Source organism: Vombatus ursinus, unplaced genomic scaffold (genome assembly GCF_900497805.2).
Source record: "Vombatus ursinus unplaced genomic scaffold, bare-nosed wombat genome assembly UNPS02006779.1, whole genome shotgun sequence".
Classification (NCBI taxonomy): Eukaryota; Metazoa; Chordata; class Mammalia; order Diprotodontia; family Vombatidae; genus Vombatus; species Vombatus ursinus.
In genome coordinates, this window is record NW_020946557.1 from 6,936,107 (window position 1) to 7,008,195 (window position 72,089).

The following is a 72,089-nucleotide window of genomic DNA, read 5'->3' on the forward strand; positions in this document are numbered from 1 at the left end:
CAACTCAAGAAAAAATGAAAACTTCTTCCCTTAAAGAGAGAGTATTTAAAAAAATACAGGTTGGTATAGTCCAAGTTTTATAGAACAAATCCTTTATTGAGGGGATTTGTTCTGTGAAGTTTGGATTCAGTCAAAAGGTCACCCTTGGGGACCTAGAGGGCCACATGTGGCCTCGAGGCCGCAGGTTCCCCACCCCTGGATTAGCCTGTTTGGGCATCGTGTAAATTCAGTGCTTCTTGGAAATGTGACTTATGAAAGTTAAATAAGTGTGATTTCATTTCTCAGAGTAAGCAAAATTCTTCCACTTTGAATTGGATGTGGAAAGATGTGCAGCTGCTAGTATTAAAATGCCAAGCTTTCCCTGGTCCAGGCTGGGCCTGTGCCTCCCAAAGAAGAGGTGTTCAGCAAATATTTGTCAAATGGCGTTGATGGTACAATATTTACTTTATTATCTCGTTGACATAACAGTGCTGTTTGTTGATGTTTTGTATGACCACATCCAAGGGCCTGGAAGCTTTCCCACAGTTTTGCCTTTTGTCAGTAATAGAAACTGTTTTCATGTCAGCACAGATATAAGGGACAAGGAAATCAGAAACAGGATAGTAACATCAACAACTTTTTATTCACTCAAGGTTGAGTTGATAAATTACACAGCTGTAAAGTATCAAGTTTAAAAACAAAAAAAGTTATATATTGAATTAAATGGAATACATTCTATATATTCCATTAGAAGTTATATATTCCAAATGTTTATAGCTAAAGCATATACATTTGTCTAACTTGTATAGTATGATATTAAAACTTACTTATGTAGAAAATGCGTGTATGGATTGATACTGATCCTTGCAAATTCGGGCAAAGAGGAGAGGAGGAAGAAAAAATGATAATAGCTAGCATATATATATAGATTTATTATGTGCATTGCAGTATGCTAACCACTTTACAATCATCTAATTTGAAGCTCACGAGAACCCTGAGAAATAGGTGTTATTGTTCCCATTTTATAGATGAGTAAACTGACGTAAACAGAGGTTAAATGACTTGCCTGAGGTCAAAGAGCTCATAAGTGTTGGTGGCCAGATTTGAACTCAAGTTGCCTTGACTGCAAGCCTAGCACTTTATCCACCATGCCACCTAGCTGCCCTTAATGAGATAAGAGACAATGTAATCAGTTGATCTATGTTTATTTTGTGTACAATAATACAATGATAATGACAATAATAATAATAATTGATCAATTAATCTTTAGGGATCTGTATTAGAGATTTTGAAGGATACATCTGTAAAATGGAGATAATAATAGCAACTACCTCCCAAGGCTGATTTAAGGAGCAAATGAAATAATATTTCTAAAGTGCTTAGAATAATGCCTGGCACAGAGTTGATATTTAATAAATGTTCATTTCCTCCCTCCCTTTCTTCTCCCCCCCTTTCTTTCTTTGTTCATTCATTTTTCTTTCCTCCCTCCTTCCCTTAGTCTTTCCTTCTTTCCTTCCCTCCCTTGTTTCCTTCCTTTCTTCTTTTCTTCTTTCCTAAAATGAACAGATTTCCCTCTCAAAGATTTGTATAGGCAATGTGGCCTTAATTCACATGCAGGTTTTCCATTGGTGCTTTTTGATCATGTGTCCCTCTTGGGATGAAAATCCATGTATTTAAGAAATAAGAGACCTGGGTTTATTCTTGGCTTATGTCATTTGGCCTGTCAGAATGGGCAAATTTACCTCAGGTAAAATTCAGAAAACAGCAATGCTATTTGTTTCTGTGAGATATTTTCTAAATAAATTCAACAAACATTTTCTTAGTGGATTCATTCATTCATTCCACAAACATTTGCTTGGTGCATACTTTGTGCAGAACACTATGCTAGGCATAACATTTATGTAGTGTGTGATTTCTACCCTCAATACAATTTAGTGTAGTTAATGTATATAAAGTACTTTTTAGCTTTTCAGAGAAAGTAATAGAAAAGTACAAAGCCATTTAATACAATCCAAATCCAGCAAGCATTTATTAAGCTTCTACTTTTACTAAAGCATTGGGGATACAATGACAAAAACTTACAATAGGCTCTGACCTCAAGGAGCTTACATTCTATTGGGGGAGATACAGCAAGTAAACAGATGAGTACATCCATGTCAATTTGAGAAGGAGAAGGAGAGTATTAACACCTGAACTGAACTTTACGGAAGGCTAGAGATAGTAAGAGGTCGAGGGAGGAAGGAACGCATTAGAATCACAGGGAAAAACCTATGTGAGAAATGATTCATTTGGACCCCTGCTCTATTCCAATCAGTATTAATCAGTTAGCTATTTTACATAAATCATATAGGGACAGTTAGGTAAGATAAATTCTTATAGTAGGCCTCAAACTTTAATCCAACATTTGCCACTTATTTACCAGTTATGAAGCTCACTTGTACAACAACTAGAATGCTGACAAAGATATCTCCATTCTGTTTTGCTCAAATTCCCTATCCTAATCCAGCATGGTGGGATGCCTCGATTCTTTGGAAAATCCTCCAATTTAATTTTGTACGTTTGGACCACTCTTTCTTGCCCAACATGAGGAGGTGACCATCTTATGACCACTTAGTCACCAGAAATGACTCTTGCCTTGCCCATCTAATGACCACTTACTCAGCAGAGGTGTCCAGTGCTTAGACCAATCTGTGACTCCCCTGCTGTCACATTATTTTGGTCCTTAAGAGCAAGGTCTGTCAACCAATGATATTCTGTATTTTACCATGCCTCTTTTACGTATTTGGGTACCAAATCCTATAAAAGTAAGGCCCTGGGGAAAGGAGGTATTTCAGATCATGAGAAAGACCTAAGGTCCTCTTTATTAGAGGAGGCCATGGACCTTTTAATAAAATGCTATTGGCTTGAAGCTCTGCCTCAGTGGTTTTTCTTGCAGAATGGACAATTTTGGATCCCACGCTTGCACAAAGGACTGAGAGTGGGAGAGGGAAGGATGAGTTCAGGAAGCAGCAAGTGGGTTGAAACAATTTTGTCTTGTTGCCTCATATACTCATACATATACTCATATAATATTTGTTACAAGGAAAGTCTTTTATGGAGCAGAAATGTTAGTGATGTGAAAAGATCATCAATAAAATATTACAAAAATTTTAAGGTACAGAAGAAAACAAAAAAGGTATTGAAGCTATAAATAGAATTTTGTAAATACCTTGTTAATTTCCTATATATATGTAATATATATGGTTATTTAAAAAATAACCTGCATGCAACAGTTCACTTTGTTATACTAGTTTTTTTTACTTAAAAGTTCCCTTTAATAATATTGCATTCAATAATACTTTTCTAGACATTTGTAGTTTTTCCAGGAACTATTGGGTTATGGTCATGTCATCTGTTTACAAATATAACACATAATTTATAGAATAAGATTTCATACTTTGTACAATGCAAGAACTCCCAGGCAACTTTCCTAGTTATAGTCTACTCTATATACTTAACTATCAAACTGCCAAAATTCAATTTAATTCAGGTTATTCTTGAAAGATAAAATATTCAAATAACTCAAATACTCGTATAAAAGTGTGAAATTAATTTTTCAAGAGGAAATGCAGTTATCATTCTTGTTACACTTGTTGAGGAAAGAAAACATCCTCAAGATTCCAATCCATAATAATGATAAAAGATTATGCAAAGGTGTACTGTTTACAGACTTAACTTTTAGTCTCAACAACCACTTCATTTCATTTATGGGTAGAATCTTCTATTCATGCTCTAAGTTTTCTGTTTTGTGGGTATTACTGCCAGGCTTGATACTTGATGCTCTCAGATAAATACTTAGTACAAAATTTGACAAACAAAAAAAATCTTTTCTTCAGCACTATGAATATTGCCTACATTTATAAATAAAAAATCCATGTGTATGCTGTAAATTTTATTTCCTATTGTGAGCCAATTTTTATATTTCAGTTTAAGATCTGTTAACCAAATCAACAATATGACATTTGCCCAATTTACAGTTTAATTAAGATTATGTTAGACTAGTCAAAGTAGAATCTTCTAAACAATTTTTAAAGCCAAAATAATTGTCAGGGCACTTTATCTAACATTCTTCATAAATGTGGTATTTTTCAAAAGTATAAGTTATTTTGGTTGGATCATCCGCAAAAATGACAACAAAAGGTGCCCTATAGCCTTTCTAACTAGAAAAAAGGTTAATTTACAGAAGCTTAGAAACCCAAGAGTAGACAGTAGACTTGATTGGCTCTTATTCACAATGCATACCATGGCATCACATATTTAAGAAGTTTTCTGTATTTGGCTTAGAAGGGGTTTCTTCCCAAGAAATTGAACTTTTCTATCAAGTGCACTTGATTGAATGGGTGAATTTGGTTCATAAAATGGATTCATTGCAAACTTTATATATAAATCATAGACATGACTAAAGATGTTCTTTATTCCATCTTCTTGTCTTACATCATGAAGCATAATAAATCTCATACGGCTTGCAGTAACAAAAGCAAAAACAAACCACTCATCGAATTTGGCCACAGTTTTCAGGTACATATTGTTAGACAGCCACATATTTTCATCTTCTAGGTCAAAGGTTGCATGAGCTATGAACTAGTTCAGATGACGATGATCATCCTTAGATTCCACTTTTCCAGATGGTGAAAAAGTCCATTTCAAAAACTGGATTATCATGATGGCCTACAATTACAAAGTAGAAGCTTCCAGACATTGTTTCCAATGTACAGGTCCTGTGAGCAGGACGTGGCACCCGCACCCACCGCACCATCTACCACCCACCACCCTCCTTACTCCACTACTATCTGTTTTCTTATCCATCTTTATATATTGAAATGTTTGTGTTTGTTGATGATTAATACATTCAGAATGGAAAAAAAAGAAAATTTAAGATAAAAAAAGAGAAACAGAAAATGGCCATTTTGCCTGGAACATGAAATTTGGGATAGCTTGGAATGATAGATACACTTAAGCCAGATTTTGAAAGGCTTTAAATGTCAAGCTGAGGAGTTTTCAGGAGGAGTTGCAAGGAATTTACCCTTATTCTAGAGGAAACAGGGAGTCACTGAAGTTTCTTAAGGAGGGGTATTACTTTCACCAAATTACACACTGTATACAGTTAGATGGTATGTCAACAATCACACTTCCCATTTAGTATATGGCTCAGAGTTATTCCTTCTTGGTATCCTTTAACACACTAAATTCTTAATTGTCCCAACAAGTAATTAACATTCAACTCATTCTTTACAAGTTCTGCTGAACAACCATAAAAATCAACAGCCTATAGACCTCTAAGAAACGTTTTATAAGTTCATCCTTTGGTTTGCATCACATAAAAATTAACATAAAATGCTTTGCAACAGAGTATAGAAAGTCACAAGCATAAATACACAAGTCATTTTTCATATAAGTTGTTCTCTGCCAAGTGGGATGGGACACAGCCATAATCCCTGCTATGGGGGAGGCCCATTCTGGTGGATCACGAGCTCTGGAGTTCTGAGCTGCACAGAGCAAAGCTGATCAGGTGTCCATGCTAAGTCTGGCACCATTTTGGTAAGCCCTGAGAAACAGAGGCCTTCAGCTTGCCTAAGGAAGGGAAACAGAGAAGGTCAAGACTTTTCTGTACAATCAGTGGTAGAATTGGACCATGAATGGCTACTGCAATTCTAGCCTGGACAATATAGGAAGACCCAGTCTGAAAACAAACAAACAAATCAAAACAAAATAAAATAAAAAGTCACTTTCCCCATTTTATGGGTAGAGATGAAAATTATATGTTATTTTAGGCAAGTGTAAATAATTTGCATTTTCTTTCTCCTTTAGCTACTTTTGTTATGGAGTGGATGGTTCTACTGACCAACCTGTCCCAAAAAGAGCTACAGTGAAGATTCTGGGAAGGCCCATCTTGGAGTTCCACCAGGAGTAAGTCAAACCTTGAGGCCAGGAAAATATTGGGACAATACAGTGATTCAGTGCTACGAATAGAGTGGGAGTTTAATTTATCTTTGATGGTGATTTTGATACAGAAAGGCCCAGGGAAAGAATTCTTTGGAGACTGTGACTCCTAACCTCAAGGGGTCCTATTCTTCCTTCCTGAAAGTAATTCATTCATGCACTGGGGAGTTCTCCATTCATATGCTTGACATTCTTTTTCTTGGGAGTGTTCCAGCTGTATTTTTAGCAGTTCTTTTCCTTGCAGATTGTACATGTTCAGCCATCTGTGATTGGCTGGCCTTGCCTTGCTCAAGTGTGACTGGAGACTTGCAATTGAAGTTGTGGTTGGGAAGGGGGACTTCATCAGGCCTGGAATCCAGTGAAATATTCACATTAAGGCTGCTTGCACTTTGGGAAGAGTACATATACAATGTCTTAAGGAAGGCAGATTTTGTATTGGTCTCCTGTTTACAGAGAATGATGTAACATTTAGGAAAAAACGTGCAACACAGAATTCCATAGTTAGATATTAAAATGACAATGATCTCCACAGCTGGTAAGTATTTGCCAAAAGTTGTGGCGTAAATGGGGATAAATATTATCCATGCGATGAAGTAAATGAGCATGCCAAACGTTATGAACTTAGCCTCATTGTAATTTGCTGGCAACTTTCTGCCTTTAAAGGCAGATATAAAGCAAACAAATGCCAGGATAGCTATGTAGCCTAGCATGGTACCAAAGGCCATGATGGAGCCCTCATCACACTCTAAGATAATAACTCGGGGTATGGAGAAATTCTCCTCCACAAAAGGCTCTGCAAATATAAGCCATATTGTACAGATGATCATTTGAACCCCTGTACAAATCACTATGATGGGTATGGGCTTGTAAAGGCTCTTCAGACATTTTTGCAATCCGGGGTCAAAGCTGAAGGCTAGCAGAATTTTTAGGGACTTTGTCAGGATGCAGGAGATGCACAGGGCAAAGCTCACACCAAAGAAGGTCTGCCTGGCTTTACATTTGAAGTCTCGTGGCTCTCCCACAAAAAAGCTGGTGCTGACAAAGCTAAAAAAGTGACAAAGGAGGATTACATAGCAGATGATCAAGCCCCCGGATGATTTGACCACAGGGGTGTTCAGGTTTCTAGTAAATATTATTCCAACTGTAAGAGTGCAGACAATTCCCAGTGCTGAGAGAGTCAGGAGCAGAATGGCGAACCAGTCGTTCCAATTGAGATACTCAACTTGCTTCTCAAAGCACCTGGTACTATTCGCTGGGGCCCAGTGGGTCTTACGGTTGCATAAAAGGCAGTGATCCATATCTACAAAGGAGAAGAAAGCATTGGACTTGGGAGCCTACAAGCGGGCATTGGTAGGCCAGGCCAGGCCAGGTTACTGGAAGGCATCATTTTGGCAGTCCCGACTCTAAAAAAAGAGGTGATTTATCAGACATAGACAGTGGTCAAGAGGGTCTATGTATAAAAGTATACAGTGGCCTTACAGAGAGAAGGAGAAAGAGTCAGCTGAGGGGGAAGGGACAAGAAAGGAAATACAGAGATGGGGTGATGGAGATTTAGCTGGGATTTAGGGGCAAAGTATGTGTGTGTGTGTGTGTGTGTGTGTGTGTGTGTAACACATACTTTTCTACTCAAGGTAAAAGAGTACCTGAAACCCAGGAAAGAAGATAAAAAGAAGGAACCTAGAAAGTTTTCCAGGAAGAAAGGAAGGAATATATTCCAGAGGGCCTAGTTTCTTATGAATGTATAATAATTAAAGGTATGGAGGCAGCTAGATGTCTCAGTGGTTAGAGTGCTAGACTTAAATTCAGGAAAGCCCGAGTTCAGATCCTTCCTAAGACACTGATTTGGCATGATTAAGTGACTGGACAAGTTATTAAACCTCTGCCTGCCTTGGTTTTCTCATCTGTAAAATGAAATAAAAATAACACCTACCTCACAGGGATAAAAGGAGACAACATGTAATGCACTTTGTAAACCTTAATATATTAAATAAATGCTAGCTATTATAATTAATTATTATGTAGTTTTGAAACCAGAGGAATTATATCAGGCTGCCTCAGAAGGCGCATGTACAGTGCATGGCAGTACGTTGGTCATCACTTGGCTAGACTATTCTACAGAGGACTGGACCTATGATTTCATTGTATAGGAATCTCTCAGGTGAATATATTCTTTCTACCAGTGAAGGCCAGAACTTTTTCTGAAACTTATAGTCTTTGAGAGCTACTTAGAGCACTGAAAGGTTAAATGAGGGTCATAGTCAGTGTGTGTCAGAGGTGAGATTTGAACTCAAGTCTTCTTGGCCCTGAGGCCGACTCTTTTATCTGTTATGCTGAAATGTCTCATAACTCCTTCTGTAACAGTTAGGTGCTGGAAATAGGGTTCCCTCTGAAAACTTCAGGATGCCAGTCACTGTATTTATACCACTATGGCAACAGGATATTTAATGTAAATAATTTCTATTCCCATCTCTGCCAAAGCTAGAAAACCAATCTCATTAACAAAGAAAAGGAAAATGCTTCCTCTTTCCTTCTTGTCTTTCCCTCCCCTCCCATTACTTCTTAAATCTGTAATTTTGTCAGCGTGGGTACTCCCTCCATCAGTACAGACTATAACCCCTCAGTTGGCAGCCTTCTTGTGATACAGTGGCTGGAAAAATTCTTTACCCAGTGGTCAACTTGGTGATGAATGTCTTTGAATGTGGCTAGACAACCCTGATAACACCTGTAAGGTCCATAGACCACATCTGTACTTGAAGCCTTTCTACTTTGATAGGACTTTCAGGAACTTATGTTCCACTGGCATGGCCTTGGAGAGCCCAGGGTCAACTCCATGCCACAAGGAAGCTTCCAAGTAGAGCCTTAGTGGATACTTACCTTACCCTTATACCTTACTAAATACTGCGAATTGCTGTAGAGCAATGGTATCAAATTTGCATGGAGACAGGACCCACTAACTTGTATGTAAGAATCCCTATAGGTGCATATGAACTTGATTTAAAATCTATCTATCTTTATATAATTGTATTTTTATTTATTTTGTTAATTTTAATTTTTATTTCGTTATAAAATATTTTATTATATTTGTCATATGTTATATATATTTGTTATAAAATAAAAATATTTTGTCAATTTTAAAGATATATATCTTTATATAATTGTATTTTTATTTATTTTGTTAAATATTTCCCAATGACATTTTAATATGATTTAGGCTCCCCTAGGGAATATTATGGGTCCAAGATCCAGACCCCATGTTTGATACCTCTGCTGCAGAGGATAGGTCTCTAGGCCTGGAATTTTTTCTCATTAGACATTGGGTGGATACTTCTTCATGTCTTGCACTTAGTAGTAGCACTTAAGTGCTTATTGAAATGAATTAGAGTGAATTGAAGTGGTGGAATATGAGAACTGTTGGAATTTCATACTATAAAAAAAGGGAAGAGATCATAAAGCAATTGCGATATGTTATTTAAAGTGGTATGATAAGAAAAATAATAATAGCATTTTTATAGTGGTTTAAGGTTTGTGAGAGCTCTACCAATATTATCTCATTTGACCCTCTCAACAGCCCTGGGAGGGAGGTGCTGTGATGTCCTCGAGCTTCTCAGGAAAAAAGAAAATGAAAGATTTTGATGTCCCCCTTGCCTAAAAGTAAGGGTAGCCTGGGCCATACTATCTCTCCATGTCTAGTCCAGGTCTCAGTTCTGGGGCTTGGTTGCCATTACAAACAAGACACAATGGGCAGCAGGATAATGCTGAGTTCCTCTCCTAGGTTCAGCTTCTGAGATTGTGAATTGTCCTTTTAAGGCTCTGATGGCTGCTGACCTCACTCTAATCCTTTAATTTGCATTCTGGAATGACAAACAATAAGTTACTAGCAACTCTCTGCTATCAGGAGTCAGCCTCCTTGTCCCTGTTGAAAGTTCCTTCTTTCATGTCTTAATTTTTTACTCTTGGTTGGTGAGAATGATAAGATCTCCTACGTACACCTGCCTGCTGCATCCAGGTGCTGACCGGGTGCTCTTCTGCTCGGCCCTGTCATTCAGGGATTGCTAGAGAGACAGTGTGATCTAGGGAATAATAATAATGATAATAACAATAATAATAGCTAGCTGAAACATAAGGCTTTAAGGTTCTCAAGGTGCTTTACAAATCTTATCTTGTTATTTTCATGACTATGTTGTGAAGTAGGTGGTGTTATTATACCTCTTTTACATCCTGCTCAGCGGTTATATTTCTTTCCAGTCTGTACCCTTAACTGGATGTAGCTTTACGTCATTCTCAAAGAAAGCTATGATTGAGGGAAAATGGACCTAGCTGGGGTTTTGGGAGAACTGGAAGGACACATTAGAAAATGTCAGACTTGCAAGGAGCGGTGTAAGTTGAAGTTTTTGGAAAACTGACATATTTTTCTTACCTGTCTGATTGCTGTAGTGATTTTCAGGGCAGCTCACACATTCATAGCAGCATGTATGTTGGCTTTGGGTGGTTTTCTTCATTTGACCAGGACCACATTCCTTGGAGCATTTAGATTGAATTTGCTAGGAAAAAAAAGGAGGAAAAAATACTTTCAATGTTTTAACTTAGGATGTGGTTATGATTACTGGAGATTTAGATGTGTTTTTGCATCATTTTCATGACACCTAGAAGACTGCAAACAAAGTTAAAAAGCTAAAACAAATAAAATATTAGATGGAGAATATTTTTTAAAGGAAGTATCTAGTTTTTCATATATTTTAAACTTTCTGTGCATATTTGTATAATTGTTAGCTATTTTTCTTAATAGTATTTTATTTTTTCCAATTACATGTAAAGATAGTTTTCAACTGTTAACTGTTTTAAAAGGCCTTAAATAGGCAGAAAAATAAGGGTGGCTAGATGGTGCAGTGGCTGTAGAGCCAGGCCTGGAGTCGGGAAGACCTGAGCTTAAACTTGACCTCAGACACTTACTAGCTGTGTGACCCTAGGCAAGTCACTTAACCCTGTTTGCCTCAGTTTCTTCATCTATAACATGAGTTGGAGAAGGAAATGGCAAACCACTCCAGTATCCTTGCCAAGAAAACCCCAAAAGGGGTCATAGAGTTGGACATGACTGAAAAATGACTAAAACAAATGGAGAGAAATAGGCAGTAGTGGAAATGAAAGTGTGATGCAGGCCTGACTCGTTCCTCATTCCTACCCAGTTACAATGTGGTGCAGTGGGAGAAACACCAGATGAATCCACCAGACGTGGATTCCTTCCTTTGGTGCAAATTATCTCTGTGGACTTTGGCAAGTTAGTCAACCGACCTTGGCTTTGGTTTCAACATCTGTAAAGTGAGGCGGTTGGATTGGATGGTCTCTGAGGCCCTTCTAGCTCCTACAGGTTATTTTAGGTCAGGGACTCTTTCTTTTTTTTTTCAGGCCAAGTGGGGTTAAGTGACTTGCCCAGGGTCACACAGCTAGTAAATGTCAAGTGTTTGGTCTGAGGCCGGATTTGAACTCAGGTTCTCCTGACTTCAGGGCCAGTGCTCTATCCACTGCGCCACCTAGCTGCCCCCTAGATTAGGGATTCTTAACCCTAAGGGTCTGTAGATAGATTTCAGAGGGTACCTGAACTTGGAGGGGGAAAAAAAAAATACATCTTCATTTTCATTAACCTCTAACTGAAATTTAGCATTTCATTCAATTATTTAAAAACTATTCTGAGGAGTCCATGACATACAAAAAAGGTTAAAGCTCCCTGTGCTAGAGACTCTTTTTTTTTTTCTGGGGTAAAGGGAGGGGAGAAGGTTCTGAAGATAGAGTACACACAAATCCAGTGAGGTTTTGAAAATGGTCAAGATTAAAATGGTGAAAGTATCCCACTCTAGGCTTAAGTTGGAGTTATTTTAATTTTAATTTTTTTGCGAGGCAATGGGGTGAAGTGACTTGCCCAGGGTCACACAGCTAGTAAATGTCAAGTGTCTGAGGTCTGATTTGAGCTCAGGTCTTCCTGAATCCAGGGCCAGTGCTCTATCCACCAGCTGCCCCCAGGTGGAGTTATTTTTAAAATTTTGTTCCAAACCCTGAAGACATAAACAATATTTAACTATGAATATTGAGCACTCCGGTTTTGGAGTTTGAAGATGTGGGTTCACGTCCTAGCTCAGATACAGGTTGGCTCATCTCACACAGTTCCAAGATGTTTAAGCTCTGTGAGCCTCAGTTTCTTCATTTGTAAAATGGAGCTAAAAACACTTTCACAATTTACCTTATAGAGTAGTTGGGAGGAAAACACTTCATAAACACCAAGGTTATTATTGTTAGCATATTAATGATTATGATAGCTAACATTTTTGTAGCACTTTCTATATGCCAGGCACTATGCTAAGGGCTGTATGATTATTATCTCATTTGTTCCTTACAACAACACTGAGAAGTAGGTGCTATTATTATCTGTATTTTACTCCTGAGGAAACTGAGGCAAACAGAGGCAAAGTGGCTTACCCAGGGTCACACAGATAGTCAGTGTTGGAGGCTGGATCTGAACTCAGGTCTTTCTGATTTCAGGCCTGGTGCTCCATCCATTGTGCTACCTAGCTGCCAATCAATTCTATTACAAAATGAATTACAAATAGAATTTTTTTGGACATATTTTTTATGTTGTTATCTCTGGCACTGAGAGGTGGAATGGTCTAGAGGATAAAGGCCTAACTTTGGATTCAGGAAGACATGGGTTTAAGTCTTGCCTCTGACTCATACCACCTATATGACCTTGGACAAGTTACTTGACCACACAGTGTCTCAGGAAAGTGTTAAAAGACTATGAATTAGAGTTGTGTTGCTGATCTGTGTTGGTCTCTATACTGGATATCCCTAAACCAATGAAGTCATAAATCCAATAAGGAGGAGGAGGAAGAGGAAAAAAGGAAAAAGAAGGAAAAGAAAGAGAAATCTCTGAATCTGGATATTCTTGGAAGATGGATCACCTTAACTTCATTGACTGCTACATCATGTTGCTGACTCATCTTGAGCTTTTATTCCACTTAAACTTTTCTTTTCTTTTTTGGCAAGGCAATCAGGGTTAAGTGACTTGCCCAGGGTCACACAGTTAGTGAGTATCATGTGTCTGAGGCTGGATTTGAACTCAGGTCCTCCTAACTCCAGGGCCAGTGCTCTATCCACTGCACCACCTAGCTACCCCTGACTTAAACTTCCATATATTTTTTAGACAAACTGCTAACTTTACATCCCCCATCCTGTATGTGTCAAGTTGCCTTTTTTAAATTCAAGTGTAAGAATTTATCCCTATTGAATTTAATATAATTAGATTTAACTCAGTGCTCTAATACTCACTCAATTGATATGCTTAAACTTTTGCAATTATACCACATTTTATTTTTGAAGTCTTTTTAAAAGTGTTTAAAGTCAGATCTTCTTTATGCTAATCTGTAAATCTTCATGATACTTGCTACAGGATAAATTAATCTCAGCATACTCCTTTTAACTTGAAAATAGTGCTTAGAGGTTAAATGCAACTTTTTCAAGGCTATCTAGAGATTTTTATTGCTAAGACCACAACACGACTAGAACAAATTCAAGTCTGAATCCATTCCCCTGATGCACTCATCTGTTTTTATGTGGAGAAGAAAGTGACTTGACTCTAGGAGAAATGTGCCTAGATTTTGGATGACTTCTTAGTTGAGTGCCTCTATGCTGACTGATAATTTCTTTTGTTCTTTGAGCACACTTATGATAAACTCTGGATTATCTATGTGTAGGTTATCTGATTTGAGGATTACCCATCTGTTATCTAAAGTGCCATCCCAGGCATTGTATGCTTAGGAAACAGAAAATAATTTTTCTATTAACCAGAGCAAAAAATCATTGAGGTGATAAAGATGGCCCTCTTCCCACTCTTATCTTTGTGTTTAGTTTATTCAGCATGTATTGGTTGCATTTGGATTGTTTACTGCTTTGAAGGATCATTTTGGCAAATCGACAGAAATTTTGGCTTCCCAACTAGTTGATGAAGATTAAGAGTTGATCATGAAGAGAGCCTGTTCTAATACCTCCTCGTAGTGTGGAAGTGACCCTAGGTTCTTGAAGACTATTCCAGCGGAGCGTAAGCTCTGAAAGATTCTGTCATGTTGGAGAAACTTTGAGTATGTCCCCAGCAACAGACGATGTTTGTTTTCCAAGGGCCGGCCTAGCTAAGTATAGAGAGACATTACCTTTAGGCTGACTACTTGGTGTTAAATTCTTTGGCCATGACAAGCCATGGAACAAAAATTCATAGATACTGCCTCATCCCTGTTCATAGTTTGAAGATATGTTTAGGAGGGTGGGGAATGGGAGAAAATGGTTACAGTAGGGAGAGAAGATATTGCCACACTCCTTCCTCAAAGTAGCTACCACCAACTAGACCCTTCCCTCCAATGAGGCTGCTCAAGGCACATTTCCCCCACCCTAACATAGCCAATGACTCACATTTCATCCCTGCCTCTCACCCACCCAGTGAATTTAAGATTTCAGGAGAATTAAAGATAGATTATCTTTAATCTAGATTAGATTGAAAATCTAGAAAAGATTGGTGAATCCTGCTATACACAGTAAGAAAAGGGGTCAAGGAATGCTTACAAAGATATGATTAGTTTACCTGGTGGGTTCTTAGTCATTTAAAATGGCTATGTACTTGATATGGCTACTATGATTATCAGAAAACCATAATAAAGACAAGTCACTTGGAAGGATACAGGCTATTTAACAGAGTCTTAGAACTTCTGAGTTGCAAGGGACCTCAGACCATCTAGTCCAACTCATAAGTTAATAATAAGATTTAGTATTTAAATAGTATCATAAGGTAGCAAAAGTGCTTTGCAAGTGCTTTATATTGTCTCAGAGGTTGAGAAGCTAAATGATTTGCCCAGAGTCACATAGCAAAGTGTCTGAGACTGGATTTGAACTCAAGTTTTTGTGACTCTGGGTCCAGAGCTCTATTCTCTTCTCTACCTAGCTGCATCAGTAACCTTAGTAAGAAGCCACTTTAGAACACACCTGACAAGCAGTCATCTGTTCATTCCTTGAAGGCCCCTGGGGTATCCCGTTCTACTTGGGAAAAACTAATAGTTAAAAATTATTTTCCTTTGAGCAAATCTAAATACACCTCTGCAATTTGAGCTAAATACAATAAATGTTTGGTGAATGAATGAATCAAATACTTCTTCAGTGGCAGCTCTTGACCCTTTTCTGAAATGCAAGTTTTGACAAGAAAAATACAATATCAACATTATGGCTTATTTGCTTTTTTTTTTTTTTTTAACATAGCATAGTGGAAAGAGGGCTGGATTTGGAGCTAGGAAAACTGGCTTTAAATCCTTGCCTATGGGCAAATTATTTAATCTTTCTGAGTCCGTAAAATAGGGCTAATGATACCTGTAGAACCTATATCACAGAGTTGCTATTAGGGCTTGAATGAGATGACGGGTGATTGTATCACATGGCCAACCATATTTACTTAGCCTTTATTTAGTCAAAGCCCTGCATCACCCCAGGCAACTTCTTTTCATTTGCCTGACTCTGCATTGGAAGTATCTCTCCTACTACAACCTCTTTGCTTTCCAGCCCTGCAACTGCAGTGAAAATCAATACTGTTATTGTTACTGGGAAGGGATGTTAATCAATTTTCTTATGGTTTTACTCATCCAGATAACTTCCCAAACAAAAAAAATCCCTTCCTGGCCAATCCTCTTCCCTCCAACTATATATGTTATTTCCCTCTATTAGAAGGTAAGCTTCTTGAAAGAAGGGGTTATCTTTTATATTTCTCTCTCCATCACTTAGCATAGTGCTTGCCACATAAAACAGTGCTTAAAAATGCTTTTCCTTTTATTCACTTATGGAGGTAAAATACTTTGTAAACCTTGAAGAGTAATATCAACATCAATTATTACTAATATCATTACTATTATTCTTTAAAGAAAATATCATCTTTTTCTGTTGCATTTTCATAATGGGAATGAACATTAAATAAGGAATGTTGTTTAAAACCATAATGTTGTTTAAAACTCAGTCTTATTAGGCATGGATCCAATCTAATGGGTGCTATGGTGCAGGGTAGCATTAAAATACCTTTAGATTCTTGAATTCCTTTTCAGTTTTTCTGTCTTTAAAAATGAAAACATCTTTTTCTAGATCATATTCTGCCATGTTGATAATGGTCATGTGTCCATTGACTTCCTTCCAAAGCAGAACATTATATCCAGTGTTAATGTCCCCTTGTGAATCAAATTGAAATTCACTCTCTCCATCAGTAAATGTCACATTCTTAAGTGCTTCAAGTAACTATGCAAAAAAAAAACCAAAACAGAAAGCAATTTAATACATTATCACAATGTGATACCAGAAATTTTTTTTATTTGTTTGTTTTTGCAAGGCAATTGGGATTAAGTGATTTGACCAGGTCACACAGCTGGTAAATGTCAAGTGTCTGGTTGGTCTGAGACCAGATTTGAACTCAGGTCCTCCTGACTCCAGGCCCGGTGCTCTATCCACTGCGCCACCTAGCTGCCCCAATACCAGAAATTTTTAATGAGTGCAGCATGGTATAAGGAAAAGCATGCTAGATTCTGAAGATGAAGAAAATTAAGCCCAGAGAGGTGAAGAAACTTGCCTATGGTCACATATAATTAGTGGTAGAGCTAGGAATAGAATGTAGGGTCTCCTGATTGACTCTCATATTGTGCCCTTGCTATAGGACTATGCATTAGATATACTACTTATGTCTTGATTTTGTCTTGCCACTGGACTCAGCTGACTCTGGAGGAAAGAGTGGGGCTGATGACTTTGCACAGCTCTGCCTCACTTAAATCCAATTCACTTTGAAATCAAGACATCACCCTCATGATGTCATCGGTCCTCTTCGAGAACCAGGTATGAAGAACAACATCACAGGGTGGTAGTCATAAGAGAGGCAGTTTTTTAACCTTAAAGTTCAGTACGGTTGTGAATGATCATTTTAACTATATAAATTGAAGTGTTATTGATGTACTTTCTGTGGTTGCATTGGGGCAAAATACTAATTCTTCCTTTGTCAATAACTAACTTGTTTTTAGAAAACTCTTCTTTAATCCTATATAGAGATCCCAAAACATGTTCTTCTGAAATGAAACATATGAGGGAATAAAAGAAATGTGAGCAGCATAATTGGATGTGACTATTTTGAGTCCATCCATATCTGTGGTACTATTGATTATAATATAGCTTTACCTCCAAATATTTTAATACATAGCCACCTCCAAGTCCACCATTCTGATTGCATTTGTCTCAATATGGGAGCCAACTACTGAGCTGCCGTGAGGGTTCATGAGCAGAAGCATAGACTGGGCACTTTTGCCAATGATCTCTGTTAAGAGCTTGGGCAAGTTGGGGGCCCTTGCTCTCTGTCAATTTTGAGCTGTTTCCTCACTGGGTGGATTTGTGACATTATTGGACCAAGCGAGAGGAATGATAGATCAGATCTGAGATGCAGAACTATAAGTGCTGCATAGAAGATCCCCCAGTGCCAAATTTAGAGAGCACTGACAGTACTGGTATTCCTTCAGCAGAAGAGAAACAATGGTACTTAGCATCTAGTTAGGAAGAAAAAAAATAAACTAGGAAAACATAAGATGGAAAGGTTGGAGTGAGGTCTTCCTCAGTCCCATTTTGCTCTACCCCATCACCCTCACCAGGCGAGGGCATAGTTTGTGGTATTTTCCCCAACACAAAAGTTTCTATTTGCAATTCTGATGAGCCCTCAAAAGTAGCAGACTAAATCTTATTCAAACAAATAAAAAAAGAGGCAAAAGGGAAAGAATTCATACTGTGCCTTTAGTAGTGCTAAAATCTGTCCATCAGTTTTCTTCCTTTTTTCGTGGCTTTTTTTCTTTTTGGAGGCAGTTGGGGTTAAGTGACTTGTCCAGGGTCACACAGCTAGTAAGTGTCTGAGGACAGATTTGAATTCTGATCCTTGTGACTCCAGGACTGGTGCTTTATCCACTGCACCACCTAGCTGTCCCTCTTTTTCATTCTTAAACAATAAATAGATACAAGGTCCACTGACTTAGCTCTTTACTAATCATATCCTTTTCCACTTGTGTTTGAACTGTAATTGTTACTTGTTTTACCTGAACTTAATTAGGTTTCAAGGGCTAAAGATTTGATTATTGTGTGTTCTATAAATAATGATAACATTTGTGTAATATAAATAAACTAGAGCAATTATGTTCTTGTTTTATTCCACAGGAAAAAATATTGAGGTGAACAAAACATATTACTCATCAACTATCATACAGTATTATTTATGGTAACTCCTGATTATTAATGTTCCAGGTATTATAGGTAGTTATTTTCCCTTACATTTATGCTACCATATTTTAACACTTGGACTATGTATTTCAAAACCATAAGGCTTATACAGATATGAAGGTTTGGAATGTACATTTCTGGTACTATATGATTTACTGTAGTATGTTAACCTCTTGTCCCCACAAATTACTTTTCCCCAAGTGAGAAGAATTAGAAATAACTCCAATCCAGAGCAGCTAGGTGGCACAGCAGATAGAGCACCAGGCCTAGAGTCAGGAGAACCTGCATTCAAATCCGGCCTCGGACACAACACTCACTAGCTGTGTGACCCTGGGCAAGTCACTTAACCCCAATTGCCTCACCAAAAAAGAAATAACTCCAATAAATGGTTTAGTTTATGTTACTTCCCCCCCAACATTCATAATTGTTTCCTAAAAGAAACAGGTAATTTATTTCAGGGGCTGATTGAATCACCAGATTCAAATAGTGGTGTTAATGGATCAACATTAACATGGAGGGAGGTCTTTAGTAAAATGCCCTGATTATTTTGCCCTGAACTTGGGCAGTTCAACATGTGTATGAATGACTTGGATAAAGAAATGTGTTACACCCAAGTGGGGTGACCATCTACAGTGTAGCACCTCACAAGTTTTACTTAGATGTGGAGATAACAACTTATTCACTGAGTTGGCTTACTTACTCCAACTTGCTCTCACAATGGCAGGTCTGTGTTCCCAGAGAAGGACCATCACCTTGTGGTTAGGTTCAGATTTTCTTAGGGTCCAAATAACCCTATTAATGGGGAATGTACTTTCCTTACATACCATTTTAGCTCTTGAGCCCCCACTGATGCATTTCTACTTCCACATACTTACAATGATGACACTTATAGGTCTTAAACATAACAATTTACATATCAATAAGGCAAAAGAAATAATTATAACATCACAGGCACTCATATATTAAGCAATGGCATGAGTAATAAAATACATCACACTATATACATAAATCTAGACCATACTCTCCCATCAATGCACTGAGTATCTGTAGGAGAGAATAGGTACACTCAGGAACCCATTAGGGAAGCCTATAAAAGAGGAAAACCCGTGTGCTCACAGCTCAGAACTTCAGACTTTGATATCATCGGTCCATTTGGGAACAGCTGCTCACTTGGAACCACTTCTCTGGTAGCTGCTTTTCTGTGGGTCTTCACCTCTTTCTTCTATATTTGGACCTGATACAGAATTTGCAAACTCTTTCAACTTATAATCACCCTTAAGAATGTGTTGAGAAAGTGTTACCTCTTAATTTTGATAGCAGTAACCCTTAAGTCAAAGAACTGCTCATCAGGTTGGCTATTTGTGGGCTAAACATACCAGCCCAACCAGGATTCTGAATTGTCCAGTTTGAACAGAGTTCATAGCAAACAGCTTAAGGCATAAGGCATAAGGCAAACAAGCCTAACTAGTTCTTCATTCACCAAGATTCTGTATCGTGCACTTGTATTGTCAGCATCAGCAAAGTGAATGAAAAACATTTTTCATTTTTCTGCCTTTTGTTTTCAAACCAGATGGGGGCAGCAAATAGCAACATTTGTCTGAGATGCTTTACCTCCCTTAAACTTTAAGTGATAGTCAAATGCAGTATCTGGAACTGAAGCTCTTGTCCAATGAGGTTGTGTTTCTCTCCACCAATGAAGAATTATGTAGGTGAAGCCTTCTATCTGCTGACTTTCTGGTGCAGTTCCTTAATGAAAATCTTAGACAGAGCTGCTTTTGATTCCCTGGTTCTTCAATACTCAGTTTCATAATTCTTCCCTCTTCAGTCTCAGTCTCCTATCTCTGATTGTTATCAGTGGCTTAAATCAGAACTCCCTGGTCCTCAATGACTCATGAGTCATGAAATTCTCCTAAGAAATCAACAATCTGTTGAATATCACAATTCAGACATTATAGGATCTTATGATCTCTCTCTCTGTCTCTGTCTCTGTTTCTCTCTGTCTCTCTCTGTCTCTTTCCCTCCCTACTTGCCTGTCTGTCTTTTACCCTCTGATGTGATAAAAGCAGCTCTATATAAATGTTTTGAGAAATCATAATGCCCTCCATCTCATTTTGTGTACTTGAAACTGTGTTTCTTTGTACTTACATTATCCAGCTTAAAATAAATAAGTTCTTTCTCTTCCCTTTTAAACCATCAAACTGTTCACATACAAGGAAGGCATCATCTTTCAGCTTTTACAAAGTGATTGAACCATTATATTTATGCCATAGTTTATTTTCTGTTCCAAACTGCTCGAATTCCATCTGAAAACTATTTCTTCCTACATATGTTTTAGGAGCTTTTATTAAACCAAATTTTTTTTCCTATTCCTTTCAGACACCAAAATGTTCATCTATGTCAGAGACAGTAATATCTTATATCCTTTACCAGTTGGTATAACTCTTTTTCTTTTCACAAAGTACTTTTTCTTTTTGCCGCCCCAACCCTAAATAGTTGCATATAAAAAAAGGAAGTATCTTAAAGTGACAGTACCTTACAAGTGTCATGCTTAAAACTTTGTGGATGATACAGAGTTGGAAGGAGTAGCTACTACATTAGATGACTGAACTGGAATTCAAAAAAGATTAGAATAAGGCAAGAATGATTGGCTAAATCTAATAAGATGACATTTAATGAAGACAAATATAAAGTTATACATTTGGATTTTAAAAACTAACTGTATAAGTAAGTACTGGATTGAGAAGGCCTGGCTAGAATACAGTTTACAAAAAAAAATCAGTGATTTTAATGGGCTACAAATTCTTTACATTCTTGGAGATTTCATGGAAGCTCAAAGCTTTCATGGACCTAGTTGTCATCTCTATGAGCATTGCTCCCAGATCTCCATATTCAGTCATCATCTGATTACCTGAGCTCTAACTCCACATCTCCAGCTACTAGATATCCATCTCAAACCCAACATGTGCAAAGCAGAACTTATTTTTCTCTCCTTAAACCCACCTCTCTTCATGACCTGGTGGACCATGCTGTCCATGGAGTTTCCTTGGCAAAGATATTAGAATGGTTTGCCATTTCCTTCTCCAGTAGATGAAGGCAAACAGGTTAAATGACTTGCCCAGGGTCACATAGCTAGTGTCTGGGGCTGGATTTGAACTCAGATCTTCCTGCCTCCAGGTCCAGCACTCTATCCACTTAGCTGCTTCTCCTTTTCCCTTCCTCTATTTCTGTCAGTTGTACCGCCATGTTTCCAGTCCCCTGGTTGGTAACCTAAGAGCCATACTCAACTCTTTATTCTCACTAACTCCTCTTAGTTGTCAAATGTCATAGATTGTACTTTCTCAATATCTCTCACTTCCACTCCTCTCACTGAGGCCCTTCACTTCTTTCCTGGATTGTGGCAACAGACAGACCAACAACAATTGGTCTCTAATAGTATACCAATAATAATTGGTCTCTCTATTTACAATCTCATTTTTTATAAACTATGTTCTACACAGCTGTCCCATTAATATTCTTAAAGCATAAGTCTGATCATTTTACTCTTCTGCTCAAGAAACTTAAATGGTTCCTCATTGCTTATAGGATAAAATAGAAACTTCTTAGTCTGATATTTAAAGTCCTGTATAATTTGACTCCATCCTATCTTTTCAGATTGCTTAAGCATTTCTCCCCCATATGCTCTGTGCATCAGGTAACCTGGACAATTTGCTGTTCCCTGTACATGACATTTCAAATCTTTCATCCATACCTTTCCACAGGTTGTTCCTCATGCTTAAAATACTCTTCCTCCTCACCTCCATTTCTTAGAATCCCTAGCTCAATTCAAGGCTCAGTTCAAGTATCTCCTTTCCTGCTTCTTCCCGTTACCACACCACACTATCCCCTTCATGGTATATGTAACCTGTATTTACTTATCTGAGAGCATGTTACATTTTCCTGGTAGAATTTAGGCTCCTTGAGGCCAGGGACTGTCTCACTTTCATATTTGTATTCCCAGCACCTAGCACAGTGCCTGGAAGATAGCAAGTGCTTAATGGATACTTGTTGATTGGTTAATTATCTAGTCTGTACATTGTTCTGGTTCTCTGCCTCATCTTCCGCAAATTGTCAGAGGATATCAATGTTTATTAGCACTTTAAAGAGAGAAGAGAATCTCAAACCATACCGTTATTGTAATGTTATACATTTGTTTCCAGCAGCACTTTATTAGAAATTCTAGTGTTGCTTTGGGACCTTAGACTAAATGTTCTCATAAAATGACTGTCTTCATCAGGGGCAGAGAGAGCTCATTGTGGAAAAATGGAAAGAGCCAGAGACTGGATACTTGGAGACCTGGAATCTAGTCTCAGTGCTAATACTTGCTAATTGCTTTCAATTTGCTTAACTTCTGGGCTTCTGTTTGCTTATCAGTCAAATAGGGAATAAAATGACCTGACCCAACTATGTTCCAGAATCGTCATGAGGATATATAGAATTGCTGTGAGGATAAGATGAGATAATAGGTAATTGTGCTGTACAAATGGAAGCTACTACTATACTATACTATACTGTACTATACTATACTATACCATACCATATCATACCATACCATACCATACTATACTATAGTATTCTATACTATACTATACTATACTACACTACTATACTATACTATGCTATTAGGCTAGATGATCTCAGTCAGAGCCTCTATACTCACAGATGATTCTTCCAGGTGCCTTGTTTTCATTATGCACATTGGAGAATTCGGGAATCACACACTGTAGTATGAGCAATATATTTGACCCCTCTTACATACACATTAAACTAGCTTTTTCCTTAAAAGGTAAATTTCTTGAGACTTAGTTTGCTCAGGAGACTAATGACCCTTTTGACACCATTTTCTTATCCTCAGTACGAAGAGGCCATGAGGAACACCTGGAGGGGTCCTCAGATGCCTGACTGGTGGATGTGATGAGAGGTTTGCTTCAACTCAAGGGTTCCCAATACCTATCCTTGTTGAATATCCTTCTCTTGTTATGGTTAACTGAATCTCCTCTCATTAACTGTTTAATAGCCCACAAGTATCTATTTTTTCCTCAATATTGAACATAAACTACCAAGGGACTGACTGGCCTGAGTCAGCCCCAACACAGAACACACAGAATGAGAAAGAATATCTACAATTCTTTTGACTGTTGAAGAGGCTACTGTAAGCAGTCCCAGTGAGAAAGTCTATTAGAGTTGAGAGTCTCCAGCTAATAGCACCAGAGTTCTAGTATCATTACAGCTAGGTCTCAGTTAGTTCAAACAATGAATTTCTCAAAGTGGTTGAATTATTCAAATTCTCATCACCTATTTCCATTGGACTGGAATCAGTGATCATATTTTACATAATTGCAAATTTGAATGGTGCAAATTTGCACACATGCAACCACTTCAGGGGAAGTCGTTAATTGCATTAACCACACAGGACTTGCTGCATTCTAAAATTAGACCATGATAAAAGTGACCACCATTAAAATAATAATTTATACTTACAGTCATTTAGGAAATGGTATGGTTTTATGTCCCTGATTCTTCCTAGTCGCTCTCCTCCTGATATGCATAAGTGTGTCTATGTACTGTTTAGAACGCAGGATTTACAAATTTAATATACAAAGATGCTAGCTAATGTGCAAAGAATACAATGGGGACTACTTTTCCAGCTAAATGACAGATTATACCTCTTTATTTTCTCTATAGTCTCATCAAAGTAGCCTATTGCTGTTCCTCATGTATGGAACTCCATTTTTCATTTTCGTGCCTTTCACTGGCTGTCCCACAGGTCTGGAAAATTCTGTCTTTTAGAATCCTTAGTCTCCTTCATGACTCAGTTCAAATCCTACATTCTACATGAGATGTTTCCTTATTCTTTCACCTGTTACTGCTGTCCCCCTGGAAAAAAATCATGGTGTCAATTTAACATACAGTTTTACATATCTACATGTGTACATGTTCTCTTCTGATGCTGTAAGCTCCTTGTTATCAAGGATTGCTATATTTTTGTCTTTATAACCCCATCACTTAGCATGATGACTGGAGCATAGTAGGTGCTTATTAAATACTTATTGCTTACTGGAATGATTATATATTTCCCTGTTCTAAACAAAGTATTTCCATCAATGAAGCCTAAGGCTACATTAACTCTTTTGGTTTCCACTTCAAAATATTCATTCATGTTGAGATTTAGACCACTAAAATCACACTTTTTTCACATAAGCTGCTATTTGGCCTTATCTCCCTCATGAGTTCTTTCACTAAAGTGTAGGGTTTTCCATTTATCTTTAGGATTTCATTTTATTAGATTTGGTATATTGCTTGGTATATTGGTATGTTAGATTTGGTATATTGGTATACAGTCCCTCAAGATCTTTTTGGATCATGATTCTATCATCCAGAATATTAACTATTCTTCCATTGGCCATCTCCACATTTGACAAAGTTTTATTCAATTCATTTATAAGCTATTGAAAAGGATAGGGTCAAGGACTAGGTTCCACAGTGTGTCTCTAAGTGAGATCTCCTTCTGGAATGACATTAATCTATTAATCAACCTTCTTTGGGTCTATTTGTTCAACCATTTTCAAATTCACCCAGCTGTGTCATCATTTGGCTCATATCTCTCCATCTTGTCCATCAATATATTGTGAGCTCACATATTTGTTGTGGACTTCATTCTCAAATGTGTTGTTAAGTGCTCTTCCCATATATCTTATTTTTTTTCAGGTTACTTTGTTATGCTGCCAGGTGTCTTAGAGATTCATTTGAGTTAATGAATCATTAGCATCCTGATTCATTCAACAAATGCTTGTTAAAGATCTACCGTGCTAGCGTTAGAGACAATAAGAGGATAAATATGTCTTTACCTGCCCTCAAGGAATTTATAATTTAATAGGAGAGATATGGCTATAATATCACTTTGAATATGACAAGCATACATGAGTACAAACAAAATGCACATACTACTGGGAGGGTTAAGAGATCTATTTGTCACTGATACCTTAGTGTAAAAGGATAGATTATTTCATGGTCCTTTCCTCTTCAATTTTGTGTGTTGCTCTTTAACACATTAGTTTAAGACAATTATATTGAACTACGCAAATCCAGGACTAAATTTGACTGAAATCGGGAAATTGTGAATTGTAGTGACTAAATTAGATCATTAACAGTTGACACCATTCTCCTCAAAAGTTAAATACCTCCAAATATACTGCTTCGGAGCATCCATCTTTTTACATGCTCATATACATACCTACATACAATCATGGACACACATGTACATATGAACTTACATACATACCTTAATGATACCATCAGAGAGAAAAGCTGGATCTACCTGAAAGCAATGTATAGTAATAATAGCTAACATTTGTACTGTGCTTTACATATATGATCTTATTTGGTACTCATAACCACCCTGTGAAGTGGGTACTATTATTATCTCCATGTTACAGATAAGGAAACTGAGGCTGAAAGAAATTAAATGACTTGCCCAGGGCTGCACAGCTAGTGTCTGAGGTGACATTTGAACTCAGGTCTTTCTAACTCCAAGTTTGTCACACAGCTACATAGCTACATCTACATTGTTTGCTCTAGTCTGAACTCTACATACATTACAAGCACCAAGGAATAAATGAAGGAACAGGTAAAGGTAGAAGTCAAAACCTTTTGGGCCCTATAATTGTATTATAAGAAGTTGTTTCTCAAGTTATTTTTCCACTATAGGCCCAATTCTTCAAGAGTATTGGCAATATGATACTTCAAATAATTATCCTCTATATGTAATTTTATATACATGCAATCATGTGTCACAGCACATTAGCAGGTCCCGAATTTCTCCATGTGTGCCATTCAACTCCTCCTCACACCTTAAGACTTCCATAATTCCCAACCTTCACCCCAGTTGCAATTTGCTTCCTGTCCTACCTTGATTCACAGTTGCAAATTAGTATGTAAATTTGCCTCCTCTGCTGGGAATCCTGGGAAAATAAATGAAGAAGAGGAATCTCAAGGCTTCAGTAATGGGTCTAGAGACCAGACTTCTGGGAATCCTTCTTTGCTGCCAACTCAAATGTTTAGTGTCCCTGGATGCCTTGTAGCAAAGAATGTGGTGCCATTAGCAAAAACAAAACAAAAACAGGTTGAGAATTGCTAGTATGCAATCAAAACATGACCCTGGCTTCTAGCCTTAGTAATTCCTTGTGATTTTTAACTTCATTCTCCTAAAGGCCTTATATTTATAAGGTGAGAACAAGGGACTCAAACAAGTTAATTCAAGCAATTATTATTATTTTAGAAATTCCTTTGACTCTTCCATGTCCTAATTTATGTAAGCTGCTGCTCTAAGAATGCTCTGTCTGGGATTTTGAAAAATGAGTTTTAAAGCTAAAATAAAAGTGGACAGGGGCAGGTAGGTGATGCAGTGGATAGAGAACTGGCCCTGGATTCAGGAGGACCTGAGTTCAAACCCAGTGTCAAACACTTGACACTTACCAGCTGTGTGACCCTAAGCAAGTCACTTAACCCCATTGCCTAGCTGAAAAAAAAAAGGATAAAAAAATAAAATAAAAATGGATAGAAATAAAATGGTTGGTTGAACTCTCCAGATTGAGGTCAAAGGAGCTTAAAAATATCATATTTTAATTTTTAAAGTTTTATTATTGCTTAGTACTTTTTTTCTCCCTAAAAGGGAATACTTGAGTTGAGTTTTGAAGAAAGTCAGAGATTATTCTAGGATAGGGAGGCTAGGAGGAGCAGCATTTCAGGCATAGGAGACACCCAGTGTCCATAGAAGACAGTGTATTCTCCATACATAGCTGGTGTAAGGAACAGCAAATAGGCCAGAATTGTTGCATGGTGGGGAGTAATGTGCAAGGGTAGAAAGATAAGAAGGAGATGTCTGTGAAGAATTTTAAATGTCAAACTGAGGAGTTTCTATTAGATTCCAGAGCTAATAGGTAGTTGTTGGCATTTCGAGTGTTTGGGGGCAGGGGGAGAGAAGCAGAAAAGAGAGGAAGATGATTAGACCTGAGCTTTTGTTATGAGAATAACATGCAATAGTGCATGTAAAGTGCTTTGCAAACCTTAAAACACTACATAAATGGGAGTTATTTTTATTCCAAATGTTGGCTACTCTGCATAGCACCTGGTATGTAATACTTAATAGATGCTTGTTGACTTGATTTAACAAACTGGAAAGTTTTTAAGTATGGGCTGATGATGGACTAAGTGTGGAGGGGCTTATCATCAGAAAGTTGGACAAGAGACAATGAATTATTTTGGCCACAGTAACTCATGGAAACTGTCTACCACAGCATAGAGGGCATGTGATCTGTGCTGGTGGAAAAAAGAGTATCTTCACTGATGTATTTTGGATCTTTTGAAGTATTCAAGTATGCAATCAAGTTCTATCCCAAGACATCCAAATGAATCTAAACACATATTTCTGGAAATACTAGGTAAAATAGCTGTCATTTGTCAAAGACATAAGTTACATTCTCATTCACTTGCACGTATTTGAAAAAAATCAGTAAGAGTTTCAGGATCCAAATTAAATTTTAATTTGAATTCCTCCCAGCTTGATATGCTTTCAGAAAGGGAAGTAAAGCAAAATGTATTGCATATATATCCTGTGGCTTATTTACTCTTTTCAGATAGTGTAGGAGATAGAGCATTGAACTTGAGAAGACCTATGTTCCAATCCTGCCTTGACACTTACTAACAGCTGTGTGACCGTAGGCAAGTTATTCAATCTCTCTGAATCTCATGCAATTACAACTGTGATTTGTTGTAGGAGTTACTAGTAGGCCCTCACAATCTTGTGAGGGAGGCTCATGACTCAGAAATTGAGTAAAAGAGGAGATAAATAGTTTTCTTGATGAAATTCAGCCAGCAGACGAGGGATAAAGCTCAACTGGAAAGTTCAGAGTTAAGTTTTTGCAATAAGTAGACAGCTTGACAATGTGACTGAGATCACGGGTCATCCATTGGTCCTGGAAGCATTCTTTTTAGTGGGAAGAGTACTAGAAGGTCTTGGAATCAAATGGCTTGGGATCTAGTTTTGAATGAGTAACTTTCTGGCTCCATCACTTAGTTTCTCATTTGATATCATCACCACCTGATTTGAAGAAAAACTACCATAAACATTGAAACCATTTTGGAAATGACTCAACTGTATTTCTCTTTAAAAAAAAAATGAGATTTCTCTTAAAGAAGCAGTGGGACAAAAATATTTATAGCAGCTCTTTTTGTGGTGGCAAAGAATTGGAAATTGAGAGGATGCCGATCAATTGGGGAATGGCTGAACAAGTTGTGGTATATGAATGTAATGGAATACTATTGTGCTATAAGAAATGATGAACAGACAGACTTCAGAAAAACCTGGAAAGATTTGTATGATCTGATGCTGAGTGAAGTGAGCAGAAGCAGGAGAACATTGTACATGGTAACAGCCACGTTGTGCGATGACTAATATTGATAGATTTAACCCTTCTTGGCAATACAAGGACTAAGACATCTCCAAAGGTCTCATGATGGAAAATGCTATCCACATCCAAAGAAAGAACTATGGAGTTTGAATGCAGATCAAAGGATACTATTTGCTATTTTTTTCTTCTGTTTTGTTTTGTTTCTTCTTTCTGGTGGTTCCTCCTATTGGTTCTAATTCTTACTTACAACATCACTAATGTGAAAATATGTTTAATAGGAATGTATATGAATAGCCTATATCAGATTACACACCAACTTGGGGAAGGAGGTGGAGAGGGAGGGGGAGAAAATTTAAAACTCAAAAGCTTATGGAAATGATTGTAGATAAATCAAAATAAATTAATTAAAAAATAAACATTATTGGAAACAAAGACTGTCTCTTCACTAGTAGAAAAAAAAAAAGAAGCAGTAGGACAGTAGATAGACAGCTGGTCTCAAAGCCAAGAAGACCTAGGATTAAGTTCTGTCACTGACACACATTGTCAGAGTGACTCTGGGCAAGCTGATCTCAATGTTCTAGGCAGCTCTTAAGTTTGCAGAAAAGACACCTCCTTCTTTTGGTAGAGGGAGTTTCCTCACCTCGGATTTCCCAATACCTATAGAATTGTCCCTGTTCCTATTCATGTATCTCTCTCAAAGCAGAACTATGAGATGATTTTAGGTTATTCAACTCTGCAAATATACTTCTTTCTCTGAAGGGGAAAGTACCAGACAAACCCAGGCTTTAATGAAATAAGGGAGAAAAACAGAAGCAGGAATAATTACGAAGTAATTGAATTGGACATACAGTACCTGCCAGGGTTGAAATGCAGCTGGATTCTGGCAATTTCGGTCTCTGCATTGATCCCGAATAGCATAGGCAAGAGCAGATATGGCAAGTTGAACACTGTGGACATGACCTGGCTCAGCATTGTCCAACAGGAAGTTATTTCTCAGGGAGAAATTGCTTTCCACCATTCTGAAGTCCCAGTTCCCCTGAGAATAGTTGGCAATACAATAATTCAAGTCATTGTCATTAACATGTGAACAGGATGACAACAGCATAATATATTCACTTAGGAGCTTGTTTTTTTTGTTAGGCAAGTGGTGTAGATTTTGGAGGAAGTCATGGAAAGAGGACATATTTCCACCTTTAAATGCAAACCCCACCACCTTGCCAATGCGTTTGACATTTGGAATGGTACTAATCTTGACAGCTGCTGACCAGGCATCACTGGCAATCCAGACCTTATTTATATTCCTCTCAATGGCCTTATTAAAGAGGTTGAACACATGGAACTGCCTCAGAAATACCACAATGACATTGACATGCCTTTCCTCCATGATTTTTTCAAGTGTCTGGTTGATTCTGACCTCAATGGTACTATCAGAGAGGAAAGCTGGGAGGATCTCTTTGAATGCAATGCACAGGTTGTTTGCTGAGGCCTGCATTCCAAATGTGCCAAGGGCCAAGCGTCCATAGTCATCATCAGTGGTGATAATGCCAATCCAGTTCCACCCAGACTTCTGGATCAAGTGTGCCATGGCCTTGGTTTGGTAGAAGTCACTGGGCACAGTTCGAAAGGAAGAAGGAAAGCGTATCTTATCACTTAGGATTTCTGCTGTGGAGGCATAGCTCACCTAAAAGTAGATCAAACAATTCAGTTATAGAGAAGGATGGTGAGTCCCAAGTGGCTGTTAAATGGTCTGAAGTCATGTTAATTCTTCCTCACCTTAATTTTCTCATCTACTCCATCAAGGTCCTTTTTTCCCTGACTAAATAAATCCAACCCTCACTGACCTCTCCCTCTGAATTCCTACTACAGCCATAGTCTACCAACCACACCATTCAGTACCTGATTGCCTAATATAATTTCTTTTTTTAAAAAAAATCTTTTCTGTGTGACAAAATTTTATGTGCTAAAGCATTGTCTCCAATTAGGTTGTGAGTTCCTTGAAGGAAGTGACTTTTTCAAAATATCCCTGATAGTACCTACCAGTGTGTTGAGCAAATGGTATGTATACAATAAATCCTTGCTTATTTTCTGATTCCTTTCACCTATACTGTCAAATACCTTTGCTTATATACACATAATACATGTAAATACTATTCTTTAAATTCTGATTATTTCATTTTATGAAGATATTTTTGCTTTAGTTAGCCCAGTGTGTGTATGTGTGTGTGTGTGTGTGTGCGTGTGTGTGTTTAGGGAACTTTATTTGATGAAATGTAGCAAAAGTCAATATGTGTTTGTTAGCACCTGATATTTTTTAACAGAGGTGATTCTTGAGTAGAAATACAGAGAAAACTTTCATATAGCCTTCCACGCACACGCTTGAGCAGAAAAAAGTTACATTTTAATGTAACTTTTTCTTTATGTTAGTCTTTTAATGTAAACTTTATTTTAGTTTAGTATTTCAATTGCTATCAGCTTATAATCATGGGATTATAGATTTAGAGCTAGAAAGGACCTTATAGTCCCCTCATTTTACAAATAAGGAAACTGAGACCAGAGAGGTTAGGTGATTTGCCTGAGATCTTACAGGTAGTGTGTGACTGAGTTGGGATTAGAACCCAGGACCTTCACTCCCAATCTTCTTTTGCTTCCACTGCACTACACTGCCTCCCATCATCACTGATAACGTCAACTGTCACATCATATTATCACTCTCTCTTCCATTCAGTTCAGGCCTCAGCCCACTGTCTGTCTACAATATCTGTCCAAGCTATATGTATTGATGGACCAACCAGCTTAATAGATTGTACATCTAACTGGACCTCGTAATTTGGATAATAGTTATTCTTTATTTACTTTTTTTCCTGTGAGGATTGTTAGACTGAACTCTTGAGCGTTTGTGTCTTTCATTTAGTACACTCTGTAATATTTTGGCACTTCAAGCAATTAACACAAAGCAAACAGCATATAAATGAATTTATGATCTATAGGCAGTACATCATACATTTGGACTTCATGTTAGACATCCTTCATGACAATGATGAATACCTTTGATGAGCATATCTCTTTCTATTTTATATATCACTTGATATTATTAACCAGAGAACCACTGAACAAAAAAAAAATCCTTGTTACATCTATCAAAGAATTTTGTATGATCTTAAAACAAGAGTGGGAGAAATCTTGTGGGAGGTGAAGCTTTGCAGCTATAGCAAATATTTGATCTTTATCAAAAGAAGAGACATAAAAACAAGGGCAAAACAAGGTTAGAATAAAAGCTTATTCGCTAAAAACTTTACTGAGGAGGAGGGTGGAAAACTATGAGCAGTATCCCCTTATAAGCTCAGAGGGAAAAACAGTGAAAGAGAAAACAAGTTTACAGAAAACTTGGCATGACACCTGATTATGACAGGTAACTATTTATGACCTTTTATGGCCAGAACTCTTTAAAGATGAACTCCAAGAACAGATGAACAATGGAACAGATCTTTTAGCATTTTCTATGTGTAAAGTATTTTAAATTCATGATTTCTAGAGTGCTTTCTAGATTTAAATTTCAAAATCTTATGATCTTCATGCTTCACGCTACTTGGCCCTCTTGGGAGTAAGAGAAAACCTTTGCTGTGTCTAGTTTTCATAGAGTAGAAGAGAATTTTAGCATTAGAACAGACCACCTAATGTATCCTCATCATTTTGTAGATGAGGAATTTGAGACCCAAAAGCCATGAAATCACTCAATTAAGGCCACATACATACCTAGTAAGAGGCCAAGCCAGACTTGAAAACAAGATCTTCCAAATTTATGCTACTTTGTGTGAAGGCAACACAAGTACCTTTCTAAACTAATGAGGAATCAGCATTTCCATTAACCAAAAAATGACATACTGGCTAACTCATTTCCCCAGGTTCTTTACAGGTCCTCTTGCCCAGGGAAGACCTCTATCATGCATGTTCAAAAGTAAACTATAAATGAATGAAAAAGCACTCATTAAGTGCTTATTGCATGCAAAGCATTATGCTAACCACTGTAGATACAAATAGAAAAGCAAGGCAGATTTCAAGAGAAGACATACCTGTGGAATGAGCCGTAAATTCAACATCCTGGAAACAGCCATGGTTATTTCTGAGTAGCTGGCTCCTACAACAGCTTTAATTCTTGGTGTGTAGTTGGAGTAGTTGCACTGAAACTCCACAACGTCTTGGGAGCAGTTGAAGTTAGAGAGGAACCTCAGCGTGGCGGCTATTGCTATTGTGACTTCAGTGCAAGTGTCATAGATCTCATACCCCAGTTTAACTCCAGGTAACAGTGAGGAATTATTGATTACCTCAATGCTGTGTATCATGGCAAGAGTTTGAAGAAACATTGAGATTTCAAAGCTGTCAGGAAATAAGTATTTTTTTTTTAAATAGGACATTATATGTTGATAAGCTCTAGTGATGCCTTGTTTCTCTGAGATCTTTGGGTAATGAAATGCTCTACATAAGTAAATTATTCAGATAACTGAAGCTTATTTTTTTCAAACTTTGTCCATTTGAGGTTTTTTTCTTTTTGGTGAAAATATTTCTCTGTTGCACACTTTGACTTTTGAAGCAGAAAATTATAAACATAACTTTGGCTTGATGACTTTAGGTTATCGTTATGATTATCTGCTCTTTTAATGTTTCTGTCTCCTCTTCATAGACACACCACTATGTTTTAAGGGAATCTGACAGTGGGCTGTGAGATTAAAAACTATTAACTGTCCTTTCTCACAGCTGTCACTGATCCTGCCTCTCAATCCCTACTCCCCTTCCAGTTTGCTGCTTCTAACCTCCCTTCAGCAGGCAAAATTTTTAATCAAGCTCATTTGGAATTATATATTAAATAATAATCAATAAGATTGAATGAGAGCCTATATCCTGTCTTGTTGAATAAAGTGTCTAGTTTCACTTGATGCTTGTGATAGCTATATCCAGGACTCAGAAGCCAACTTCTATTTGTTTTACTATTTCTGACTAGAATGAGGGAAGTGTTGAGGTTGTTGTCTATCTGTAAGGGTGAGTGGGATCTTACTTTATCATATTGTTATTCTGCAGCTTGTTTTTTCATTCACTAGCATTGCTTATGTTAAGAAAATGTAGTCAATCAACATTTTTGGTATATCTAGACTTGAGGCATGATGATAAACCACTATTAAATGTTCACTTCAAAATGTTGCAATGGGGAGGAAAAGGTTTATTGTATTTGGTCTATCAATTAAGTCCCATAACAGCTTTCAGTATTTTTCTCAAGAGATAGTTCTTCATTCTTGGAGTTTCTAAGAGAGTTCTAAAGTTATATGGAGAGTTTATAATTCAGAAAATTTTATTATATGGATATACATATGTTTATGCATATAAATACTATATAAAATATATAAAATCAATATACACAATGATGTTACAGAATGGAACATTTTATTGTCATCTTGATTTAAAATTTCAAGTCAGACATTTTGGCAAAATGCCAACTCTATTCTCCCTCATTGACTTAGTTAAATATGTCTCCAAACTTTGGCTATTCTTTGGGTACCAAGGAGACACTTTGGGGAGCAGAATTAATTCTCTATTACGTATAGCTGGAGTGAGTGAAGGCAATTTACAGAGTATCTAATTTCTATCATGAGATACATCTATGTTCTAAGGGAATCTGACTTAGTGGGCTATCAGATAAAAAACTAGAGGGATTTATAAGGAATAAAACTGCCTGATACTAAAAAAAATCTCTAAAGTTTACTTCTTATTTAGTAATTTTTTTGATGAGGAGAGAAAAAGATGGGAGAGAGAATCATAGACTCATAGAATCTTAGGGTTTATCTAATTCAACCTTCATTTAGGAAACTACTCTACACTATTTCCAGCAGTTAAAAATGTCATGATGTGGTAGACATGTCATCTAGCTAAAGTTTGAATATCTCTAAGTGACAACGCAATTATTATAATTTTCCATTCAACTTAAAAATAACTCTAATAATTGAAGAAGTTCTTTCATATATTGAGTTAAAATAAACCACTTCCCTGAAACTTTTGCCCATCAGTCCTTGTTCTACCCTCCCTTCACCCAAAGAACCTCACAAAAGCCCTTTTTTCTATAGAACAGCATTTCAAGTATTTGAAAATAGTTATTCATGTTGGAGGTAATGGTTGGCCTGAGTGATTCTTCATGTCCCTTCCTATTATAAGAGTCTATACTTCCCCTAAGTCTTCTCTTTTCCTGGCTAAACATCATAAGCTTGTCAATGTTCTTTAAATGTGGAAGCCAGAGATGAATACAATAGACTTCATGTGGTCATACTAGTTTGGAATACAGTAGAACTATCACCTTTAGACACTGTGCTATTATTAGATTTTTTGGTTATCCACATTATAATCCTAAAACACATTAAATTTTCAAGCATCTAAAACTAATAGTCCTTTTCTAACATAAACTATTATGTCAGATTTTCCATCTCATATATGTGTTTAGTTGATTTTTTTTGGACTTAAGTGTAAGATTTTATCTTTGTTCACATTACATGTCATTTTATTAGAATCAATATTCAAGATCTTGCCAGTTCTGCCATCCAGTTTTGACCGTACTTTCTATGTCTTTATCCAGTCCACTGATTAAAAAAAAAAAATTGAGCAGAGTAGGACCAAGGACAGAGCTCTGCTGCTAGAGATCTGTCTCCAGATCAGTGCATTCACTCAACTTTTATTTAGTACTTAACATATATGCAATGTGCTATGCCAGGCTCTGGGGATACAAAAACAAAACAGCCTCCATCCTCAAGGAGCTTATATTCAATTCCTTGATGGTGGGGTGGGATTAGAATACTGGTACATAGATATAGATAGATACTACAAAATGTATGCAAAGTAAAAGTAATGTAATTTGGAGGCTAACTAAAAAGAAAGACTATGGCACCTGAGATGACCCTTGAAGGAAGCTGAGCTTTTGTCATCCTTATCCCCTTTCCCTTTTCTTTCTGTAAATACATTCACCCTAGAGGTTCTCATTCAGTCTCATAGCTTTAACCACCACAATTATGTAGAAGATTCTGGCCCTCAACATTTCTTCTGGGACCAGGCCCACCTCTACTTCATCATGCCCCAAACTCAGCTTCCTTTTTAACATATAGTTTCTCCTCCTGACTTCACTCCTTTAGTTAGTGGTATCATCATTCACTCAGGCTCTCATGTTTGAAGCCTTGGTGTTATGTTTAACTTTTTAATATCCCTCACCTCTCATGTTCAAGTAGTCATCAACTCCTATATCCTGTAGCACCTCTTGCACTAATTCCTTTCTTTCTATTCTCTATGCTTTCCTCCCAGTGAGATCCTACTTATCATCTGCCTATATTGATGCTGTAACTTCCTTTCAGGTCTTCCCTTTCTCATTACTTACTGTCTCCATTCATACATACATATTACTGCCAGACTAATTATCATTCTTTGTAGACTTAGGCATATCCGAAGTCTAGGACATACTCCCAATGACTCACTATTGCCTACTGAGTAAAGTTCAAAACCCTCTTTTGAGAATGATTTAAAAATATGCACTGCTTAATCACCTGTGCTAACACAATAACAGGTTAGGAATCACTGATACACCCAAATTTGCTTTATGTGCTTGTAGTGAGGGATAGGCTATTATATCTTCTCATTCATCTTCTTAGCCTTTCAAAACATTTGCTCAATAAAATCTCCAAAATAAATCAATTGAAGTTATATGTTATTCCTAGCTTTGGAGGATACATTGAACTTCTGTAGCAATGAATGTTTCTCACTGATTCACTGGATATATACAGCTAACAAAGCATATGTAACATGAAAATCAAGTTCTTCATGGATTTCAATTTTATGAGAGCTATTTAGATGGTAATAGGAGTAAAAGGGAACAATTAACATGACTGGCTCCCATGGCATAATCTTGACATTTAATATGTGTTCTTTGTGGCATTACTTACCCCTCACAAGTCTGGATTTTTGGTCTTCTGGGATATTCTTCTGAATGGATCATTTTGTTATGAACTGCAAACAAACCTCCAATCATAATATGTCCTGGAGAGCTGGCAGCCACAAAGCCATCAGGAATCTGGCAGGGCTGGGAGAGATTGAAAATGGTCACAAAGCAGTGAAACAGTATTCTCAATAATGCCATGTTTCCATTCCATTTGTTCATTTTATGTGAATGCCTGGGAGTCAGTTAAGCTCACTGGAGGGCCAACAACCTGGGTTTTATTTCATCTGTAAACACCAGGGAAGGTATGGGGAACAACCAAAAGGTGAACATACTAAATAACCATGTGCCTGCTGATAGTAGAAACTGAACTTGTTTTTTCACAGATTGTCTCAAACACCAACATGAAAAGAAAAACACAGAATAATTTACAGATGGTTTTTGTGTATATCTTATTTTGACATAAGTATTTTTACTACATTAAGGAAAAAGGCAAAGAAAAAAATGTGAGTTCTTTCGCAAGCTGCATAAGGTAACTTCTCTCAGTGTTGTGTCTCTTTCTGACTGAATAAAATAAAATGAAATAATTTAAATACTACATATTACTACTATTTAAGTACTACTATGAATAAGGCACTGTGCTTGTCAATTTTTCACTCTTTTTTTCCCCTTCCCTCCCTCCCCCCCCCTTTTTTTTAATATTTCAGAGGCTATCAGGATTAAGTGACTTGCCCAGGGTCACGCAGCTAGTAAATGTCTGAGGCCAGATTTGAACTCAGGTCCTCCTGACTTCAGGACTGGTGCTCTATCCACTGTACCACCTAGCTGCCCTCAGTTTTTCACTCCTATAGTATATCATATGTGATCTCTTTCCTTTGGAAAAGCACAGAAATATAGAAATACAATTACAAAACACTAAAACACTTCTTAGAAAAATAAATAATGAAAATGAATTGAAGGGATATCTATAGATGCATAACATAATAAAAATGAAAGCACTATAGAAATTAATTTACAGATTTATTAATCAAATCATCAAGGAGGTAGTTATATTGCTATTATAAATTTAGAAAAATACTATTTATATTTAATATTAAACTTATTTGGAGGAACAAAGGGTAAAAATCTCACAAGACGTAATGGTCAGAGTAAAATAATAATGACTTGGAAATAGCACTGTCAGATCTCAAATTACTTTTATAAGGAAAAGCTGAAATTATTTGGTACTGGTTAAAAAATAGAAAAGTAGACCAATGGGACAGATTAAGTAAGGAAGAATCAGAAACAATTAATCAAACAAAAAACTCTCCATGTTCAATAAGACCAAAGAAATAAGTTATTTGGATAAATTCCTTATTTTACAAGAACTTTTAGGAAAACTGAATAACAGTTTGGCAAAAATTAGGTATAGTCCAACATCTTTTACCATATCTTCAAGGTAAAAATGAAAATATGACTTGAATATTAAAAATTATGCTATGAAAATAGAAAAAAATCATGTATCCTCCATAGCTATGACTGGTGAAAAATCTTGACCAGGCGAGATCACAAAAGGGATCAAAAAAGTTTAAGTAAATAATTTTTTATGTGTAATTGGAATACTTTTGCATTAACAAAATCATTGCAGCTAAGATAGGAAAGCATTGACTGGTAAGAAAAAGAATCTTTCCATCAAGTATCTCTGATAAGAGTTCAACATCCAAGATATACTTACTAGCTGTGTGACCCTGGGCAAGTCCCTTAACCCCGATTGCCTCACCCCCTTCCAAAAAAAAAGTGTAATACGTTCCATTAACTAAATGTAAACAGTAAGAAAACTTGAAAAATGTATTAAAACTTGTACTGTTAAGATATAGAAGAAGTTAACATAAATAAGTAAGACCAAGAGCCATTCCCTAATAGACAAATGGTCAACAGACATGATCAAATGATTCTCAAAATTCTCAAAAGAATTGCAAACTCTTGACAACCATATGGAAGTTTCTCCAAGTCACCAAAAATAAGACAAAAACAAATTTTAAAAAATCTCTGATGTCTTGTCTTAATTCAGAAAATTGACAAAAATACCAAAAGATGGAAAAAGTGAATATCAGATTGTGGGGAAAGAGGCACATTAATACACTGTTGGTGGAACTGTGAACTGATCCAACCATGAAGTAAAGCGATTTGAAATTATGCTAAAAAGTGTCCATAGTTTTAGACTTGAAGGAAACCAGAAGGCAGGTATGAGAAGGAAGAGTATTCTAGTCATGAAGGACAGAGAAATATGCCTGGAGCCAAGAGATGGAGTGTTTTGTTTGTGGAATAATCAGGAGATATGTCACTGCTAGGAAACCTCTCAAGAAGGTCGACAAAAAAAAATCCCATATTCACCAAAATATTTAGTCAGTTAATCATTAAGCATTTATTAAGCATGTACTATGTACCAGGCATTGTGTTAAGTGTTGGAGATACAAAAGCAACAACAACAACAACAACAACAACAAACCCAGCAAAGACAGTTCCTGCCTTTAAGGTACTCACAATCTAATGGGAGAGACAACAAAAAAATACATATACATACATATGTATATATGCATATGTATGTACATATACATATATATATATATATAAAACATATTTAAATATGTGATGAATAGGAAATAATTAACAAAGAGGAGTAGAATTAAGAAGGGTTAAGGAAGGCTTACTATAGAAGCTCAGATTTTATTTGGGACTTGAAACCAGGAGGCAGAGATCAAAAGGAAGACCATTCTAGGAATGAGAGAGAGTCAGAAAAAATGCCTGGAGCCAAGAGATAGAGTGTTTTGTTTGTGGAACAGCCAGGAGACCAGAGTCACCTGACTGAAGCGTGTCTGGCTGGGAGTAAAGTGTAAGAAGACTAGAAAGGTAGGAGGAGCTAGATTATGAAGGGCTTTGTATACCAAAAAGGATTTTGTATTCGATTCAGAATGTGATAGGGAGACATGGGAGTTTATTGAGTAGGCAGAGTGGCGTTGGTGGTAACTTGGCTGAACCTTTTTATGGTAACAAGGAACTGGAATCAAAATAGATGCCCTTCAATTGAGAATGGTTAAACAAATTGTGGAATATGAATATAATAAATGTAATGTATGAATATAATAAATGTGGTAAATGTAATGTACCACAAGAAACAATGAATTTGAAGACTTCTGAGAAGTATGGGGAAGGCTTATATGAAATGGATAAAGAGTGGAGCAAGTAGGACAAAGAAAATAATATACATAACATCTGCTAAAAAGTAAGCAAAAACAACATAAACACAAATACTGAATAAATATAATGACTCAGCTTGATCAAGTAGAACAGCTGACAAATGAACCCCTCTCCATTCTTTGCAAAGGTTTGAGCTTGCAGAGGCTATGGGTTTGAGATATTACATGTACTGTCAGACACAGATGATATATTACTTGTTCTTTTCTCTTTTTATCCTTTGTTACAAGAGCTGACTCAATGGGCAGGGGATAGGGTAAGATATATACATATGTATGTGTGTATGTACACATATATATTGTATATAAATAAAGGTGGTACAAAAGCAAAATAATTTAGTGAAATTTTAAAAATTAAATATGAGGGGAAATTAATAGAGTTTCTTCCAGCAGACTTTTTAGAAGTAATGTTATTTCCTTGACTTTTTGGAAAATTATATTTGTAAGGTATCCATTAATGTCCTATTCCAGTGCCTTACTGTAGTGTGAAGGTGAACCTGTGTTCTTAAAGGCTATAATAGTGGAGCATAAGCCCTGGTGTATTTACTAAGTTAGGATGGCTTTGGTTACAATCCTTCTGGAGTGGAGATCCCTGAGAACTAACTTACTTAGTGAAGTATAGCAAGACTCATCAGATAGTTGGCTACTGGAAGATTTTTAAAATAATAATTGTTAGCATTTTCATAGTTCATTAAGGTTTAGAAAGCATTCAACATGTCATTCAATCCTCACTACAGCCCTGTGAGGTAGTTGATTTTATTATCCCCATTTCATAGATCTGGAAACTAAGTCTGAGAAAGGGTAAGTGACTTGACCTACATGGTAATACAGCTAGTAAGTGGCTGAGGCAGAATTTTAATTCAGCCGAACTCCAAGTCCTACACTCTAGCCACTATACCACCTGCTTCCTCAATCATAGTCCTTCATGAAGACTGTCTAGGAAAGAATGGAGAAAGCTGAGCTCTTCTAGGGGAAGTCAAACACTGATAGAATCATGGATTTTTTTTTTTAAGTATGAGTGATGTATTTGCATGTCAAAACACATTCAAGACCAAATGAGTATCAGACTTGTCACAGGCTTCTTAAAAATTAGTAAGTGCGTATTGTCACAGCCACACAAGCCCAAACCGAAAACATGAAGAAACTTATCCGGGATAGACCTTCACCACAAAAACAAAAACTAGCCCACAGTCACCAAAAGTTTCCTTAAGGTTTGTCTCTTTCAATTTTTGTAAACTAATTTCCATTCCTGAGCTGCTCAGGAATCTAGGTTAACTGAAGGTCTGGGCAGGTTCTTTATTGACTGTCATCTGAAAGGAAATGAATCATAAGGTATTCCTGTTCCTTTCATATAAAATTTCAGGGTTTGCTCAAAATTGCTTCCTAATGGAAATCTGAGTGGGACAAATTTGCATGGTTTTGGTTAAGAGATGCCAATGTGAATTCTCCTACGCAGGCCATACAAATCCTATTCATCTACTGGCTTCTGTGACAGATGGCAAGATGATCTTTAAAAAACTTCGTGAAAGTAGAAAAGAGGATGGAGTGATGAAGAATTCTGGTATTTCCTAGGATCAGAATTGGGATTTTATCCCATAGCACTGGCAACCTAATGCCACCCAGAGTGTAAAGCAGTCACAATTCTGCACATGTGCTATGAAAGATTTACCAAAGTCTTACCTATCATATTCACTAGGGCATTACTTGTTGGTGTTCATATTGTGACTAAGAGCAGTTAGCAACAGTTTTCTAGGAAGGTTATTACAGGATTTCTGAGTATGGGCTTTCTGAAAACACTCTACAGCTCTGTGTGTGTGTGTGTGCATGTATGTGTTCCACACCACTTGCCTTTGGATTATTCATTTGTTCCACCTCTTATAATTGGGTGCACTGCTCATGCACTGATGCATTTAGTTGCTTTGCTTTTACAATCTCAATGGTCTCCTGTAATTACAAATTTATAGATGTTTTAGTATAAGGGTAGGCCCGAAGATAAGATTTCAAATCACTGCATGACAACAGAGTATTTCACAAAGCATGCTGCTTTACTCTATGTGAGCTTGTTTCCCAGAACAAGGAGTCATTTAAATGTTAGTGCCACTTTTTTTTTTTTTGTAAAAAACACAAACTAGAAACAAGGATTTCCCTTTGTTGAGGAATGGCTGAACAAATTGTAGCACATAAATATAATGGAATGCTATCATATTGTAAGAAATGACTACAAATCTGGAAAATTCAGAAAAATGCACTGAGACATTTATGAATTGATGTTGTGAAGGGGGCAAAACCAGGAGAAAATGCACACAGTGATCACAATAACATATTAAAAAAACACCAAAAAAAAGACCAAACTTTGAGCAACTGTAATGTCCAGTCTGGGACAGCTAGATGGTGTAGTGGGTAGAGTGCAGGGCTGTCAGGAAAACTCATCTTCCTGAGTTCAAATCCAACCTCAGACACTTACTAGCTGTGTGACCCTGGCTAAGTAACTTACCCCCATTTGCCTCAGTTCCTCATCTGTAAAATGAGCTGGAGAAGGAAATGGCGCACCACTCCAGTATCTCTGCCAAGAAAACCCTGAAGGGGGGTCACAAAAAGTTGGACATGACTGAAAAACCACTGAACAAATATCTGGTCTTGGTCCCAGAAAACATATGACAAATGTTAACTTCCTCCTCTCCTTAGAATGGTGAGAGATTAGATATGGATAATGTCACATGCCCTGTCAGAAGTTTGATCTTGCTTAGCATTTTGTTGTTGTTATGAAGATGGGCTTGATGGTCAATGGTTTATAACTAGAGATTTCTGTGGTGTAAGAAACAAAAGACATTAGCAAAATTAATATTTTTAGAGTCAATAACTAAAAGTTACAGAAATGATTTGCTATATTTTATGCCCTTTTAAAAACAAGCACGAGTACACTTCACATAAATAAAGGGAGACAAATAATTATAGAAATAATTATTTAAGTCTAGGCTATGTTAATACACTAAAAATACTGACACTATTGAAATTAATTTATAGACAATGTCACATATCTCAGACTACTAAGAGGCTGCTTTATAGAAATAGACAAATAATTTTAAAGTTCATCTGGAGGAACAAAAAGCTAATGCAGGGATCAATCATGACTTTGATGAAGTGTGCCTGCCATCTCATGGAAGGGAGGAGATATTATAAAGCAGAAATAACAATGGCTCTAGAGTCAGAGTAATTGAGTTCAAACCTCACTACTGATATTTACTACCTTTTTGACCTTGGGATAGTCACTTAACTTTTGGGGGCCTCATTTTCCTCATCTGTAAAATGAGATTGGACCAGATGGATTTTATATGTCATAGATCTAGAACTGGAAGGGGGGCTAGTTTAGTGGCATCACATGCTTTGGTTACACATTGCATATCTAACAACACCATTTAAAATATTATGTTAACAGAGTACTATTAACTACAAATAACTCCTCACTCATCCCAGAAAGGAGCTCAGCCAGATCACTACCTTGATAAGATCAGGTCTACCAGTCACAAAATGAACTAAAGGTTGGTTGTTATCTGGTAGGTCTGAGCTATATACAGTTTATAGGGAAGATTCTGATCATGGAACCTAATCGTTAGAGAGATGTGGACACATCTCTCATAGCTATTTTCTGTTTCTTGATTCTGTGTCCCTGTCCATCATACCAAGTGCTGCTATAATTTTTAGGTTCATTTTTGAAGTGATATGATAGTTATCATGTGTTCTACCTTTCCAGTCATAATCTTTACTTCCCTTCATGCACTCTATAATCTACTGACACTGACTTCAATGCAGTTCCTTGGACAGGACACTTCATATCTCAATTCTGGGCATTTTCATTGGCTCTTATTCCCCATGGCTAGAATTCCCTCTCTTCTCCCTTTTTCTTCCTGGTTTCTCTGGCTTCTTTCAAGTTTCGGCTAAAGTTCCCTCCTTCTTTAAGAAGTCTTTTCTGACCTTAATTCCTTTGAGATTATTTCAAGTTACACACACACACACACACACACACACACACACACACACACACACACGGTATATCTCTGTATTCATATACATGTATACATCTTGTTCAGTCATGTCTGACTCTACATGACTCCATTTGGGCTTTTCTTGACGAAGATACTGGAGTGGTTTGCCATTTCCTTCTCTAACTTCTTTTACAGGCGAGGAAACGGAGGCAAACAGTTAAATGACTTGCTCAGGGTCACACAGTAGTAAGTATTCGAGACTGGATTTGAACTCAAGTCTTCCTGATTCTAGACCCTGCATTGTATCCACTGCACCAGTTATCTGCTCTACATATCTTGTTAGTATATAGCTGTTTGCATGTTGTCTCCCCCATTAGATTGTGAGCTTGTTTAAGGCAGGAATGTTGAGTATCATAATTATAATACCACTCTAAAAACAATGAAAATCACTTTTCTACTTTAACATAGGTCCTGACACATAGCAAGTGCTTAATAAATGTTTATTGACTTCAATTATCATATACTTTTCATTCTAAACACAAAGTCTTGGAACTTTAGAGTGCCAAAAGGGAATGACCATTCACAGCATTCACATGATACAGGAATGTAAAGTTTCATCAAGATAAGAATAACCAGTCTGCTTTCTTCCCACTCCTCTATTCTTTAAATACACATACTTCTCTTATCGCCATTCAAATCTATCTTTGGAAAAAAAAACCCTCCTTTTATTGCTCACTTCAGCATTTAACACTGTTCATCTCAATATTCTATTTTTATTGCCTAACCTAAATTTCTTATACTGCAACTTAAGTTAACTATTATTTAGTCCTTGCCAGAGACTAAAAAAAACAAGCAACCCAATGTTCATTGACTTTTGTATAATAAACTGCCTGTACTTAAAGAATATTTTTAAGGAGAAATAAATGGTCAAATCAATGATAAAGTCTATTAGGCCCATTGTTTAGTGTGTGTAGACTAAACAGTTTTTTTGAGTGACTGAAATTTCCACTTTTAGTGGACTTGTTTTATGTACAGACAAAGCCCAGATTTAGAGTTGCAAGTGACCTTAGAGATAATCTAATCCAATCTCTTAATTTTACAGATGAGCGGACCACAGCCCACAGAAGTGAAATGATTTTTCTAAGGTCACCCAAGTAGTAAGAAGCACATCTGGAATTTGAACCTAGGTCTTGACTCCAAATCCAAAACTCTTTTCCCCACATCACATGAGAAAGATGGTTAACACTGTGATGTCTCATCATGGCATTGGATTCTCCAAGGTTATTTATGTGCCAGCAGAACATAACCTCCAAGGGGCAGCTAGGTGACACAGTGGATAGAGCACCAGCCCTGGAGTCAGGAGGACCTCAGCTTCAGTAACATAATGTTCACTAGCTGTGTGACTCAGGGCAAGTCACTTAACCCCAACTACCTCACCAACAAAACAAAACAAAACAAAACAAAACAAAACAAAACAAAACAAAACACACAAAATGAAACAAACCCAAAACCTCCAGTAGGCCTCTCTAGACCAAGAAGCTCCATAATTTAAAGATATTAATTTAAAAAACATGATATTAAACTCATTTATCTATTTATTTGGTCAGATCAACTCATAAAAACATCACTAAGATGGGGAGAGGGTAGGTAAGGAATAAGAATAGGGAAATCTGTTCTGATGAAAGGAGTATCTACAGCAATAAACTGTAAGACTTTTAAAGATAAATGTTTTAAGTTTTCTCACTTTTAAACAATAACCATTAAAAATCAGTCACCAACATATACTTGTCATTACTTTGCTTTATTTTAAACTGTAAGAGAACCTAAACACCTAAGTTTAAAAGCTTCCAACTCTAAATCTGTGATTTTTTTCCTTAGTGAAGGAGTAGTGACTTTACTGAAATAAAAATTCTAGATGAAAGACCACACACAAAGGGAAACTGAAAAAGGCATGGGATGGAAAATGAAGATATTTGCCTTGGGGCTCCAGAGTACAGCCAAGTAGGAAATAGTAGGAAAGGAAGAGGAAAAAAATATACCATGTTTATATGCCAGTTTCCAATTTGTAGATTGCTTTCATATATGTCATTATTTGATCTCACAAACTCTGTGAGATTAGTAGTGCAGTTATTATAAACTACTTATTATATTACTTATTTATAGTTATTATAAATTATTATAAATAGCAATTGTTTCTGTTTTGGCCAAAAACTCTGAGGATCTTCCCCTCCCAGATTGATTTTATTTATTTGTTTTTGACTAGGTAAAAGAGGCCATTCTTTGCCTCATTTCTACCTTGCCTTAATCACTGGATGGGTGTTGCCTCAAACAGACTGAGACCTGGAGGAGACCTTGGCTATGGCTAAAGTCTTTCTTACCTCAAAAAGGTCAAGGTCTCTCACTGCGTTCAGGGCCATCTTCAGTCCTCCTGATCTATATCTTGCCACTGGACCCAGAGGACCCCAGAGGAGGGAGGCTGGTGACTTTGCACAGCCCTCCCTCACTTAAATCCAATTCACTTCCAAGTCATGACATCTCCTTCCTGATGTTACAGTTTTCTTTGAGAATAAAGGACAAACCACTACCATCACCACCACCACCACTACCACCACCACAACAACGGACTGTCCAAATGACCCCTCTAAGCTTTCTCTTCTCCAGTGTACCCAAATGGATCTATGATTTCATCAATTTGAATATTTTGTCCAGTGATGCTAATTATAGCCCATAAATGGCTTCTTATACCACCCAACTCTTATTCATGCCCTTCCTCCCATAAGTTCATTCCAAGTAGTTAACTTAATGTGCCTGACTCTCCTTTCTGGCTATGTTTCGACATTGAAAGGATACCAGCGGGACATGTTGGGTTGTCCACATGTTATCTCTATGTGGAGATGTTCTCTACATGAGCATACCATTTTATTTTCTGATATACATTTCCTTGATGATATTTTTTATTTACATGTTGCAACTTGTTCATGCCCACTATGAATCTTTTTATTGTCCTCTGAATGACACTTATTCTAAATTCTTCAAAATCTCTAATGTTTCATGAGTATGATTCATGGTATGATTATACCACATTCCCCAGTGAAAACAAATTAGTTTGGTATAAACAAACATTTTCCTTGAGAGTAGACTCTACCCTTTTTTATCTCTTTTGTGCATCCTTAGTTCACAATAGACTATGGGATAGGAGTGAGTCTTGTCACTGACAAACCATTCATGAAAGGGATTTCCTAATGTGCTCATGGGGTCTCCTGGTGATTAAGGCAAAGGAGAATTTGATACAACTTTCAGAGGGGAAAAATTCCTCTTTTCCTTGTAAGGCACTATGCATAATTTGGATACTTTTGGGACTTTGCCACTCTATAAGAATAAGCAGCCTAGGGCAAGAGAGGGCTAAGTTATTCTAGCACTTAGCAACCTTGGTAGTTGGATAAACAACCTTAGTAACTGAAAGGTGGTGGTTATTTTGAAATGTATTTCAGTTTTTATTGATACCTTCAGTTTTTATAACACTTTCATTTCCAAATATCCCCTGTAACAAGGAATTTTTTTTTAAAAGAAAGAAAGAAAAGAAAAAAAATCAGTTTAGCAAAACCAGCCAATACATAAATTACTCTGATAGTACATTCTTTGTACTATCGAGGTAAGAAAGACGTTAGCCAAGGTCTCCCCCAGATCTCAGTCTGTTTGAGGCAACATTCTCTACTCATATTCTTCTGCATCCACAGTGGAAGGAGAGAAGTGTATTTTCTTTGCCTTTTCTAGGGCCAACTGTGGTTATTATAATTAAATAGCATTTGGTTTTATTTGTTGTTGTTTCCATTTTCATTATTGTAGTCCTTTTGTATATTGTTTTCATCATTCTACTAATTTCACTTTGCCTCTATTCATGTATCTTCTCACACTTCTCTGAATTCTTCATAATCACTTTTTTTGATATAATAATATGCCATTATGCTAATTTATCATAACTTAACTGTTCCCACAATATGTGGGTATTGACTTTGTTTCCAGGTTCTTACTAGAATAGTTGCTTTTTAAAACACACACATATATTGCTTTGATGTTTTAAAGGTGCTTTATGTTCATTTTCAAATTTCATTCTTATGTTTACGTAACTGGGAGGATGAAATACCCCAGGTATTATTCTACCTATTTTACAAATGAGGAAACAGCCTCAGAGAGGTTATGACTTGCTAAATATTTTTATTGTTTATTGTTGAATTGTTTTAGTCATGTTTGACTCTTCGTGACCTCATTTTGTTTTATTTTGTTTTTTTGCCAAAGGTACTGGAGTGGTTTGCCATTTCCTTCTCCAGTTCATTTTACAGATGAGGAAACTGAGGCAAGCAGAGTTAAGTGATTTGCCCAGGCTCTCATAATTAGTAAGTGTCTGAGGCTGGATTTGAACCTAGGAAGATGAGTCTTCTTGGTTTCAAGCCCAGTACTCTATCCACTGCACTACCCAACAGCCAGCTAGTACTTAATAAATCCTTTTTTATTGATTGACTAGTTGTCGAGGTCCATATAACTAGTAAGTGTCAGAGGCAGGATTTGAATTCAGATCTCCCTTGACTTCAACTCCAGAGATCTTTCTCCAACATCACAAATAGCTGAGCACAGGCATTGCCTATTCTTACATCAAATACAGGAAAACTGAGTTCATTCTGGATATCTCCAGTTTGTCATGCCAGCATAAAGATTTATTTGGAGAATGTCACCAAGTTACCTGCTTATTCACCTGGCACTCTCTTCCCCCTCACCTTTCCCACTGAGGCAAACAGATAAACACCTGGGAGATGATGGCTCTTACTCTTCATGCCCAATGTGTTTTTTGTTTATAGCCAACATACTCAATAAGAACATAGTTCATGTTATGAAATGTGACAGTTGTGTTATAAGGTAAAATAATTTTTACCTGTTCTACCTATGCAGTTTCTAGATTCAGACAGGTAGGACAGACAAATCCCAAGTAAGTGATAAACAGTTAAGAATCAGAAATCATTTCATAGGTAATGGTGCAGTTATCATTAGGAATCTAAAAGAACTTTTAAGCATAAAGGACATTATTTTTAATTGAATAAAATAATGTGAAAATGAGGAGGGGTATCTAATTTAGGCTAGATTTACTTCAAAGTGATCTTTTAAAAATATTCTACCCTTCCAGGGACACAATCTGCTCTTCCACAGGATTCCAGGTAACCAACAGATCTAATCTACCTTACACAAAAAGTAGCCAGCTCTGGATAGACATGAATGGTAGGTCATTGAAAATCTGGCTGTCTCGGCCTCTATCTCTTTCTAGTAATCATTTAAATCTTTTCTTCAAAGACCTACTTGTGGGACAAGATAGCAGAGCTATTGAAAACTCAGTGAAAGGAAAATCTTTCCTTTGGATATGAAAGAGACAGTGTATCAAAATAGAAGATTAAAAGAGATGTGAAAATCTGCTGTGATTACTACGTGGAATCCTGGTTCTTAGACCCTTCAAATTACTGACAGCTTAAATATTTATCCATTTGTGTCTATCATCTTGTTAAATGTTGTAGAGGAAGAAATGGGACTGACTCATTTAGACTTTTATATACATAAAAGAGAAAGCTTAATAATGTACTTAGACTAACTAAATGAAAATGATACCCTTAAAAATATCTTAGGAATTGAGAGAATTATTTACTATTAAATAGTACCAAAAGGGGAAGCTCAGTTAAAATAGAGTTCTTTTAAATCAATCTATTTAAAATATTATTTTCTGCTAGGGTGAATAATAAAATGCATAATTAATTAATTTTAGTGTATTGAATTAGTCTCTCCTCTCCAATTTCCCTTCTACATAGCTGCCAAAATTATATTCTTAAAGAACAGGGCTGACCATACCATTGTCCTGCTCAATAAACTCCAGTGTTTCTCTGTTTCCTCTAGGATAAACAATAAACTCCACTTTCAAATCCTTCTACAACCTGGCTCCAAACTACCTTTCCAGCTTTTTTTTTTTTTTTTACACATCACTACCCTGTACTCCCTCTATGCTACAGCCAAAATGCCCTTATCAAATTATAGTTGGAAGGGACCTTAGGGGTCATGTAGTCCACTCCCTTTATTGTACAGATGAGGAAACTGAGGCATAGATCAGTGAAACGACTTATCCAAGGTTTCATAGACATGAAGCGGCAAGACAGAGATTTGAGTCCTGCTTTTCTGACCCTCGACCCAGTCTTCTTTCTAGTATACCTGATTGCTTTCACTATTCCTTAGGTACAGTATTTCATATTGTGTCTCTGTACCTTTATATCCTCCTCACTGCTGTTTTTTAAAAACAAGTTTTTTTTATTGATTTCTTCTGTTTCTTACATCATCATAAAACCCCAAATATACCTCCTTCCTTCCTCCCAGAGAGCCATCTCACATAATAGAGCATTTTTTAGAAAGAAAAAAAAGATCAATGCAACTGATCAATACATCGAAAAAGTACAAAAACATGTGCAATGTGTAACACTTTTAGGCCTCCCACCTCCATTAAGAGGTGGATTGGGGGTGCCCACTCATATTTCTTCAATTGAGCCCTGCTTGATTTTTATAATTTGGTTGGTTTTTATTTACTTTTGAATTTTTGGATGTATAGCTGTTCTTTTCATGGACACTGTTTTAGTTATTATATATATATATGTATATACACACACATTTATATATATGTAAATATATGTTTGTTTCTGCTTACTTCACTCTGTATCAAAATATTTCCATGTTTCTCTGTATTTATCACACACATCATTCCTTACAGGAAAGTGATATTCCATTAAGTTCACGTACCACAATTTGTACAACCATCCCCAGTTGATGGGTATCTACTTTGTTTTCAATTCTTGGCTACAACAAAAAAGTTCTCCTATAAATATTTTGGTATATATGGAGATTTTCTTCCTATTGATGGCTTCTTTCTTATCGACGGGCATAAGCCCAATAATTGACTTTCTAGTTCAAAGGGGATAGACATTTTGTTCACTTTATTTGCATAATTCCAAATTGCTTTCCAAAATGATTGTATGATTTTACAACTCCACCAACAGTGTATTAGTGTACCTTTCCTTCCACAAGTTCTCCAGTATTGAGCATTGATATTTTTTGGTCATTTTTCAAATTTTCAGGTGAAACTTCAGGGTTATTTTGATTTGCATTTTTCTTTATTATTATGATTTAGAACATCCTTTCATGTGGTTGTGAATAACTTGCAATTTTTTCTCTGAGAACTCTTTGTTCTTTGACCACTTATCTACTGGGGAATGGCTATTAGTTACATATGTGTGTGTGCATGCATGTGCAAATAAATTAATGTATATATATATATATATACATATATATGTGTATATAATTTGATTTATCTTGGATACCAAACCCTTATCAGAGAAATTTGATGCAAAGATTATATTTATTTATTTATACCATTCAACTACTTCCCTTCTTATCCTAGGTGCATTAATTTTGTTTGTGCTCGCCTCTAACTCTTAAAATCTAGCTTTCTTCAATGCTTAGCTCAAATGCTACTTCCTACATGGCCTTTTCTGGCTTATGGGTTTTTTTCATAGCAGATACAAGGTGATGTTTCCAAAATTACTTTGTATTTACTATGTAAATATTTTCCCCAATATAATACAAACTCCCTGAGGGAAGATGCCGTTTAATTTTTGCCTTTGAATCTCCTATGCTTAGTACAATGTCTGGCACTTGGTAGACATACCAGTTCCTTAAGAAATATTTTTTGGTTGATTGATTGATGTGGGATAGTATGAAATTCGGATAATTTAGGCTTTCATCTTTACTCTGAGGTGTTAATTCATCTGGGTTGGCAGCTTACATCACCCAGTTAATTGTTTATATCTCCTTTTTCCTTGAATGGAGATGGATATTGGGACTTGCAGGATCTGAGACTTATTATATATTTCTATTAAACAATTGATCTAGCCAGTTTGTGATTTGTTAGAGACTAAATGGTCAATTACAGAAGAAGTGATTGGGTTATAAAACCATCATTTGTTTATGACTTATCAAAATGATTAATCTGATTGTTTTTATGATAGCCAGAATATTTAAATAGCCATTCTGTTGCTCTTATTTCAACCATATAATAATAATGATAACTAATATTAATGACTGATTTGCATGTTATCTCATTTGTTCCTCCCAATAACCCTTTGAGGTAGGTGCTATTATTATCATCAGTTTACAGAATCAGAAACTGAAGCTGAGAGAGGTCAAATGACTTGCCCAGGGCACATAGGTAAGAAGTGTTTGCAATCTAGTCTATTGTTGTCAGTCAGACCTTACTATGATTTTGAAAATGTAACTGACCACATTTTGGCCATACCTTGGAAACACTTATTTTACATAGATAGGAATATATGAATGTAAGAAATTGCTTATCAAATAACCTAGGAACACACACACACAAATCGCCAATCTTAATGTCTGCTTTCTATCTTCCTCCTCTTTTTTTAAAATCAGTATTATACTCATAGCATAAAGAAATCACCAAACAATTTTAATGTTTGCTTTCTCTCTGCCTGCCCACCCCCCCCACCTTTTTCATCACTATTACATTCTTAGCTATTTATATTTCTGGAGAGAGGTTTGTGGAAAATAGAGTATTTTGTTTATTTCCAGTGGTAGGAAAGAAGAATGATTTATAAGAGTTGCATCCTCTCTCACAAACAAAATATAATGTTAAGATTTTGTATGGTATTTCCCTAAATACTTTTCTTTTTGAAAATAAGATTGTGTCTTTGGTTTGTATATCTGGGGCAGCTAGGTGGTGCAGTGGATAGAGTATGGTTTTTCTGAGTTCAATTCTGGCCTCAGATATTTAACAACGGTGGACTAGTCACCTAACTCTGTTTGCCTCAGTTTCCTCTTCTGTAAAATGAGCTGGAGAAGGAAATGACAAACCACTCTAGTATCTTTGCCAAGAAAACCCCAAATGGGGTCACAGAGTCAAATTAAGACTGAAATGACTAAACAACAACAACTACAAGGTTGTATATCATAGTGATTTTATAATATTCCCCTCACTCCATCAAGAATTGAACTCTCCCTCGTAGCAACAAAAATCATAAAACCAAGTGAAAACAACTAACACAGTGACTGACAGTATATGCAACATTCTGGGCCCATACATCCCTGTAAGAGGAAGTATATTTCATTATCTCTTCTCCAAGATGAAAATGGATGATTGCACTTACTGAGACTTCAGTTTCCTTTTAGTGTTCTTTTTCATTTACCATATTTCATTTTATCTATGCTACTGGTTTTGCTTTTTCTATCTGCTTTAGTGCCACATAAATTTTCCCATGTTTTTCCAAATTCTTCATAGTTGTCATTTTTTATGGCATAATCATATACTAGCTCATTTATATACCATGTAAATGATGTTAATTTAAAGGCATCTTGGTTGTTACCCCTCTCTAAAAACACGCAGAGAACTAGGTGATCATGAATTATAGCATCATGTTTATCAGGGTCAATAACCTTAGTGATGCAAGATTGTTGTTTTTTTTTTAACTGACATTTATACAGGGTTTTAATGTTTGCAAATTGCTTTATATACATGCATGTTCAACCATCACCCAATCTATGGACCTAACTTTGCCTAACTGGTCTTCTTCAAAATTTTATAAGTTGTTATTCCTTTAAGGATACTCAGTGGGTTTAAAAAGTGAATGTTTTGAAATATTGTTTTTGCTTTTCCCCTATTACCTGCATCCACAGTGGTGAACTAAAGAAAAGTAGGAAAGTTCAGGAACCCATGATTTTTCAATAATATTCTTATTCCTCTGTTTTAAAACATTCGGCTCAAATGCATACATGCATGCATACATATATACATATGTCTCTTTTATTTATCCCTTTTCATTTGTTGATTAACTGATGTGGAATAGAATGAAATCTGAATATTTAGGTTCTCTATTCTGAGGGTTTAATTCATCTGGATTTGCAGCTCATATTCACCAGTTAATTGCTAATATCTCCTTTTTCCTTGAATGGAGATGGATATTAGAACTTCTAGAATCAGAGGCACATTAGATATTTCTATAAAACAAATGATCAGTTCAAGAGTAAGGGTGTGGCCCTTTAAAACAGTCAATCTTGCTGACTGAAAAGGGCAAAGGCAAAGATAAATGTGAGATCTATTTTAAAAATAAGCAAAAGTCAGCCAATGGAGACAGTATACTTACTCAAGTCTAAGACTGCCTCCATGTCTTATTTCCCATTTGCATATGACCTTTAACATATGACCAGCAGGAGAATTTTGGCATTAATAACTAGGGAACTCTGAATCCTATAATTGTTTTGTGATTGTTGGACAAATGTACATTGTCTGGTTATGGTTTAGTCTGTAAAGTTGAGGATTTAGTAAGTGTATTAATTAATGACTATAAGATGGGATAAGGTCCCTCATTGAGCAGCTCTGAACCAGGAAAAACCTTAGAGCCTGGTGAAGGAGAGAATATGTCTCTCTGCACAGTGATCTATTTCCTGGGAGGTAGAAATCCCTCAGAGCCCAGACAAAGGAAAAAAACTAGAGGAGCTTCTGTAATTTCCAGGCAGAGGTCTCTGCCATTTCTGAAAACAAAAACAAAAACAAAAACACAACCAGAAAGCACAGCACTACCTTGAAGTAAAAAAGCCTGCCTCAGCCAAGGAATAGCCTGGCCTAGTAGCAGACCAACCTGGCCCAGGAGAAAAGTGGTCCAGTAGAGGAGCAGTCTATACTTGTAGCAGCAGAGTAGCCTGTCCCAGTAGCTAAGCAGTAGGGAAGTAGCCTAGCTTTTTAGCACAGTAATTCAGTTTAGCAGGAGAGTCATCAATCTAACCCAGACTGGCATGCATGTCAGTAAACTTTGTGGAAATAGTGCCTGAGAAATGACATCAAGACCTATAGTTACAGTTATGATTTTCCCTGGTCTCATTTGAACCTCATTAATAATAATATCTAGCATTTATATTTATATAACTCTTTAAGATTTGCAAAGTATTTTACATATGTTATTTCAGAAGATCGTCACAACAATCTTTGAAGTTGCTGCTATTATAATCCCAATTTTACAGATGAGGATTTACAGATTGAGGCTGAGAGAACTTAAATAACTTATGCAAGGCGATACCTATAAGTGTCCAAGGCAGGAATAGAATCATGTCTTCATGACTTTAAGTCTAATACTTGATCCACTATGCCATGTAGTGTGCTATTATGTAGTACTTTATGTTTGTGTCCTCCTTTCCCACAAACACTGTATGCATTTGTGAGAAAGATCTTGCCAGGCCGATGGTAGAATGTTCTATAATTATTGTTCTTGCTTTGCCTTTTGAGTAAATGCTTTTGTTAAGAGTTGAGTCAACTGACTGATTTGTTAACACAAAACATACTGGTTGGGGCTCAGGAACTAAAATCTTAATAGGAATTGCCACTCATGAAGTTACCTTTAGAAGTCTGAGACTAGTTGCAATAGCCATCCCATATGAGCATCCAACCTGCTAGCATCTATCATGGGATGATGTTGGAGAGGTGAGCTGGGGGGGAGAGGGGGAGAGAGAGAGAGAGAGAGAGAGAAATTACATGAGCAAATTGTTAAATTGATGTCATAAATATATAATATATATATCACATATCATAAATATGAGAATATGTCTAATTTTCAAATTCATCTACTGCCAAATACATCATTATTGATATATTGTGGAAAACATTGGATTTGCTCTCTAAAAATCTGGATCCAAGTCATTCATCTTTTGTTTAGCATTTGTGTGACTTTGGATTAGTTGTTTCACCACTCAGAGCCTGTTGTGTCATCTATAAAATGAGGGGATTGGACTAGCTGCCTTTTGAGGTCCTTTCCAGCTGTATTATCTAGGATACTACCTCCTCCAAACCTAACTTTTCCTCACCTTTACAATTGGGGGTGGAGGGGGTCCTTTTGAACTCTAAATTAATATGATTTATAGCAGTCTGCAGTCATACTTTGCAATCTTTGTCTGTCCTCTCTTGTCTTGCCCTCACCTCAACTCCTGTTTTCCCACAAACATCAGGACAGTCTGAGAGAGAAGGAAAAATCTGAATGACAAGTTTTTAGATATCAGAATTTTGGGCAGTTTCTTTAAAAAAGTCAGTACCACATTTTCCTTCACCTCTCTGGGTCTTTCTGCTATTTCGTTACCAGAATTCCCATTTCTTTCCAGGATGTAGGGGAAATATATGAAATGTCAACTCTATTTTCTTTATGTTCTCTTCTATTAACTTTGTAAATAATATTTTAATAATGTGTGGTTATAGCATTTGATTAGAACTTTATGGGGTTCAAGGTTTATTCTTTGTTTACTTATCAGTAAAAAATAAATAAATCTAGGGAGCTATAAAGGATTAAAGAAATTTCTTTTCATTACCCTCCAAAGAGTGACTGAAGAGTAAAAGGAAAAAAATAGAAAAGGGAGTTGGGGAAGTGTATGTTTCTCTTCGACAGCTACTGAATCCATCTTACCAGTTCCTACATATTGCATTTCTCAATCTAATTACCATGGTTAGCAAAAATTGTCGTCATTAATTGACTAGAGCTAGTAAGAAAATGCATGGAGAGAATGAAGATTTTTTTGTGAGTATGATGTAAGAAAAAGAGATAAGGTTACTTGTTTCTTCTTTATCTTTCAGGGGGTAAGGATATTTAGAAGGATAGCAAATCATTAGCAAGTTAATTCTTCAGTAAACAGTAACAGAGTAACCACAGAGCAGAGTGGGGCTAACAGTTACACACCAATTTTGGCACAAGAAAAATCTCAAAATCACAGAATTTGAGAACTGGAAGGCACCTTCATGGCTTAGTGAAGGAATCCCCATTAGAACATATCTGATAAGTGATATTCCAGCCTTTGCTTGAAGATCTCCTAGAAGGGGGACCTCACAACCTCTTAAGGCAACATCCTCTACTTTCAGACAGCTCTACTACTAAGTTTTTCCTGACACGAAGCCTAAACTGACCTCTTTGCAAATTCCACTCATTGCTTCAATTTCTGCCCTCTGGAGCCAAATAGAATAAGTCATATTAGTGCCCTTCAAGTACTTAGAAACACACGTCATGGTCTACCCATCTTCTCAAGGCACAGTTCATTCAACCAATACTCATATATCATGAAATCAAGGTCCTTCACGATCTTGGTGGTTTTCTTTTGGTCCCTCTCTAGCTTATATGTCCATCTTATACTATAGTAGTTTTTTGGAGGCAATGGGGGTGAAGTGACTTACCCAGGGTCACACAACTAGTAAAAGTCTGAGGCCGAATTTGAAGTTAAGTCCTCCTGACTCCAGGGCCAGTAGTCTATTGAATGTGCCACCTAGTTGACCCATACCATAGTATTTAGAACCGAATATAATACTGCAGATGAGGTTAAAGAAGGCAGAGTACAGTGGTATTATCACAACCTCCATTATGTACTGTTGATCACTTGAGCTAGGAGAAGGCACTTTTTCTAGTACTCTAAGGTTTGCCCATACACTTAAAATACACTTGCCCATACACTATATTATCTTATTTGATCCTCACAACAATGTGAGGTAGGTGCTATTTTTATCCCCATTTTATAGATGAGGAAACTGAAGCTGAGAAGAGTTTAGTGAATTTCCCAGGGTCATATAGGTAATGTCTGAGGAAGGATTTTAAGCAGTCTTCATGATTCCAGTTCAAACATTCTATTCATATCATCACCCAACTGACTTTCTTTTGAAGGGTACCAATGACATTATGATGTGATGATGGCTGATGTCTTGACTTGCATGTGAATTGCATTTCAGTGAGGCAGAGTTGTGCAAAGTTATCAGCTTCATTCTTTTTTCTAGTCATGTAAGTCTAGTGACAGGATAAAAGTCATGATGACTGGTGATGGCCTAGGATGTAGGGGATGACCTTGGCATCAAAACTCTAAGTACTCCACCATGTCTACTTCAGTCACCTTCATGGCTGTTGGAACAAATTGTTCTCATCACTCTATTCTTCTAGGGGAAGTCTCCACATGCTTGGGATAGACATTATCCTAACTCACTGATGGATTACCCTCACCCTGGTTTAGCCTGTTTGCCCAGATGGTTTTACCAGAGTGAGGCTACTGTGCATGCTACAGCTTCTTGGAGCCGCAGGTGAGAGTTGGGTGAGAGGTGGACACCAGAGGTGGACACCAAAGGTGGATGAGCAGCCCTGAAAAGGGCTAAGCAAGCCCTCACAGCAAAGGTGCTAATGCTTCCTGAGCTCCTCATGCACCCTCAACTGCCTTAAACAGAACATTTATCAAGAGCTCAATATGTGCCATGCATTGTCTGAATATAATATTGTAAATGCCTGAAATACATTTGTAAGCAAGAAGAAAGATAGTTCCTGCCCTCAAGGAGTTTATATTCTCATGGAGGAAGACAACATATAAAAAGGAGCTGTATGAAACTGAAAATGATGGCAGGCCAAGTGGAGAAGTGGAAAAAGTTAGAATTGGAGCTAAGAGGAGAGTGGACATGGCTGGCTCAGGCACTTCCTCTAATGGAAGTTAGTGGCACTCACTAATCAAGAGGTGGGACAGAGATCTTATCCAGGATGAGAATGCTGGGAGGATAGACCCAGAGAAGTCCAGACAGTCAGAAGTCCAGAGAGCCAAAAGAGGTGTTAGAATGAATTAATTAAAGTCTATCTGTTCAGTTGTTAATCAGTCATGTCTGACTCTGTGACCCCATTTGGGGTTTTCTTGGTAAAGATGCTGGAGTGGTTTGCCATTTCCTTCTCCAGCTCATTTTACAGATGAGGAAACTGAGGCAAACAGGGTTAAGTGACTTGCCCATGGTCACACAGCTAGTAAGTATCTGAGGCTGAATTTGAACTCAGGTCCTCCTGACTCTAGCTGGCCCTCTAAAGTCCCTGGGCAATCGTCTAAAAGTCATTTTAGCCTCCCTTCTCTCTGGTAACCACACCCCTTACTTCTCCCCTTCCCCCAAAGAAAAACAAATGAAAATAAAACATTTGTTTAAGAAGAAGCCATGAAGAGTACCATACAGGGGATTCAATGCATAGTCTAAGGTGAACAGAGAATCTCTGTAGATGGCAAGGTCCAGCAGATGCGTCTATTTGTAGATTACATTGTGCAGGTTGCATCACATTGCAGTTTTTTAAATGAGATCCATAATCATGCTAAAGATCTTGTTACTCTTGTAATGCATTTAATTAACTGATCATTGCTATCTTAGCAGGATATTCAATATCTTCAATATTAGTGCTTGAAAATAGTGCTTATTGAAGTCCACAAAGTGATAATAATGTCTGATTTGCTCTTCTCCCCCCCTCCCCACAAGTTGGTTTTAAAAAACATCCTTTTGGTGCACAGAAGTTCTTTTCCAGCTCAGGGAACATCTATCGAGCACCTAAATATGCAGGGCAGAAGGTATCAATAAAATAAACAATTTTGTTGAGAAGTAAAAGGAATGCATATAAACTCAGGAACTAATATATTGACCTTTGACACACTAACTGTATGATGGACATTAGGTAATTATGACACATGAATGGTTCACAGTGTCTCCCACCTGATGCTTATTCACTACATATTTTTAACATCCAGTTCTCACAAAAAGCCCACATTTTGAAGAATAGATGTTTTATAATCTTAAGAAGACCTGATAGTTCCCTATTTCCAATTTCCTATTTCCAAATTTCCAATTTCAGCAGATGGCCATGTTCAAATGGTGACTGCTGCCCTGAAGGGTATTTAAAAGAATGTTTCACAGAGATTGTACCTTTTATTTATGGTAAGAAACAAGTTGTTGAACTAGTTGAATTTTCAACTGATCCTACAACACACTGTTGCCTGATTTCTAAAACAAAACAAAAACAAAACAAAACAAAGAGGAAGAAGGAATAGACGAAGCAACAATCATTTCCAGTCAGTTAGTCCTTACTTTGTGGCAGGCATTGTGCTAAGCTGGGTATACAAAGAAAGGCAAAAAAAAAAAATATCCCCAGTTCCTTCCTCCAAGGAGCTCACATTCTAATGGAGGAGGCAACATGTAAATAAGTAGGTACATGTAAGGTACAGCTATATCCCAATTAGTGTGAATAACAAATCCAGTGAATTAGTCATATTATTTGAATTTGCACTGCATATTTCCTCTGAGATAGAATCAATCACTATATTTTATATAATTATAACTTCAAATGGTATAAATTTGAATACATATGGTCACTTTACAGGATTTATTATTCACACTAATCAAGAGCTAGTTGTGTATATAGAGTAGATGGGAAGTAATTTCCAAGGAGAAGGCATTATTAGCACCTGAGGGATTTAGGTGGAGTGGGAAAGACCTACTGCGGAAGGAGGAATTTGAGCATTTAAGGAATCCTGGAATTTTCAGTTGTCCACCTAGGTCTATGATAATTTGAGGAAAAATAAAGAGAATTACACATGAAGGACAGTGTTGAAGAGGCAGGCACTGGGGAGCTAGAAGTATTCCAAGTCCTCTTCCAGGACCAGTGTGTGTGTGTGTGTGTGTGTGTGTGTGTGTGCATGCATGCCCACAGTGTGAATGAAGGTATATCCAATGCTGGGGAAGATAGTGGCTGGAGTCTAGGTGATCTTTCCTATAGTATCAATCTGTGGGGAGCCAGGTCTCAGTGAGAGCAAATCTAATTCCCTTTTTTCTTTCTTTTTTGTTTGTTTGTTTGTTTTTTTAGGCAATTGGGGTTAAATGACTCTCCCAGGGTCACACAGTTGGTAAGTGTCAAGTGTTTGCTTTGAGGTCGGATTTGAACTCAGGTCCTCCTGACTTCAGGTCCAATGCTCTATCCACTGTGCCACCTAGCCACCCCTTTAATTCCCTTTTCTTGCCGACAGTGCCTGGCACATAGTAAGCTCTTAATAAATGATTGTTGACTTGATTTAGAGACAAGGAAATTGATGCCTAGGGAGGAGAGGCAACTTGCCATGGTCATAAAACATCAAGCACTTTTTCATATTTTTGTTGTTCAGTTAATTTTCAGTTATGTCTGACTCTTTGTGACCCCATTTGGGATTTTCTTGGCAAAGATACTGGAGTGGTTTGCCATTTCCTTCTCCATCTCATTTTACAGATGAGGAAGCTGAGGCAAGCAGTGTTAAGTGAGTTGCCCGGGGTCATACAGCTGGGAAGTATCTGAGGGTGGATTTGAACTCATGAAGGTAAGTATTCCTGACTCCAGGCCTGGCACTCTCTCCATTGCACCACCTTTTCATATTTGATACTCTAATGAAGTAAATGGAATAAATTAGGTTACAATTTTGTGAAAACTTATTTTAAATTACCTTGGAAGTAAAGATAAGCAAAGCATATTATTTTATAGCACATATTGGTTAATTATGTCACCCCCTATAAAATGCAATAGTCTTTACTAACCTCTGTAAACTCAACTTGAAACACAACCCAGGAGGTATTGCCACATCACTGACTTTGAGCTGATGTCTGATTGGTCCCAGCTCACTGCTGAATTAGAAGGAGAAAGAGACATTTTAAAATAATTTCAAGGAAAAGACAATGCCAGACTCAGAGTATTGAAACATGCTTTGCTTTTTTAAAATTAATTTTAGCTTCAAAGTTGAATTATATACCAAATCAGAAACATGAGACTTTTTGCCAGGCTTTCCAGTAAGCATCACTTGTGTGCTAGCATGTATACTCTCATCTAAGCTACAAGGCACTAATTAATTACTTACTGTATGCTCAGCACAATGCTATGTGCCACTGAGAGAAAAAAGAAATATTCCTCACCCTCAGGAACTTAAATTCAATCTGGGAGACAGCATGTCTATAACTAAATGTGTACAGAAAATATACAAAATAAAAACAAAGTAATTTAATTTTCAAGCTGCCTTGAAGTAGACTCATGTTTGTCCCATCTTTAAAAAAACAAAAACCTCATTTGATCCTAAAATTTCCTTTGGCTATCATTCTAGATTTCTTCTCCCTTTCAAAGTCGAACTCCTAGAAAAAGTTCTCTATACTTTTTAGCCCCGACTCCCTCATACTCCACTCATTTCTCATGGTGGACAATTACTATCTTTTATGCAAAGTAGGATGTAAGATCTTTGCTGAGTGGGAGAGGTTTAGGAGTATGAAGATTAGAAGTCCTTGCAACATTAGTCCACAGATCAAGTGTTCCTTCTTCTGGCCAGAATAGAACTGGTCTTCCTAAGAAAATAGAGGATACAAGTCAGGAAAATTTTTATTCAATATCACCATCTACTGGTGACTCAGTATGGTTAAATATCAAGATACTGAAGGGAGCCAAAGTTCCTAGTTTGCAAAATGCATTTGAGATATCATGGAATGGTAAAATAGTTGGGTTGATTCAGCTTCTGAGACAGCACTATTTCCAGTAGCATTAATGAGCCAAAGATCAATTAAGAAGATATTGTCCAATACATGAAGCATTATTTTAGATCTTCGAACCCTCAGGTCTAGATTACGGCAATAGACCTTTAATTGTTCTCTTTGCTTCATGAACTACTACTAACTTTATTTCCCCAAAACGTCGATTCTTGTCACACTAATTTTTTCTTGTTGTTCAGTTGTATCCAACCCTCTGTGACCCCATTTGGGGTTTTGTTTGCAAAGATATTGCAGTGATTTACCATTTCCTTCTGCAGCTCATTTTACAGATGAAGAAACTAAGGCAAACAGGGTTAAGTGACTTGACCAGGGTCACACAGCTATTTGGTAAGTGTCTGAGGCCAGATCTGAACTCAGGTCTTCCTGACTCCAGTCCTTGCACTCTACTGTACCACCTAGCTGCCATTGTACTTGGAAACCTATAACTGCCCCTGCCTTCCCCATTTGATTAAATTGAGACTACTTGTGTTGGCATCCAAGGTCCCTTATTAACTAGTACCCCTCTTGTATTTGCTCTGCCCAGTCAGTCAATTAATCATTTAGTCATGAACATTCATTAAGCACTTACTACGTGCTAGGCACTAAGTGCTTGGGATAAAAAGAAAGGCAAAAAGACATTCCCTGTCCTCAAGGAACTTGTATTTGAATGGGAAACAACTTGCAAAAAAATTGTACACATAATGTAAATAGAAGATAATCTCAGAGGGAAGACACTAGTGGGGTTGCACTATTATAGAAGCAGGCACTGTGGTATGATGGGAAGAGTACCAGACTTGAAGTAAGAAGGTTTGGATTCAAATCTTGGCTCTGCTATTTACTTTGTGATCTTGAGCAAACTATTTTATTTCTTTGAGACTTAATTTCCTCACTTGTAAAATGGGAATATGTATTATGCCTCAGAGTTGCACTAAGAATCCAATGAGTTAATGTATATAACACATTTTGGAAACCTGAAAGCCCTTTTTATAAATTTAATTCCCCCTCCTCATTTGCAAGAAACAGCATGGTACAAGAGAAATGAATGCTGCACTTAGAGGCAGGAAGACCTAGGTTCAGATCCTACCCTCTGGCACAGAGGTTCCTAAACTTATTTGGCCGACCGCTCCCTTTAAAAAAATTACTCAGTGCCCCCCTGGAAATCTACTTTCTTTAATCCTTTAATGGTTTTTTCTTTTGAAATTTGCATCATTTTAAAAATATAAAATACATTTTAAAAAATGACACCTTAAATTTAACAATTTATTGTAAATTTGTGGGTTTTTTCCTGCACTGAAGTTTTGATGATGCAATATTGTGTCATGTAACCATATAATATTGTACTATAAACAAGACATTACATTCACATATTCCTGCCAATGCAAGCTGTATTTCCTGACAATGGGCAACATAGCTAGTCTGCCAGCACTTGCTTGTTAAGACCTGTTGGTAGATTTGATTGATTGGTTATAACTTGGCATTTTGTGTGTTTATTTGGAAAATAATGTAATCACTATGACTTTAACTCTGTTACACAACAGATGAAACAAGTAGAACGGTTTTTCAAAATTGCCTTCTCTTTTCTTTCCTTAATGCTTCCACTACTCCCTTATTTTTATTTAACTCCTCCCAATTGTACCTGAGGCTACTATTGCTCTACTCTGGATCATTCCAGCACCCTCCAGGGGGTGGTATTGCCCACTTTGGGAACCTATGCAGGTCTGGTACTTACTAACTTTGTGACCATGGAGAAGTCTCTTGACCTCTCTGAGTTTAGGTGCCTTTGTAAGATGGATCTTTTAGGTTGTAGAGTCTGTATATGGTGGAAGGGGTTCCCATACTTATGAAAAATATACCCTCATCTGAATTCCTTTCTCCCTTGTGATAAAGTAGATAGAATGCTGGACCTAGAATCAGAAAGATGTGTTCAAATCCTGTCTAAGGTCCCTTTTAGCTCTACGTCTACAAACTTGTGGAGTTTCAGTATGTCTGATCTCTTACTGTTCTCCACAAATCTGTGAGAATGAGCACAGAGGGTATGGAGAACAGTAAGAAGTTTTTTTCTTATGCTGTGGTCTTCATATCTCTTTACCTAGAATATACACCACTATTCCTTTCTGCTAATCTGAGTCCTATTTTATTCCAGGTTTGGATTAGATCCCACTTTCTCCATGAATCCTTTTCATGACTAAGAACATCCATAATGATCTGTCTGCTTTCTGAAGTGTAGAGCAAAGATGTCAAACTACTAACTATAGCATTTCCAATGTGGCCAAACCAGATTAAAACATAATTGGAAATATTTAATAATATAAAAATCCAATAGATCATAGACAGTGTGGATATATGGTTTTCTAAGTCAGGGATCCTTATGTATGGTTTAGTGTCAAACTCTTTTTGAGTTTGACACCATTGGTTTAGAGTACTTACTGAAGTCAATTCTACATGAACCAGCTCTTGGATGCACACACACACACACACACACACACACACACACATATACATACATATATGGCCTCATGATGCTCTCCTGATGTTATGTGTATATATATATATATGCATATACATACACAGACACACACACACACACACACATATGTATAATTTACCACTCCAATAAGATTAAAAGCTCTTCAAGGGCAGGGGTTTGTCTTCCTTTATACTCTCTTCCTCTTCACTCCCTTGCTCCTAGCCTACTCCCACCCACTGCTTAATCTTTAAAATCCTTTTGATCCCTGACAATTTCTGTTTTTAGTCAAAAGAGAATCAGACTCAAAAACAAGAAGGAAGACTTTAGGTTAACTCCAGCTTCTGAAACACAAGTGACTTTGGATAAGTCGCTTAATCTCTTGGTGCTCTAGGTCATTCTCTAAGACTGTAAATTGCAAAGAACAGACATATTCTTATCCTTATATGATACTGGGAAAACAGCAGGTGCTTAATAAGTTAGAAGATGCAGGCTGTTTGGTTTCATGGAAAGAACTGTGGACTTAGACTTATAACTGAGTTTGAGTCTTAGTACAGGTATTTACTAGCACATAAAGGAAGTTCCTTCAACTTTCTGAGCCTCAGTTTCCATATGTGTAAATTGTGGATAATTAACCTCACATAAATGCTCACACAAACACTCACATAAATACACAAATACACATTTGTTGCCAAGTAAAGCTCTTACTTTAAATTATAGATGGTTACAGGAATATAAGAAGTAGTAGCAGTGGCATCAGCTTTAAATTTTGAGCCTAAAAGAAAAGAAAATAATCAAAGTTTTCATTATCATTGGTTAACTGCAGAATAAATAGCTCTCCAGGGGATATTTGTGGATCTGCTTGGATGTTATTGATGTTAATAGTAAAAGGATATACAGTAGACTCTGGGATATTGTCAGGAGAGAGAAGACACTGATTTTTTTCTGGTTTGAACTGATTGAAAAAAAAAGTTAAAACATTGTTTCTCCAAAGCTGTTGATAGGAGTGTTTGCTTTGTTAGACACTTTCACCCTTCTGAAAGAAAGAAAAGAAAAAAAAACCATAAGAGCAGGGGCCAGCCCTGAATTCTATTAGTCCATTGTCCTAATAAGGACAAACTAGAATAAGGAATTAATGTCTACAACTGCTCCACTTGATTGAATGATGGGTGATATTCTTTTCATACCAGTGATGATTTCACATGTAGGCAGAGTAGGCATTTACATATGTGGTAGGATTGCAGGAGATAGAGCATGGGACTTGGAGTCAGGGTACCTGGCTCTTCCACTTATTAGCTATGTGACTTCGGGCCAATTGCTAAAACTTTCTTAGCTTCAGTTTCCTCCTCTCTTAAGTTGGGATAATAACACATATTCCACATAACTCACAGGCTTATTATAAGACTAAAATGAGATAATATATTTGAAAATGCTTGGAAAACTGGAAAATTTATGTATATGTATAGACATATGTATTTATGTACGTGTATATGTATATACATGTATGTACATATATATGTACATACACACATAGAGACAAAGAGAGAGGGAGGAGGGAAGGAGGGAGGAAGAGAGAAGGGGAAGGTAGAGGGGAAGGAGGGGGAGAGAGAGAGAGAGAGAGAGAGAGAGAGAGAGAGAGAGAGAGAGAGAAGGAGAGAGAGGAGAGAGCACACGTTATTATCACCCTTGTCTCATTCTTCTTTTGATGAAATAGAAATGATCCAGGGATGCTATCCCACTCATTCTTATATAGTTAATGTTTTGAGAACAATTGCACAGGTGGCTAAATTGAGTGATTTTTGTGACTGAATAAGAATATTGGGATATAAGTTCATCTTTTTTAGACTCACTGAAGGCATCTTTGGGATAACTCCAGTAGAAGACTAGACAGCCAGATACCATACATCTCATCTTTTCCCCCAAATTTTCTTAAATTCTCTGCTAGGTCTTTATATTTGAAAACTTTTTTTTAAAATGTAGTTTGGAAATAATAAGTATTCAGTATGGATGCATTTACTAAAAGCATTGTTCTTAAAACTCTATGGATCAACACTATGTCTAGTGGTGGGCAGTAATTCTATTTTCAGTGATGTTTTGGGTTAGTTTATTTGCTGAATTGTCAAGGATATTTTGAGTTTTGCATATTTGTAACATGGTTATTTATCATCTGTTAGTTCATAAAGCATAGTGAGCTTCTAGTGTGTAATTCTAGTCATGTGGGCACATCTTACTAGTATTTGCTAGATTTTTCCAACCTGCAGTGATATGTTGCGCAATTTCCACCACTTCTCTGCATAATCTATGTTGATCAATAAATCCAGGCTCTTTGAGGATAACTCTTCTGAAATTTCTTGTGGAATTGGCCTTATCCTGAATCACTATCATATGTCCCTCAGTTTCTATAAAAAATCTACATAATTCAGTCATTTGCTTAATCTTTGTTGACATATTGTTGGTAAAGCTCATGTGGATACAATCCATAAAGCACTATTTGATTCCAATTTTGGATCTTAAGCATTTTGTGGGTTTGTCCAGAAATAAGCCATTTTTATTATATTTGACAAACTCAGTGGCATATGTATGTTGTTATCCTTTATTGTTACTTTATGAAATCCTCTGTTTGTCCCAAATATGTTTCTATAATTTTTTTTAACCTGTATATCACATACTCTGAGAATGTCTATCAATATTCTTCCTCCTTTTTGAGAAGGAAATGTTAACTTTTCTAAAGCTGCTTTGGGATGAGCCCTGTTTTATTAACATTATATGGATTTTTGTGTGGAAGCCTAGATCCATTGGCATCCATTTCATCATGACCAAAGAATGTATTGAAACTGGTATTGCAAGCCTTTCTCCTTGATAATGTTATACTTGTTGTGTCTTGCCTGGAAAAGAGCAAAGGATTTGTAAGTATCACCTTCATCCATTCATTTGGTCTCCAGATTCAAAATCAAATCCTCCGATCTCTGTTCCTCCTTGGCACATGTTAAGAGTTTTGCACTTATCAAATGGTATTTTGCTATTATTGAAGAAAGTTTCCATAAGATGGAATAACTGTTTAATGTGCTTTTTAGTAAAACCATATAATGCCATTGATGTTATCCATGTAGCTCTAGTAATGTTTTGTTTCACATTTTAAATACATGATACTGTTTATGTTTTTACTGTATTTCTAAATTTTCTTATCTTGTGATAGTTGGAAAATCATTGTATCAGAAATGCTGTTAGAAAGATAACTTTAAAAAAAATCTGGATGCTGTTAATCTACCACAAGGTTCTACAATGATAGCCAATCTATTAATTGTAAGTAGTAGGCTTCACTCTTCCCTATTTCAATTCTTTGGTCTGATTATAATAGGAAGGCAAAAGTGTTCCATTGAAAACAGCTTATACCTTTCCCTTCATGTAGTGCTGATTCAGCTCCTGACTTCCACTGTCCCACTGCCCATGGTGCTGATATACTAAAGAGGCTTCTAAATAGGTCAGGCTATGATGAAAACATTTTATTTTTTTCTGCTTAAAAACTTTGTTAAACTCTGTTCCAAAAGTTCTCTTATAGAAAACTTAGGTAATTTCAATAAAGTAGTTTTATATTTAATTGATAGACAAATCAATCAATTAATATTTATGAAGTGCCTACTGTGTGCCAGGCACCTGTACTTAGCCCTGGGGATACGAGAGAGAGAGAGAGAGAGAGAGAGAGAGAGAGAGAGAGAGAGAGACAGAGACAGACAGACAGACAGACAGACAGACAGAGACAGAGAGAGAGACACACACACAGACAGAGAGACAGACAGAGAGACAGAGAGAGACAGAGAGAGAGACAGAGAGAGAGAGAGTCTTTGCTCTCAAGGAGCTCACAATCTATGTAATTAATCTTTGAATTATATTATTGATAAAGGGATCCTTGTATAGACATAAAATATTGTCAGGGAGTTATTAGGAATGAAATCTCAAAAATAAAAAGAATAGATGAAGAGAAATTTTCTTCTGCTCAAGTAAAAGGATAATGAAAAAGTAGAGGTTGCTGACCTTGCTGCTTTCATGAGGCTAGATGTTCATCTTCTTCAGGATATTCCAATATACCCATTGTTTTCAGAAGTTAATCTTTCTTTACAAGCCCATTGCATTAGCTTAGACAAATTAAATAAACTCATATTTTTTTTAAAAAGTTAGCTAATTGTAATTCTAACGTAAGCTCATGGTTGGCATTATGAAATGACTTTATCCACACACTGACCTGAAACTATCAAGACCACCGGAAGAGGGTCAGGATTCATTTCATTCTTACCATGATCCTATATCTCCTAAAGATCCTTATTGTTAATCTAATCACTTCCTGTCTTCACTATGACCATTTCCATTTTTAATGGTCTTCTTAATTCCTTCTATTTCTAAATTTAAGTGAATACTGAAAGCCAATAGTCAATCCAGGGAGTATTTAATGGAATCTTGATAGAAGAGAATTTTGCATTAGATTAGTTTCCTTATATGATCAGCTGGCAAGATATGGTGACCTTGATAATTTTGTAATGTCATCAAAGCTTGCCCTTGTCATTTTATGTCTCCTTTGTGTCCCTTCAAAATTAACTCATAGTTAAAAAGTTAATCAACTGCCTTTTTAATGTATTTCAATAGATACACTGCTAGTTATGATGGCTTAGCTGGTAACAGTGAAATGGAGGAATTATTCACTTCATAAAATTGAAGCTTTCCTTTTTTGTATTGATACACCAAATGAAGATGAGTTTCATGTTGATTTTTATATTTAGATTAATTGTCTAATTTGTAAAGCAGGTAAGCCATCTGAAAATGTGCATCAGCAGATTTTAAAGGTTTATGCAAATAATATAAACATAGATAATCTTTTGCTCTCTGTGTCATTGTAAATGTTATTAGTACCTATTCTTAAACATTAATTTGGTGTGACTTATGTTTTTAAAAGTTAATACATAGTAGTGTCTAGCTCGTTGACTTGTTAGTTTTATTATTGCTCAATTATTGCATTATTACTCAACAAATATTTGTTGAATTACCATTAAAATTAATATTGTCTCAAAGTTCTTTATTATTCATTAAAGCACCCAACTCACAATTAAACATCTCATCAAACTGACAGGTTTTTTAAAAAAAACACATTTTGACTAGTGAGTACATGAATATAACCCAAATTTCTTGTATTATCATAATTTAAGAAAAATCCTCAATAAGTTTGTTAGGTGGTGGAATGGATAGAGTACTAGGTCTATAGTCAGAAAGACACTCTCAGGAAGTTACTAGACGTGTGACCCTGGGCAAGCCACTTAACCACTGCCTGCCTCAGTTTCCTCAATGGTAAAATAGGAGCAATAAAGGCACTTAACTCCCAGGGTTTGTTGTGAGGATTACATGAAATTATAATTATAAAGTGCTTAACACAGTGCCTGATAGTAGGTACTTAACAAACGTTTATTTCCTTCCTATAAGCCTTCTTTATTCTCAGTATTTACAAATGAATAATTTGTTATTGACATTTTCACTGATGTTTTAATTTTGTGGAAAGTAATAGTAATCATCCCCTTATTTTTCTTTCTCCCTTTTCTCCCTTCATTAGAAACCATTAATATGATATTACTCTTTTTCAATGGAGAAACAAAAATGAACAGACAAAAACCCACTTTCATTGGTTTTATCAAAAATATGATTAGTTCTCTAAATTCATAAGGAGAACATTTTAATAGGTTGTATAATTTTCTATTCAATATTTCAATGTCCTATCATCTCTCTGGGTATTTAAAAGCTCTCTGTGATTTACTAGTTATACTTCAAAAGTTGCGGCTAAAAAAATTCATCACTTTGGGGTCAACCTGGTAGCAATTCTCTCTTAGCCAAGATAAGCTAGTCCTCATAATTTGTTGCTCAGTCATTTTAGTCATGTCTGACTTTCTGACCTCATTTTGGTGTTTTCTTGGCAAAGCTATTAGAGTGGTTTGCCGACTGTATATGTGGGGATGGTGACTAAAGAGGGTTGTTTTATCTTGGAAAGTCACAGGAATGGTAGTAGAGTCATAGGGAAATTGATAGACACATACTTTGTAGAAACAAAGACAGTATTCATTTTAATTCAAGAGCTGGAAGGATAGGGGTGGGGGGGAACATGGCAGCATTAGGCTGGATATAAAATGGAAATAAAATATATGAAACATACTGGGACTGGTTAGCTACAGCATGCTTTGCGAGATACTCACTAGTGAGGGCAACATAGGTGTAAGGGTAAGGAGTTCTAGAATGGAAAGTATTAAATCCCTCAGGCATACTTTCTGGTAAGGATGCTTCATTTGCAGTGTGGCAGGTGAGAATTAATATTCCTTAATTCTGGGAGAGTGCACATGCAAGCACACACATACATGCACAGAGGTTTTCTAAAACAATCTACCACCATTTTCTATGGCAACATTTTTAGTTTATGATTTATTGCTATTGTTATTTAATATTTTTGGCAGGAGTATGGACCCATGATTTTAACTGTGTAAAGAACTCCCTTCCCCAATGCAAGTTACCAACTCTTCTGTAACTTATAGAATTGGAAAGTTTCCTGAGCCCCTCAGATATTAAAATGACTTGCTCATGGTTGCATAGCCAGTATGTGTCAGAGGGAGCACTTCAGCCTAGGTAGGTCTTCCTGATTCCAAGGTCGGGCCTCTATCCACCACTCCAGACTTCCTCTCTATTTAATATTCATGATTGCCAGAAGTTTGCCTGGTTTGTAAAGACAGAGAACTATTGAATGATCTTGTCCTTGTGATAAATTGCTTAGTAAAGATGAGTGGTTAGATTTAGGAGCCTTTGAGCAGAGAAGGAAAGATGGCAAATAAATACATTGCATATATATTTAGTCATGGAACCACAATATAGAAATAAATATGGATATTGATCCATCCTATGTAGCCATACTTTACTAAAACAGTATGATTTAAACAAAACTAATGATCTTCCAAGTAGAGGAAAATAATACTAGCTTTGCTAAAAAAAGTATGTATTTGCACACAGTATTAAGAAAATATAGACCATGTCAAAAATAACCATTGTGATTTTTCAGTCATGGAATTGTGCACAGCATTGTTGTTTCTTGTTTTTTATATTTTATTTATTTGATTTTAGCTTTCAGCATTCACTTACATAAGATTTTGAGTTTGAAATTTTCTCCTCTTCCCTCTGTTCCCTCCTCCCAGCATTGTGATTTTTGAAGATAAAAACATACCCTTCAACCCCTGCAGAGGCAATGAACTTAAAATGGAGTGAGACATATACATTTTCAGACATGTCAGAAGTGAGAA

At 36.7% G+C, this 72,089-nt stretch overlaps 1 protein-coding gene and 1 pseudogene across 1 annotated transcript; both read right to left on the reverse strand.

The window, feature by feature from the left end:
- Positions 1–4,275: 4,275 nt before the first annotated feature.
- LOC114033128 lies at positions 4,276–4,717 on the reverse strand (annotated as a pseudogene).
- Positions 4,718–6,134: 1,417 nt separating this feature from the next.
- GPRC6A (G protein-coupled receptor class C group 6 member A) lies at positions 6,135–36,870 on the reverse strand. Its single transcript, XM_027848533.1, has 6 exons — positions 36,677–36,870; positions 32,783–33,086; positions 29,566–30,393; positions 16,051–16,263; positions 10,376–10,499; positions 6,135–7,258 (listed from the first exon to the last, which is right to left on the reverse strand). Exons 1-6 carry the CDS (start codon positions 36,868–36,870, stop codon positions 6,135–6,137), a joined length of 2,787 nt encoding a protein of 928 aa, XP_027704334.1.
- Between the last annotated feature and the right edge of the window lie 35,219 nt (positions 36,871–72,089).

Coding starts and splice junctions, on each gene's coding strand:
- GPRC6A (XM_027848533.1), bottom strand. CDS start 36,870: ATGGCATTATTGAGAATACTGTTTCACTGCTTTGTGACCATTTTCAAT. Junction 33,087..36,676: donor AAAATCCAGACTTGTGAGGG/GTAAGTAATGCC, acceptor ATTTCCTGACAG/CTTTGAAATCTCAATGTTTC. Junction 7,259..10,375: donor TCACTACAGCAATCAGACAG/GTAAGAAAAATA, acceptor TCTCCTTTGTAG/ATATGGATCACTGCCTTTTA.